Below are 69,446 nucleotides of genomic sequence, written 5' to 3'. Positions count from 1 at the left end.
ATATATATATATATATATATATATATATATATATATATATATATATATGTATATGTATATATATATGTATATATATGTATATGTATATATATATGTATATATATGTATATATATACATATATGTATGTATGTATGTATGTAGGAAATATAACTTTAGAACTAATTGAAAAAAATGTTGCTAGAGCACACTTTCAAATTAAGTTGATAAAATGCAATAAAACATCTCAAATGAATGACAATTATTATCACCTTGACAATCTTGATATGTTTGAACAACGTGACATTGACATGAACCATGGTTGGGAAGAACACCGCTTCAACTATTACATTCATAAATTCCAACCACCCAACAATTTGAGCCTATCATATTCTAAATCAACACACCCAAAATAACATATCCATTCAACGTCAAAAGGCATGCAATATAGTTCATTCATATTGTTAGTACTAGGGGAAATGACCCAATAGTAGTTCATGCTAACTTTGTACACGTACAATTCCTAATCCATTGATCAAAATTTGCCAATTTTTTTTAGGAACCTCAGTAGGTGAGTGAAGAGCTTAAAGTTAACCTTTCAACTTTCCCGCATTTATGGAGCTCTTTGTAGAACTTTTAGAGTATGAGGTGGTCTAAAAGTGCCATTTTAAAACATTCTCTCAATACCCACCACTAAGATCCCCCAATAGCCATTATAGTACAATTTGTACAAACGGATCAATCAACAAACAAGAAAACTAAAAAATGAAAAAAAGAAAAAGAAAAGTGAATGACTATTGGTGTTCATGGTGATTTGTATTGGCATGTTTGTGTATAGCTACTGAGTTTATGGTTGATAACTTGCTCGTTTCCCTTATACAGTCACCACTAAAACTAATTATCCAAGAAATTTCAGTAATACGAAAATCACACTTAATAACAACCATAAAGTCCAAACTCTCAAGGTCAACACCAAATGCACAATGACCATTACTACCCCTTTCACAAATAATATGTGTCACAAGGTTACCAATCAAATAAATGATTCCCCTATAAGGACACACATTGTCAACCTCCCAAGAAAGAATGTATTTCATTCAATACATTTAAATTGATGAAACAAGATTCATTAGTCCAAAGTTGATACAATGCATTGATATTAGGTTAATGAAGCATCCCATATCCTTAATCAAATCTCATTTGCTAGATGCTCAATCATGTTCTCTTAGAAACTTGGATCAAGTATGACTTGTCAAGGAAATTTCTATGTATTCTCCATCTTCCTAATGTGGGACTTTATGACATACCTTCATAATAGGTTTAACATTGATAAAATATTTTGTGAAATTGGAGAGAATCCAACCCAAATTGATTTTCATGCACTTCTCTCTAATTTATGAATTCTAGAACATATAATTGAAGATTAACAACTTCTAATGTCACATTCAAATTCCGTACTCACCCATGAAGAACATTTTAATTTGTTACGACCTATTCATTTATTTGCAAAAAGTTATTTGGTGATATTACATAATAAACAAATGTTTTTGTCTTTAGCAAAGCATATTGTATTATTCATTAGAGGATTAATTAAGGGATCGACGTGAGCAAATCTAGATGGAGAACAACTAGAATCTAATATCCTCTTATATTGTGGCCAATAGGTTGTGTTATGTACAAAATTGTAGTTGGAAACATGACTTGGGAATGGTGCATCTAAATAGTTCAAAGCAATTATATATAGGATGACAAAAACTAACTCAACTTCCCTTATTTATTCTTGTTCAATTCAAAAATTATCTAGGCCTAACTTGAGATTAAAAGCTTTAATTTTTTTAAATCCATGTAGCTCTAATAAGGTGCAATATTCATCATCAAATACCATTAAAGACATAATGGGCTTTAATAACCCACAAATCAAAGAACTTCCACTTCAAAGAGCAGTAGTTGATATCAACAACATTGATTGACAAGTCTTACATGCATAATTATTTCGAGAGTTTTTGAACTTTAAAGTCTTTGGACATACACCTTTAGATTCCAAAGATACACACACATAAAACAAAACCCATTTGTCGCTCAACAAAAAGAGGAGGAGACATGCTTGACATCATTATCAAATAAAAACTCTTCATACAATCAATAATAGTTACAAAATCTCCAAGTTTTTGCCCTCATTATTTCTTCAATACCTCTATTATGCCTCTGTGTTTAATTTATTATTTAATTAATAACACACTTGTATTCAATCTCATTTTAAATTACATGTAAAAATATTATTATTATCTTTAGTAGCTCATTTCAAACTATTTATCCTCAAAAGCTTACCAAACATGTATTTTCAAATATTAAAGTACCATGTGTTCAGTTCTATAATATTTTAATTGTATGGAAGTTATTTTATACATCTCTATTTGATAGATTCGTGGTATATTGTAAGAGTCTATGAAGTGTTTAAAACAAGTGCTCTTGATGAGTTATAGTCCCTACCTTTTAGAAAAGGGGGGCTTCAGTGCAACATTAGAGGAGGAGTTGTTTGTAAAACCATTAGTTTATTAGAGATGCGTGACATTTGTGTTGAAATCTGCAAGGTTTCATGTATCATAAGAAAAAAAGTAGAGTACAACATGTATGTGTTGACATTTGTACACAAAGAAAGACTTTATGTTATTTACATGTCAAGAAAAGATCTCTATTATATAGTGTTGTTTATATTTGTTAAATCTTCATTTTCAAAAACTTCAGCTTCAAACTAGCTTCCTAAACATATGTAAATTTATACTTTCAGTCTATCCCTTTGGAGCTTTGAGTTTGATGGTTTTCATTGCAAGTATGTTCAATTGATTTTCTAGACAGCCTCAAGGTGGCTCTCTTCTCATCAAACTTTCTAAGGCTTTCCTTTTGTGTCTTTTCCATATTTCCCTTGATCCATTTCCCCTTATACCTTCATGTGGGACTCTTTTCATTCCATTGCATTAAGGTCTTAGTTGATCTGGGTTTAGGCAAGTTGTTGTTTGAGCATCTTCCTGATGAGAAGAGAGTCCTACTTGTTATGCATCTTCATCACCACCTCAAGTAAGCATGTTTCCTACATATTCTGGCTCGTTCCACTAGTTATCCAACTTTGGTGAAATTCATTGAAAAAGAGTTTGAAGGATGAAGCAACAATGACATCTATAGATATATGTCCGATCGATTCATGATAAAAGACCAAGAGAAGCAAATATATAAAGCTAAGAAACTCTCTGATTTGAAGTCAAAATTCAGTCCTGTGTAGAAGAGCCAAAACTTCATGTTTTCAGCTACTCGTCCTCTAGAAGCAAACATTTTCTAACATGTTCCCAAAGCTAAGATGACTTGTGCTCTATTCATAAGATTTCATGTGTTCAGTGGGACTCAGACGTAGTGTTATAAAGAAGCTAACTCGGGCCCTTGATATGCATCATTAAATCATGAATCCACAGTCAACAATTCATTTTGAGGATATATAAGGAGAAGTGGCGAAGGTAAAGGAAAATGTTTTGAAAGGCTTCCCTCTTTGGAAAGCAGAGGTCTCGAGGGTGCTTTTTCGTCTAATAGAAGCAAACAAGGCTTCCTTTCTGGAAGATAGGGATGAAAATAATTCTAAGGAATACATATGAGTATATTCTACAGAGATGCCAGAAAGATGCTTCTAGTGAAGTGAGTTGCAAGCCTCCGCCAACAATACAAAGGAAATCAAGTATTTGTGATCGAGGTGGAGAATCCATTTCGTGGCTTCCCTAGAATTAAGTTATGAAATTAAGAAAGAAAGCCTTATGCAAAAAAGAGGGAAATGAAGTGCCCAAGGTATTGGAGGAGTATTTCTTATGCTGCAATCCCAAATCAAAGAAAAAGGCAAGCTTGCAGAAAGATAAGTCTAGGATCTCCTTCCCCACACATAGGAAGTTGTGGTGAGAACCATTGTTTTGGATTCTAACATAAAGAATGAAGTTTCCATTAGGCCTAACTCAACTGATTCGGCAAGTGGTTGATCTCACTGCTATTGGAGATTTAAAGTGAATGATACGATTGTCATATTTATGAATCTTCATATGGGTGGAAATGGAAAGTTTTAAATAGTTGTTAACCATCAAATTTATTACAAATCTGATTGTTAGTTGTGATTTATTTCATTCATGTGGTGCTAACATTTATATTCCCACATCTATATGATTAGAATTTTCTCAAGCACAGTTCTCCATTATTTTAACAACTATTTATTGAGCAGTTCATCCCCTTTATGAATGTAAGTTAATGGCAATCAGATCAGTAGGGTATGATCATCTGATTAGTTTGGAAAGTGAATTCATGAGCTTCTTAGATACCTCGTTCAAGTTTTATGATTTAGGAGATCTGCATAAAAGGCTCAACTCTTAACCAATTCATCCAATAACCCAAAAATTGAAGGAAAGAGAATTAGTTGAAGTTGTTAGATTCCCCAATGTCATGCAAGCACCATGACTAGTAAAGGAATGTATTGAAAGGTACAATCTGGAGACAAAGCAAATAGTCCATTATGCTATCTATAAACAAAGTATTGATGTAGTTTGCATTTGGCATTCCAACAAAAGAGGAATACTGCGATATCAACTTTTGTCCTTTGTGTCGATGTCCAACAAAAATAAAACTTCAAAAGAGAAGATATGCAGAGAACTTGGTTCCAGACACCTCATTCCAAAAAGAGTAAAATTCCAAAGACTCTTTTTGGAACCAATCTTAAAAATGAGTTCGTGGACATCTTGGCACTATTGTTGAGATTGAAAGGAAGGGTGGAAATCTTAGATTTCATCAAACACCACTTCTTCTTGGTGCATGCCATATGTGTTGATGGACTGTAGATTGATTGGGCCAAGATTATATGTGAAGAGCTTGTTTCTTGGCTAGGTTCGACTAAGGCATTTAGGCAGTTCTATATGTCTTCATACCTAATATATGAGCTAGCCACACATCACCTCTCATTGGGTCTTCCTAATATAGGAGACTATGATGAAAATATGAATGTGTGTGAGTTCTATCCCCACCTACAACTGTAGAAGAGCTTTAAATAATATATAAAGGTTAATGATGCCTTTACAATGAGGTCATGTTAGGAATTGCAAGGGTGTCCTGAGCGTAGGTTCTCACTTGAGGCTATATTGACTACAAGCCAATTCAAATGTTGCTTCATCCAATTCCCATCTTTCTCCTACCTGAAGATTGGTGCATTTGATGGTTTCCCCAAAAAGGTTGCCCAAGTATCCTAAAGACAAGGTTGTTATTGTTGAGCTATGTAGACAAATAGTAGAGGTGAACACCTTGTGTTCCAATGTGAAGAAGATAGTTCAAATTTCCTTCCCAGTAGTGGTAGGACCTTATTCTTGTGTTTCTAGGTCTGATGCCTAGAACCTAGTCAAAAGCTTTGAAAGTAAGATTAAACTAATTGATTATGAGGTAATAAGGCCTTAGTATGACCCAATGAGTTTTGAGAGAGATTGTTTGAAGCTTGGGTATGCTCATAGATATGTCCCAGACATTGAAGACTATTGGGTTGGATGTTATGATGAATATTAGACTAGAGAGAGGTATTGGTCTAGGCTAACAGTCAATGAAATTAAATTATATAATGATACTATTGATGTTTTCGATCTTGCAGATGATGGCTCCTACATGCATCCCTCAAGCTACAAGCAAGTCAAGAAGATTCCCATTGTGTCAACTTCGCCTAAAGGTCCTATCGTCAACACAATGGAGGTCCTGATGCATGGGATCATCAAAAGGAAAGACAAGTGGATGGAATGGACTAGAGCGAGGAAGAAAAGAACTGGAAGTGCAAGTTTTACTGGTGGAGTAGCTTTCGGAATAGGTCAATTGATTGTTGCCACATCCACAACTATTGCTACTTTAACATCAACTAGTCCAACACAATCTATCGATGGAGGAGCAGACTAACCTCCTGAAAAGAATATCCAAGTCACTCCAACCTATGGAGGAGGATCTCTGCTAGACATGAGAAAAGTTGGGAATGACGAGAAGAACAAAGAGGAGTAGGTGAAGTTTGTGACCAAGCCTCCCTCCCCCGTGTAAGTCATCAACCTTGATGGTGACAAAAATCCCCTGGATGGTCAAGATCAAGATGCATCTCAACAAGGTGACACTTTAGCCCTCTTAGTCACTAAGGTAACTACCTTTCCTACTGTCATCCAGAACAAGGAGACACCCCCAGCGGCAAGGAAGCTCTTCGATCCTACAACCCTAGAGTTAGCAATCAACGTCCTTTCAATCGAGTCATGGTTGGAAGAGACTATTGATCGAAAGAAGAGAAGGTGGACACGTAACTTCTTCTTAGCCACCATCAAAGAAGGCAAAGAAGCAAAAGACTATGGTGACATTGGTCGTCGATTCTTCTACTGATCATATGCTAGTAGAAATTGCAGAACCCTGGAAGGAGGGGAAGTTTCATGAGCTGATTATGAGTGATTTCAAAATCAAAACTATTGACATAGGTATTTGTGTGCATAATTCCATGATCAACATATACAAATCAACAAATGAGAAAATCAAGAATAGATTGGAAGAATTGAGGGCAAAGAAAGAGGTACTAAAGACCTCAAACAAAGAGCTAATGTATTGCATCACGTATAAGATATTTGAACATCTAAAGGTGTTATATAGTGAATCATATGTCACCAATAATGGTCAATTGGTTGACATTGAGCGAATGAAAGCTAAATTTATAGCTTTTGTTGAAGAAGCCACCGATCTATCAAGCTTCTAGATGTTGAAGATCTAGGAGCTCTCAACGACAGTTTCCATTCTAAGGTGTGCATCAAAAAAGCTCCAATCAAAGATCGCCAATTTTGAATAGTTGATAGAGATGCATGATTATTGGATGATTTGAGCCAATAACATTCTCATTCTAGGTGTTGATAAGCTCAATAGTGTAACTGATGCAATGAAGGCATACAGGGATAAGGATGTGACCCCAAAGAAAAATTGATGCTCTGGCACTCTCTTTTACAAGTGTCACCTATTCTTTTTCTCGATTGCTAATATTGTAGCCATCTTTGGCTTTCTTCTCATAGGCTTGGACTTTATAATGGATGGCGACTCAATCAATCCTATTTTTAGCTTTTGCATATTCTGAGATTCTTTATAATGTAATCATCAAATGTAACTGGCTATTCATAATAAGGGCCTATAAGTGTAACTTTTTGATAAGTTAATAAGATCGACAAATTATTTTGTGGTCAAACCCCTATAGCTGGGACTACTGTGTGAGAATCTGCGTCTGCATCTTGAATTTGTTGTTCATCTAGTTTCTGTATGGTGCTTGGGATGAAATGTGATGTTAATGAAAACTGAGAGATTGCAAATAAACTTAGTTTTATTTATTTCGTTTCAATAGGTTGTAAACTTTACTCTCTTCGTTATAGTATTATCTTATTCCCCTATTTTGTACATGTTAGTTCATATACATTTCATTGTTGTATAAGAAGTCTGAGACTTGGTTAATGAAAGCAACTGAGTAGGAAACAATCCGAGTATTGTCAAATCTTAGTAACTTGGGCAATCTGGGTATTGTTAAGTTAATCATACTTTCGCTTCTTACACAATGTGCATTAGTAGATAGTCACACATTGTTATAATCTTGCATTCAAGGGTAAAATAGTTTGCATTTAGGTGTTAGATGAGCTTAACAATGACTTACATGCATGCATTCATGCTTGTGAGTTATAATCTGAAATTAACCTAGATTGTTTGAAGTGTTAAGCAATCCGGTTAAACCTCCTCTGCTCTCTGGTTCAGAGCATACCTCAAAGTTAGCTAATCTACTAAAAACAAATTCCTTGCAAATCTTTGCACCATAAGGGAGCCACGCCTTTCAATTTAGGGGTCTCTGATAGATTCCTACATTGACTCATTTTGTCGTTAGTTGTTGTGTTTTCCACCACTTTGGGCACATTAAGAGACAAGGTATAAACCAAAATCTATTGAAGAAAATCTATAGATTTATTAGACTTATTAAAAATTACAATACCTAATATATCATTTTATTTAACATTACTTTTCCCACTAATCTCGTAGTTTCTCATTGCAACTTCTAATACCTCTTCAACCTATCAATTGTACACCATCTTACAATTTCTAGTTTTAATTAAAAAAAAACATAGTGTTATTCCTAATATTTAGAGTAGGGGAAGGCACCCAATAGTGGCTATAGCTAAATTCACACATTCAATTGAGGTACCAAATGATGTCAAATTTTGTTGTTGTTCTTGTATGTGGTTTTCAACTTCTTACCAATAAATGTCCACCATATAGAAGCTGTTATGTGTGTATAGGTCAAAAAGTAGCCCAAAAAGGTGTCACAAATCAGATAATTTTGACATCATTTAGTACCTCAATTAAATATTAGAAATATGTTATAACCACTAGTGAATATCTTCCCTTGTAGATATAAAAATCTTTTTTTTTTGAATTAATTCTATATATTAATATAGATTTTTTATTATTATCTATTTTAATTAATTTTATGTATACATTATTATAGAAGATTAGTTGTTATCGTCCAACTATATTTACTACATTTACTATTAGGTATCTTTCCCTATTAACAGATTTTTTTTTTTGGAAAATTCCAAACTTGAATCAATCATACTTTGTTTTTCGAAATTGGGCGCTCTTACCCTGGGGTCCCATGGAGGGGGCTTGGGCTCTATATTTCAGGAGCTGGAGGTCCCATAATAATATTTTGGAAGGGCTAAAGATTAATTTGGAATATTTTCCTATTAACTAGGAGCCCCTTCCTTTTAGTTGAGCGGATGAAAAAAGGGGGGCTGGAAATAGCCCCTATAGTTTAGAGTAGAATTTTGCCACTTGGCAATAACCTACTCTTCATTTTCCCTCCAAATTGAAATCACCCTACCAAAACTTATAAAAACAACAATTTATATTTTTAATATTTCTTTCAATTTACGAGTTTTTTTTAAAAAGAGATTTATATGTAATGCCCAGGGACTGCTCTCCTTTAAATGTTCCTAAAAAGGCTCAACGGCACCCACTCTATTTAAGCAAGCGGGTGCCCATGAGACCCCAGCCTTATTCTGCATCTGGATAATGTATGATCTCCTGGATAATGGACGATATAAGCCATGTAGCGCGGAAAATATCGTGATGACTTCTGGTTACCAATGAATACCTTGCTTTTAAACAGTCCCAGTTTTCCTTGCAAAATTACAGTCAAATCTCAGTGCAGCGATATTCGATGCAATTATATCCATGCTTACTCTGTTTCCCGCCCATTTCATACACATACGCGCGTATACCCATCGCTTGAAAAGACTGCAGCAGCTCCTGGGAGGTCACGCCGAAGAAAGAGGCACAGCTCCCTTTTATCGCAGGCCCAAACAAACAATGCCTTAACTGAGCTGAATGAAAAGGAGTCAAACGACCTTACAATTAGACAGAGATTACAAGAACTTGCTGTAAGCAGATTACGTTATATATAAATCTGCATTCATAGAGCATATATGTACAATGATTTGATTATTGATATTCTTAACCTTAGCTTTGCAGGATAGTCTGGTGCTTCCTCCGAACTATCTGGCTCAGCTTCCCAATGATCTTCGTCTCGATGTGGGTTTCACTATATCTCTGGATTGATTGTGAATTGTGTATTTGATAATGAAATTACATAATATTTGCAAACAATTTTTCGGAGTGATATATTAAATTAAACAGTTGGGTGGAACTGGGTTAATTTCTTTAATTTTTAATGGTTTTGCTTGATAATGTTGGGCGGAACTGGCTGAGTTACTTTAAAAAATAAATCATTTTGCTTAATAAATTTCGGTCAAGGGTGAGCTTATAATAAAATCAGGAATGCCTTGCGGAGTAAGCTGGGGCTATATCCTTAAGATGTTTGATAGGTTATTCTTGAATACTTCCATTAAACGACGGAACTCTTCAAATTTACTCCATTTTCATCGCTGCAGTTATGAACCAATGCCTCGCCAAGTAAGCTTGGGCTACATTCCTAAGATTTTTGATGGGTTGCTCTTGAATATTTCCATTAAACAAGGGTACTCTTCAAATTTACCCATTTTTGTTACAACAATTATGAACCAGCCTCGTCCTTGCATCATCTTGTGTTCTTGTGAATATTCACCATTGTCATCGCACACAACCCATTGGATATGAGGCTACAATTGATTGTGAGAAGTATTATTTATTTTTGGTTTTTAATCTTTAGAGATTGTACTTCCCAAAACTTCGAAATTGTCTCATTCCTTAGGGTTAAAAAAAAATGTGGGTTTGGATAGGGTTAGAGTGATTAATTGTAATGATCCCATCTTTTAGCTCTCACGTTCTCCAAAGTCTAAGTGGAGGATAAGAAAAATTAAAAGGTGACTTTGTATTAATAACTTTTAGGGTATGTATAATTATTGGAAGGACGGAAGCCTCTCGTGATTTAATTAATTATTTCCAGAGAGGAATTTCTAGGGTATGTATTAATTATTGGAAGGAGAAGCTTCTAGCTCTTACAATTTAATTAATGTTTAGTTCCTTCCAGAAGGATGAAGAAAAGGATAAATAGGGTTGAAAGTCTCATTGTTGATCATCGGATGATGATGACTTGCATTTGATAAGAGCTTGGATGTGTGAATCACACTCCCTTCTTTTGGCAATAGAGGACGTGCATTCTCTGTTATAACATTCTAGACGTCATTCCCTTAGGGTTTGGCCTTTGGAATACATCTCTTTATAATTGATTGCAGCATTCTCAGCATTAATATAATTTTAGCAGTTGATTTAGCTTTTGGGCATTCCTGGGTGTCCATTATAGTGGTATCAGAGCTTCCTTGCAAAGTCTTTCATAAAGTTATAACCGGTGGGTGCCCATTATAGAGGTATTAGAGCTTGCTTGCAAAGTGTTTCACGAAGTTATAACCAGTAGGTGCCCATTACAGTGGTATCAGAGCTATAAGTCCTGCCATCCTGTGGAGATCTTATAGATAGCCGGATAGAGGGAAAAGTGTTTGACAAAATGTATATCATTCCAAATCAAGAAAATGTAATATTTAGATTACTGGGTACATTAGAGAAGGGGCGTCGTATGCAACAGGGGCAAAGTAGGCGAATGGATATGATGTTGCAACTTATGGCAAAAAAGATGGGCATCAACATTGACGATTTGTATGTTGCTCCAGAGCAGAAGGTAGTTGATTCTTCAGATGGGATCGAGACACCACCAGGCTATGCTATTGGTGATAGTCAGGAGTCCACATATGAAGCTTTGTCAGAGGATGGCAATGCAACAATAATGGGATTAGGAGAATGTGAGGATACTATCATATCAGCAACCACTTCTGTGTCAATTGAACCATCCAACAAGGAGTTTAGCAGTATGCATGCAGTTGTAGATGTGTGCTTTGATGATAGTATACCTGTTATTGCTAATGAGGTGAGTGATATAGTGACAGAGTCATATTATACCATCGATCAACAAAGTGTTGATGTTCACTTCTGCAATAGTACTATGTTCAACATGGATGCCACATTGTCTTATGACAATTTGATGTTTGCGGTCGATATTGATCACTCTCCTGAGTGGAGTTGGGCTTTGTTTTCACCATCTACAAAGATTCAATTTTGTGTTGCAGCAGTTGGGAAGAAGAGATTTCATAGATCTTCTATGGAGCCACCTTCTGGTGACATCCAGACTTATACTTCATCGGCACAAGTTTTGGGAGCTAACTTGCAGGACATGTGGTTGGTCTTAATGATGTTCATTTTTAGTTTGTTTAATGTCCATATGGATATCACATATTACTTCAATTGGGATCCAGGTGGAGGTTGGAGTTCATTATGTTACTTAATTGCTTGAGGACAAGCAATTTCAAGGAGGGCGGATTTGTAATGATCTCATCTTTTAGCTCTCACGTTCTCCAAAGTCTACGTGGAGGATAAGAAAAATTAAAAGGTGACTTTGTATTAATGACTTCTAGGGTATGTATTAATTATTGGAAGGACGGAAGCCTCTCGTGATTTAATTAATTATTTCCAGGGAGGAATTTCTAGGGTATGTATGAATTATTGGAAGTAGAAGTTTCTAGCTCTTACAATTTAATTAATGTTTAGTTCCTTCCAGAAGGATGAAGAAAAGGATAAATAGGGCTGAAAGTCTCATTGTTGATCATCGGATGATGATGACTTGCATTTGATAAGAGCTTGGATGTGTGAATCACACTCCCTTCTTTTGGCAATAGAGGACGTTCATTCTCTGTTGTAACATTCTAGACGTCATTCCCTTAGGGTTTGGACTTTGGAATACATCTCTTTGTAATTGATTGCAGCATTCTCAGCATTAATATAATTTCAGCAGTTGATTTAGCTTTTGGGCATTCCTGGGTGTCCATTACATTAATCCTACAGTTGGAAAAGTCTCTCGCTCTTAGAGACCAAATGGCCTCTAGTGATTAGTGGCTACACCTTTTTGTACAAGTTCTTCAAAGCTTTGAACCAATGAACTCATGTATTAATAACCTCATGTTCGAGCTCCAAGTCTTACCTGATGACATTAGAAAACCAGATTTTTTTTGTTCATAGAGATAACAAGGAAGGATTAAGTTTGAAGACAATAAATTACTCTGCTAGGTTACTTTAGCATCATTTAGATTTCGTGTTATTGAAGAGAATTCTACTATTTCCCTCACCACCTGAAAGGTGGGTGTAACAACAATCTTAGCTAATTTCACAATTGCTTGGTTGTTTGTTTCTACGATGTTTAAAGGAGAATATTGGCTTTTGTAAATCATAGCTTCATTTCAAGGAGACCTTCATGGAGAAGGAAGGTGCAGATGTGCTTTTCTTCTTTGAGTTATATCTGTAAACTCATATTAAGGCCAAAATTTCCCCTGCCTATGATCAGAATGATTCTTCTTGCTATTGTCTTTTTATCTTTGCTGTAACTTGTCTTGATAAAGAAACCTGTTCATATAAGTCTTTAAAAGACAACACTTATCCAATGTCCAATCTGCTCCAGTCTCTTCTGAAATGAGCATTAATGGAAGCCAATTTCTGGCAAAGATGCAGTAAAACGGTTTCCTCTACTTAGAATAAATGACCACTGCAGTGGTCTCTTTCTAACCTCGCATTCAGAATCGATGAGCAATCAGGCCAGAAAGCATAACTAAGAATCATAGTTGCCAGTTCAAAAATGTGAATTGGTTTGAGGCAAACAAATTTGGAAATCCAGAATTAAAAACAAATATAAATTGCTTGAAGGATTTGAAAAATCCGGACTGAACCAGACATATCCTGCCAGTCAAAAAAAGAGGAATCCAGACTAGTCTCGATCACATCTGGTAATAGTGCTAATAATTATATCCGAGGACTTGCACATGAAAAACCTGCAATTGTTACAAATAAGGACTCTTTCAATTCAAGGTATAAGAGAAAGAACTGCAATAAAACAAATTAAGGAACAATGAAACCAAAAATACTAAAATCGATCTCCAGCCCAAAATGGCTCAATTGGAACTTGCAAGTGTAGATATGTCTGCACAGTAAGGTACACGCATCTGCCACATTGATGTACATGCAATATGGTGGAGAATCGAAGATAATTTCTGCCTTAAACCGGGTTGGGTTATTACAATGGTACTTGGGCAAGTAAACTGGTAGTGTTAAGGGTTTAAAACTGCAAACTACTGACATGAAATAATGGATTACTTGGGTGTGTAGGATGCATTAAAGCTCATCTTCAAATCAGGTTGTCTGGCAATTAGTATGCTAGAGGACATGTATTTTCCAAAGCAAGTCTGAGACATTCAAAGGAGAGACATCATCTACTTATATTATGACTCATTGACTACAACCAAGCAAGTTAAACTTGTTGGAGTTGATAGTGAACCTCACAACTCCTAGAAATCCCCTGCAACCAAAATACCTATCACATTTGAAAGGGAAAAGCCATGATTGTGCTATGCAACCTTGAGAGAGAGATTGATCCAAAGAGGAATATGATAATGAGATTAAACTTTATTGAATCGATACGATTGGATTGAACTGAATAATTACAATGATTACAATGAATGCTCATAAAAACAAATCTTAGATTGAATCCTGGGTAAGGATTAAGTTAGGTTGTGACAAGCATCCTTATCTTATGAATTGAGACATGAGAATTTATAATTAGCTCGATCTAAATTTGGAAAACTACTTCTAAGTTTAGCTGAAGTGTAATTAAGTAATTGTGGACCTAAGTATTTAATTGATGATTAATTAATTACCAGATGAATAACCTAATTACTCCAACAAAACTATGTGCAGGAAAATACGCAATATCCAATTAGGGAAAATAGTAAGTCCACACTAAATACCATGTAAGTGTTTCTTAGTTGGGTGAAAATGGGTCTTGGTAAATGAATATCGATGAGGTGCTCATGTACGAATAGATTCTGCCAAGAGAATAAGCTCCCCAAGAAGAGAGATTGAAGGCCCCTCCTCCAAAGTAGTGTGAGAAAGGAATGACTAAGTAGCACTCCCTAAAGCAGCCTCTTGCAATACCGTTAAAGCTTGTGAGGAAACTTGCCCCTAGTATAATTGCCAAAGATTGCAAATGAAGAAACTTGCTTTCCATGAATGGTTTCATTGAGATGTTGACAATTTGCTTAGACAGTGGATAGTATCAGAGATCAATGATGTATCCATGGTAAGCTCCCAAGTATAGTTCATGTGGACATCTATTTGTTTGGTAGAGTGATGATAAACTGGGTTTATGAAATCTGTATGGCATTTTGGTTGTCACAAATGATTGATAGTCATTTGAACTGAATACCAAATTAGTATGCTAATGTCATTTGTTCTTAATGGTGGCATTTGTAGCACCCCAGTACTTGCCTGTAGTGGAAGTTATATCAATAGCATACCAATTTTTTCTCTACTTATTAATGGAACTTGAACCAAGTGAGAAGTTGTAATGTAAATCTGGGCTTGTGATTATAAGATTTTTCTTGCCAATTTGAATTTGTATATCACACCATGTCAATATTAATGCAGGCTGGACAATGAATCCTGATATTGCGAGTACCTTGAATGTAATGGATAATCCACTTGGTTGCCTTCAATATAGCTCACAGGGCTCTTGCATAAATTGATAAACTATGCTTGTAAAATTATTTAGGCTCACATGACTCAAATAAGTGAGGCTCCCAACAGTCTATTGATAGAGCACCATCAGTCAAAGGTGAGGAGTACTGAGTCCAAGTTTAATGTTAGAAAGAGAGGTAGTTAGAAGGTTTGTTGTTAGCCATGTGAAATTATGAAAGCAATTCAAGAGCCTATGGATTGTGCAATGATAATCTTGGAAGCATATTGAGTTATTTTTATCTTGAGAAAATAATGCAATAGACCAAGATAGTCATCAAAAACTTCTCATCAAGGGGTTTTTTTGGTACTGCCACAATGGATAGAAATTCTCCCTAATCGATATATCATTGACATATAGAATGAGAATGAGGAGAGAACCATCCTATTGAAAATTATAGATGTTTGGATTTGAATGGAAATGAAGAAACCCATTTGTGAGAAGGAAGGAGTTCATCTTGGCATACCAAGCATAAGGGGTTTGTTTTAGGTTGTATGTTTTAGGAAGTCTTGTAGAAAAGCCTATGGTTGTTCGATGTATATCTCCTCAAGCTCCTTGTGAATAAAGGCACTCACCATTGTCCATATAGTGAATCTACTAGTGATGCATTCAGCGATAGCAAGTGTGAGTCAAATGTCATCTTTGCAATTAATGGAAAGGTAACAAAGTAATCAATGCTAGAAACTTAGGAAATCTCCATTGTCCCTAATTGTTCCTTCAACTTACCCATTGACCCATTCTTTTAAACTTTTGCTTGATAGATCCCTCTTGCATCAAACAAGTTTCCACCCCCTAGGAGGGGTGACAAGATCTCAAGTGTGATTCCTAACCAAGGAATTGTACTCCTTATTAGATAAATAATATATTGTTTCTAATGGTTATCTTTAGTAGTTTTAGTTTTATAGGTAGTTTCATTTTTTGTATTAAGTTAACGATTACTTCATTTAGAAACATTGCCTTGTATTTCTCTATTTAATGAGATCAAATCTCTATTTTTAAATATCTAAATATCAAACTATCAAGGTTTATGACATGGTATTAGAGCGGGTCTAGGTTTGACTCCTACACAAGAGGCATAGGGTTATGTGGGTTGCATGTACTTGTATGTTTCTTGCATGTGTTTTTTGTGAGTTGCATGTGTTGTTTTTTGGGAGAAGTGTTTTCTTGTTTGATCGTGTGATGAAGTTTGGCAATGAGTGCTAAGTGTTCCATTTATTCTCATGAGAGATGGATTCATGCTGAATCACTACTCATGAAACATGGTCAATGAGTTTGACTCAAATCACACAGTTAAATCCTGATAGCGATATCACAATTTGACGTGCTGTGCAAATTATCTCCTACTTATCAATTGATGAGCTTAAGGGGCTTTCTAATGAATGGTACACTTGGTGAAGCTTTTGCAAATGGGGTTGCAAGCTTTGGGTTTAACCATGGAGGAAACTCCGTAGTTAAGCGCGCTCAGGCCGGAGTAGTACTAGGATGGGTGACCTCTCGGGAAGTCCCGGTGCTTCAACCCTATGAGCATCACCTAGATCCAATGAGTGCTAAGTGTTCCATTTATTTTCATGAGAGATGGATTCATGTTGAATCACTACTCATGAAACATGGGTCAATGAGTTTGACTCAAAATCACACAGTTAAATCCTAATAGCAATATCACAATTTGACTTGTTGTGGAAATTATCTCCTACTTATCAATTGATGAGCTTAAGGGGTTTTTTAACGAATGGTTCATAAGGCACAACACTTGGTGAAGGTTTTGCAAATGGGATTGTAAGCTTTGGGTTTAACCATGGAGGAAACTCCATAGTTAAGTGTGCTCAGGCTGGAGTAGTATTGGGATGGGTGACCTCTAGGGAAGTCCCGATGCTTCACCCTTGTGAGCATCACCTAGATCCAGTGAGTGCTAAGTGTTCCATTTATTCTCATGAGAGATGGATTCATGTTGAATCATTACTCATGAAACATGGGTCAGTGAGTTTGACTCAAAATCACATAGTTAAATCCTGATAGCAATATCACAATTTGACTTGCTGTGGAAATTATCTCCTACTAATCAACTTTCAGGGTATTTTACCATGTGATGTCTAGTGTTTTGCTGCGTGAAGGTTTTAGTAAGGGGTTATTTTGTTTACTGCAGTGACAACTTGTTTTCTGTAGTGTGAGGGTTTTCTAATTTTTTTCCACAAAAAATCATGGTGGTGGGTTTTTGGATGTTTTTTTCCATAAGAAATCATGGTGATGGGTTTTCTGATTTTTCTCCACAAAAAAACATAGGAGGGTTTTTCATGTTTTTCCAAAAAATGCGGTGTTTTATTTTTGTGTTTTCTAATTTTGTCCTTAAAAAATTATGTTGGGTTTTAATAATTTTGTCTTGAAATTATATTGTGGGTTTTTTATAAATTTTTGCTTAAAAAATTATGTTGGGTTTTAATAATTTTTGTTCATAAAAAAATAGTGGGTTTTGTGTATTTTCCTATGTCAAAATTCATTTTGTATAAGGGTTTTATATCGATTTTCCTAAAATGAAGCTTTGTATTTTGATCCCTGTCTTGGATTTTGTGTTTGGTTTTGATTAATTTTTCTCTTTACAAATTGTGTTTGATTTTTCTAGTTGTATCTTCAAAAATCATTTCTAGGTTTTCTATTTTTTGTTTTCGAAAAAATCATGATTGATGTTACTAGTCTTGGGGATTTTATGCTTTTTCCGGAAAAATCGACACTTTTTAAACTTGAGTTTCAAGTTTTGATAATTTTTTCTCACAAAAAATGTTGTTTTTTGTTGTCTACTTTGGGTTGCATCTGAAGCTGTTGGGGCGAACATTTGGAAATATTGTTTTTTTTTTTTGAAATTTTTTTGTTTGGCAAGTTAATCGATTTTTCTACAAAATCGTCGTTTAGGTTTTTGTTGGTTTCGATAGCTAATCTCAGAGGATAACTTTGTTAACAAACATTAGGTTGGAAGGTTTTCAGTTTTCTTGGCCATTTCTAGAAGTCTTGTAGATTTAGGGAGGGCCTCAACAATAGGCTCATGTTGCAGAGTCTTATGAAGAGAAGGGGGCATCCTTCTCTACTTTTTCTGTAATTAGTATGATGACCTTTAAGGGAGGGTATTCTAATAATAATGTAATGTTTCTAATGATCATCTTTAGTAGGTCTAGTTTTATTAGTTGTTAATGATTGCTTCGTTTAGAAACATCGTGTTGTATTTCTTTGTTTGGGGAGATCAAATCTCCATTATTTAATGTCAAAATTTCAAATTATCAAGTTTTATAACACCTCTTTTGCATGCTTGCATCCCACTTTGGAACAACAAATGCTTCCAAAGATAATTGTGAATTAGAGGCATATGCAATGTAAACATGTGGGAATTCTTGAAATTGTGAATGCATTTTTCTTGGTGTTTGACAAATCCCCAATCCGAGCCTAAAGTGAAAATGAAGTCAGAGACTGTGTAAATTCCTAAACTTCTAAATGATAACTAGGAGAGGGAGGAGGTGAATCATCATTGTCACTTTTAGCATCTAAAGTGGAGGAAGAAGAGATGTTTCATCAATAATTTTCTTAGATCGATCTAAATCCTCATAAGTATTGTCATCAAGCCCACGTGAAGCTAATGTGAATGTAGAAGGACAAGATGTGTCAAGAATGAAAGGTAAAGAACCTTTCTCAAAACAAAGGTTCCTTTTGATCAACAACTCATACATGGTAGGATGGAGGAGTTGATAACCATTAACACCATTTCTATTGACGCAAGGAAGATAAAGACAGCCAGGGCCTAGGGCACACCCAACTATCTAGATCAACCTACCAGAGTCAACACAGCGGAAAACAGAGCACAAATACAGCACCAAGGAGAGAGAACAAGATATTTTGTTGATTCATCAAGTGAACAATATACATGCCTAACTGTAAGGCCTTATGGGTTACGGCCAAATACAATTACATTCAGATCCAAGATCTAGCTGCAAATTCGCACTTTCTAGTTCTGCTCTACAATCTTTTGCAAACTCCCTTTCCTACCTCCTCCTTGTTACCTCTGTCCTCCTTAACTCTAAAACTAAACACTCTATTTGTACTTGCCAAAATGACTTACAAAACATTCTAGAACATAGAGAAGCCACAAGTCGGCCCTCAGCAAATATAACTACCTATACCAAAATTAAATGCGAGCAAAGTCTGCCCAAATTGGAACCAGACACAGATTACTTGTCAAACAAAAGCTTTTCAAAACTGGCACCCGGCATCCATACGAACTCGGCACCCAAAAGAATCACTCGGCAGCAACTCCGAACTCGGCATCCAAAGAATTCACTCGGCAACAACTTTGAACTCGGCATCCAAAGAATTCACTTGGCAACCAAAGGAACTCGACAACCAAAGTAATCGCTCGGCACCTAAAGGATCACTCGGCAACCAAAGGAACTCGACAACCAAAGGAATCGGTCGGCACCCAAAGGATCATTCGGCAATTAAAGGCTTGGCAACAACATAAGAACTCGGCAGCAACTGACTGAATGAGCAAAAGTGTAGGATTACAAGGAAACCTGGGATGCTCCTGCATCATGGATAATTATGAATATTTCAGGCTTGCTTTGTGAATCCATGTCCCTAACATTTCTTCATAAGAATGTGGACCCATAAGTTAATCGATATCCCTAAAGTGCTTAACTATTGGCTTTTTCTTGCTCCAAGTTTTTGCAAGGAGTAACCCCCTTCAAGACTCAGTGAGGAATGTGGTTTGGAATATTGTTAAAAAAGGTGTCTCAACTTTTCTTCCAAATATTAGGTATACAAAGAATACAGTTTATAGAGTATGAAACATAAAGAATTAATTTTGATTAATAGATTTTTGGGCAAAATAAGAATTCCTACTTGCTTGATGTTGCTTCTAGGGATGCCTATCGTATAGATCTTTTTGAGCTTTGTGATTAAATAAATGCACTTTACCACCTCCTAGATAAAAATTATGGCCCATAAAGATTGGAACATTTAGGACATAGAAAGGGTTGTAAGAGGGAGATAATGAAGCCACAATAGAATGTTCAAGTAAGTGAGTTAATTATGACATGCATTATAATGATAGGTGAAAGGAATATACTATTTTTAGCTCGTGAATTCATGTTAGGATTCAAGTGTTGGTTTTCTTAATGGGTGTGTGGGTGCCATATTTTAGATGCTTTTAAGCTCATGGTTTCCTTATTACTGTGGTGGTTTTATGTATTGCTTCGATTAATTAGGTATTTGAGATGGAGGTATGGCTAGTAACTTTTGTAGTTATTATTATGCTGTAAGAAAGGTAATGTAGCAAAATAACTTCGTACACTAAACTTGAGAGAAAGGTTATGCAAAAAATTCTCAAATATTTGCAATAGTTACAAAAATATAACAAAAATAATCACAATAACATGCATATTACAACATTGGGGCAGCCAAGGGTATTCCTGGTTGGCTGGGTGCGGGGGAATGATAAGAGATCATTTTGGCCATTGTCTGGCAGCGTTGGCACTTCCCTTGGGAACCCAGACTAACCACTTTGTTGAGGCTATGGCCGCCCTTCAGGTTACCAAATTGGCTAAAGAAAATGGGGTTTCTAAGCTTTGGTTGGAGGGTGATTCAATGAATGTAGTCAAGTGTCTTAATGGGTCCTGTAGTCACTCATGGACTATTGACAATATTATTAAGGAGACTCTTGATATCCTTAGGTCCATGGACAAATACTATATATCACATGTATATAGGGAATCAAATATGGTTGCTGATTTGATTGCCAAGGTGGCGGTGAAGTGTAATCAAAAGATCATATGGCAGGGTTATATGAATTGTTGATGTTTGGTAGCTTTAGTTGGATAAAACTATGGTTATATATAATTATATATGAGAAATAATTACGTATGAGATATAAGTTTATTATATGAGAGAGATCAATATAATAATGACTGATATATATATGTGTGTGTGTGTGTGTGTGTAACTATGATTATATATTTTTTATTATAAAAGTATCAAATTAACAAAGGGACATGTCTCTTCTTATCCTTTTCTCATTATAAATAAGTGGTCGCTACTATTTGGAAAACACATACAAAGAATATGGCATTGCTTAATACATTTGCAGCGATCCTTGTAAAATCAATATGATATCAGAGCCATGGTTTCAAATTTCTTTATTGATGGAATTGTTAATAGATTTATTCCAATACTCATGATATATCATCCAATAGTGACATGTAATTGTTATTCACACGTCTAAGGAAACTGAGCGATTAACTTGTGATTGCCCAAAGTAGATAAAATATAAATTGATCGTCTACATTTGAGGATAATGATATAAATTGATCGATTACATTCAAGGATAATGATTTATCTACTGTGCCCAATTAGACAGTTATCCAAAGATTAAAATTATTGTTGGAGGAGGCCTGGTAACAAACATCTTGGTGAGAGTTTTAGAAGCATGTTCCTTATTGGCTAGTTCGGGTAACATACTTGGATCAACTCTAGAAAAGAGGACAGTCAAATGTTGCAAGAAGGTGCATGGCATTCAATGTCAACTAATGACATGGCGATCATAGATCAAAACAACAAATACATACTAAGTTGAGGAATTGTCTAGTGTTAAAACCACACAAAATGACATGGAGATAGATTCAACATTTTAGATATTGAACAATTGTCTAATTTGAGAAGAGGGCATCAAAACATCATTCAGATCACACAATTGGCAAATTTGGCCACGTTTAAAGAGCACTGTGATTATTATTCTCGGATCCATATCTATAGCACACATGTTCATATAGATTAAAAGGTTGAACTTGCGGATAACCCATCACGAAAGGAAAAAATAAAACAATGCAAAGAGGGAATATGAAAGAACAGATATTCCTTGGAATTCCAAATTGTTGATTGCCTGAATTGATCAATGTGCAGGAAATCCTCTACAGTGTAGAAATATAGGAGCACAACCAGAGATTACAAAGGATATATGGACGATATATCTATCGTAGACACCTAGACAGTATAAATGTTGTGAACTAGACAAATATAATCCAGTGTAGCTAGAAAATGAAGGTCTTTAAAAAAAAACATAGATTTATCCTGTGCCAAGTCAATCAACTGAAGTTAAAGGCACTGCCATGTGATCAAGTCAATAGACATTGCAAGGGGAATATATTCTTTTGGCCTCGATTATACTTTTGAAGGATATATTAGATTATATTTACATTGGTCTACCTTGCCAAACTTCGTGAAGACATTAGTGTCGATATTGAACAACCAAACATGTGACTGGGACGAGGGACAAGAAATAGCATCATACAAAGTCATTTCTTTGATAGTGCCCAAATAAAGGTATTGAGATTATCTAGCTAGAAGACAAATAGACCACGTCGATGGGAAAGTTCCAATGGTCATGCTGAAGTGCTAAAAGTGCATCATATATTTACCTTGAGTGAAGGTATATTAAGAGTGATTAAATATTTTTGGCATCGATACCAAAGGTAAGTTAAGGTAAAGTATACCTCCATACATTATTAAAGTAAATGAATAAATATATTTAGCCCCTTTTATATTATAATGTGGTCTGTATATAATTCAGAATAATGCATTGAAGACAATTATAATAATTCAAGAATGGTACTCATAAATTAATATTAAAGAGATTAATATTTTTCTTACTTGAGTTCCTAGAGTGTCAGTATAAGGATGATACTCAACTCTATATAAATGGCTAAGTACTAGTATAGGGATTGAGGGCATCTTTATATAAATGGCTATACGAGTAATAAATAGAACCTATTGTGCTAGTGCGAGAGGTCAATAGAATCTACATATAAATGGCTAGATAAGAATATAAAAGGTAATTTAGAAGTATAGTTATATTCTGACTTCTATACTTCACCAAATAATAAGTAATAGCATGAGTTAAATTACTAACATTCTTACTTGTATATCTATATGTATTACAGGCATTATGATAGACTATACATTGCATGGTAGATGTTTATATGGTATGCATTATGAGAATGCGTGTAAACATTTTTTTTTGAGTACGTGGTGAATGTTATGCAAATTGATGTTCTAGAGGCCATTACACAGAGTACATGGTGAATATCATACAACTGATATTCTGGAGGCCTTTACTCATAGTACTTGGTGAATATCTTGCATCTCATACTAGAGGTCATTACTCAAAGAGTATTTGGTGAATATCATATGTTGATATTCTGGAGGCCAATACTCAAATGTGATATCAAAATGGTGAATATCATTTTAAACACCAACAATAAAGATGATTGATAGATAACTATAGGCCAGCTTCACCGTTGATGTTTTCCACACCATTACCTTATTGAGTACATGGTGAATATCAAGTGTTGATATTCTAGAGACTATTACTTAGAGTATTTGGTGAACATCATATGTTGATATTCTAAAGGCCAATACTCATGATATTAAATGTGATATCAAAATAGTGGAAATCTTCTGAACAAAGATTTCCTCAGTGTGCCATTCCTAAAGATTGCCAATGGTGTAATATTTGTCTTGTGTTTATCTTCCCTAGCTAAGAGGGAGTGTTGATGTTTGATAGCTTCAATTGGATAAAACTATGATTATATATGAGAAACAATTACATATAAGTTTATTACATGAGAGATTAATATAATAATGACATATATATGTGTGTGTGTGTATACATATATATCTATAGAACTATGATTATATATTTTTTATAATATCAATTATCAAATTAACAAATAGACATGTCCCTTCATGGGACATGTCTCTTCTTATCCTTTTCTCATTATAAATAAGAGGTCACTGCCATTTGGAAAACACATACTAAGAATATGTCAGTGCTTAGTACATTTGCAGCGATCCTCGAAAAATCAACATGAATTTTTGTAAGGACATCATGTTGAGTATTGATTATGACATCATTAATGGGAAGGAAGGAACAATAAGTATTGAGATTAGAGGTACCTAGAAGTGACTGCTTGTTGATTACAAGGCACCGGAAGGGGAGAAAGGGAGGGATATGTAATTATTTCTTCTTTATTTCACATGCTTTCTGGGTGTTTTTGAGAGCCTTAGTGTTTATTTGTATATATTAGACTCTAGTTTTTGGTGCTACTATCCTTTTTGCTATAGCTCTTTGATGAGTAAGGAACAAAGCAAGAACATGGGTGGACAACGTAGAATACGAGAACTCCCTAATTGTGAAAAATGGAAAAGGTGTATTACGGTTTGGGAGATCTTAGAGAGGGGTGGTTTTACCACTTTCATGGAGAGACACCATTGTGGGAATCTAGAAGTTACATGGTTGTTTTTGAGGAAGTGGAATGAAGGCATGCTCAAGTGGGTGGTCAGAGTGTTACCATCACAGAGGAGCTCACTTCCAAAGTGACTGGCATTCCAATTGTGGGCAAAATGTTCTACAGATGTTAAAATCTTGTAGCCATTTCGGATAAAATGCATCTTGAATGTATTGGATATTTAATGAGCAATGTTATTATTAATATGATTAAAATTAAATTACATATATATATGTGTGTGTGTGTGTGTGTGTGTGTGTATATGTATATATGTATGTATATGTTGATGTTTGGTAGCTTTTGTAGGATAAACCTATATATAAATTATATATGAGATATAAGCTTTATATAAGTTTACTATTATGAGATATATATATAAACCATGATTAAATTTAAATAATATTAATTATCTAACTATGAATAGACATGTCTAATTCATGGGACATGTCTCTTCATGGCTTGTTCTTAATTTAAATAAGAGGTCACTGCATTTGGAAAATAAATACCAAATACAATGGCAGTATTAATACATTTGTAGCAGCTCCTCTGGAATTTAACATGTTATGAGAGCAAAGCCTAGGAGAAAAGATGTAATATTGCTGTAGATTTATATGTCAGTCATTGAAATTGAGAGTCTTTGAATCAAAAGCAATTGGCAAGTGTTAGCTAAATTCATCAAGTGCTGAGACATTCTTCTTTCCCGTGAGTAAATGTGAAGCATGGATTGTGAGGGCTCTCTAAAGTTGGAAACCTTGCTGAACTTTAAATGGGACATGTCGTGATTCCGTCCACTCAAGTTTGGCCATTTATAAGGTTTGTTGGGAAGAGCAAGGTGACTGCGATGCGAGTGACATAGTTGTTGCAATGGAGAAAGTTGTCCAAGGTGGTGTTATTATTTCCATTTCAATCGGCAATGACTTTGAAAATCCATTTTACAGGGAACACACTGCGTTGGCAATGTTCAGGGCTATAAAGAAGGGTGTATTTGTTTCCACCTCTATTGGAAACTCTAGGTCTTTCTTAGCTTCTCTTAAAACATGGCATTGTGGATCATGACCACTGTGGTTGCCAGTAGTATAGACAAAGAGTGTTTATATCCTTTGAGACTTGGCAATGGGGAGTAGTTAAGGTTGTCGCCTTAGTATAGAGGACCCGAGGTTCAAAATATATTGCTGGCCTACTATTACTACAATGACCTAGACCTCGATCGACACATTTTCAAAGAGGATTAGAGTTGGCCACACAAAAGAATAGATTATCGAACTCATATATGGAAGTCATACGATATTTCTGCAGTTTTCAAGATGTCCGGTTGGAGTACGAAGGGAATGATTCATCAAATAATCACGACACTCATGATAGGGAGAAAAATCATTATTAATGGATGTATGTGGTATAAAGATGGAAGTGAATCTTTTGCTATCCTTGAAGAAATAAGGTTACCACCTACTATTATTATCGGATATGTCAGAGACAATGTAGGGGATATTAAATGCATATATATTATCCATCACAACAGCAAAATAAGGGAGACAAAAAAAATAAAAAATAAAATAAAGGTGATGGAATGATGCATTAAGAAAATTGTTGGTCAACTCACTATTGGAAGTGGAGCGAATTATGTACCTGAGATCCGCCAACTCCACAAGGCAAGTATAGTTCATACATGCAAGGGTCTCACCACCCATGGAAAGAGGTATGGTGATTTGTATATCTGCAATATACTATGTGTTGTAGTGTAAACTCTTATGTTAAAATCTAAGATATAATTGGAAATGATAATAGAAGAAAATTTATGTTAGTGGGGGATATACAATTATCAATACTAACAACTCTTAGTTAGTGCAATATAGCTGGTATTATAATTATGAAGTTGGTAACAATAATTTGTAATATTGTTATGAAATATAATTATAAGAATAAAACTCAGTCTAACTATATAGTGATAATATAATGTCCTAATAATGTGATTATAGTTATTCTTTTTCAAGGATCTAGTATAATGACGAATAATAGATAAGTTAATAAGAACCATTATATCAATGATGTAATGAATGGTTATCTCTTTTGTGTAAGTTATTTTAAGGTGACATTCTTAAAATGACTAAAATTGTGCTATATAATTTGGACCACCTTTAAATATTAAATGTAATTGATACATGCATCATATGTCATCAGCCAAGCTCGCAAATATATATAGCAATGTAAGTCACTACTTTGGAAAGGTATGAAGGTATCTGCTTTGGAAAGGTATGAAGGTATATATGAAATTTATAATTTTAGTTAGAAAAGCATGACTTGAATATTGATAAAATATTGCATTTTGAGTTACAAATTCTAATGTTATTATCAGATATAAATAACATTAGAAATATATATATATATATATATATATATATATATATATATATATATATATATATATATGTATATGTATATATATATGTATATATATATATGTGTATATGTGTGTGTGTGTATATATATGTGTGTGTGTGTGTGTGTGTGTGTGTGTGTGTGTATATGTGTGTGTGTGTGTGTGTGTGTATATATATAAAGGAATACACATATGTAGGAGATCGTGAATTTCTTAAGATTATATGAATTATATGTAAACATTTTTTATTTAAGAGATGATTGATATTTTATGATATCAATAAGAATACTCTTATTTATATTAAGAGAGCTATGTGCCTTGATCTTTTCTCTCTGAGGATGTTCATGTAGGAAGGAGATTTACATTTCATTAGACACAACCTTGAAAGAGAGGGAGCAAATAGAGGATATGATTTTCTCAACCTTTGGTGATCTTGGACATATTGATTTAGGAGGAGTAGACCAATGTTTTGAAACTATAGAAATTAAAAGACTATGATTCTTGGGATCAATTTCTATGTATGTAGGTGAGAAGGCCTTATGCTATCAAGATACTTGTTGAACAAGGAAGCATGCTTTGACTTGCCGATAGGAGGTTAGAAGGATGATAACATATTCAGAGAGAGTTTGACACTTCATTAGAGAGTCTTGTATTAAGAGGTTAGAAAAGATGATATTAGATTTAGAGGGAGTTTTGACACTTTATTAGTAACCTTGACAAGGAGGTCAAAAGGTTAGTGTTCCTTTGTGAAGAAGAATTTATAAGTGCAATCCTTTGTATTACATTATTGTCTATGAGAGATAAGTTGAAGTGTAAACCTTATTCTCTTATATTTTTCATCGTGGATTTCATGATAACACCACGTGATAGTATCCATGGTGTCTTCATGTGAACTTTTGATGCCATGTGTGTATGGGCCTGTCCCATGTGTACATCATGAGGAAGTGACGACTTCCAAATGATTATCACTTGTATTTGGAGAAGTTATTGAAAAGTGACGACCTTACAATAACTTGTATCATGCTATACATTTTGTGTAAATGCTGAAATAAATCATGAAAAGACTTTATCTTATAAATCAACAACTAGTTGTTAGATATCATTGATTTGACTATCTACAAGTTGTTTGTATAGATATATTTTAGGTACTTGGTGAATATCTTGCCTTGATATTCTGATAGGCCTGGTGGAGCCCAAATTTTTGGCAAAATTTAGGGTCCCCATTTAAGCAGTAATGCTGGAGATTTAATGAGGCCTCGTCATTTATTCATGTTAATATGTTGGAGAATTTGTCAAATAAACTATGATCATGTGCTGTAGAAGCTCAGCAACAGATACTGAACAAGTTTCAAATTGACAGAAACTTAGCATCAACAAGTCTGTTATGCAAATGTGGCTGGATGTGGAAGCCCGGATTGAAATATTCTGAAAAATGAAGTAGTTATATTTAAAGAATGAAGCCAAATATTGTATTTATAGAAGCAGTTTCAAATTTCAAGGAGTGTACATTAAGCGATGATGAAACTTTTATATATGGCAGCCTCATGCTCATGAATAAAAGTATATTCAAAACACTGATATATGTTTGACAGTCATCAGATGTGCATGAAGTAAATAGAGCTCATGACAGGTTTTATGAGGTCAGAAATGATTGATGGAATGGTAGTGTCACACAGATAGCTTTCAAACATATCTCAAATAGGAAATATGCCAAAATATCTGTTAGAAGATCCTAAATCAGTAAGCTGGAGGATACCATTCAAATTTGCCAGAGGACCAAACAGATTTCCAAGAGTCTCATGCTTGTGAATGGCTATTGGGAATAGCAAGCAATGGTAAAACAAAGTGAGAGATGCATATATTCTATCTGGGTATGACACATGTACTACATAAAAGCATGGATTATATGTATAGCTAAAGAAGCAAAAGCATTGTTATGGAGTGAATTAACAATTTGATTTAACATCAAAAGTATACCAACATTATTCATGTGTAAAGCAGTATTATTGTGATTCAGAAATCATACAGCAAATCAAAGGAGGGTATATGCACAACCTAGCATATAATGAAAACTGGATGTCATTGAAAGCCTGAAAACTCCAAGCTGTAATGGACAAAATATAGGCATCTACCCGATTCAGAATCACCTTCCATATATTTGTTTATACCTTCAGATTGCACGGGGAATGGTATTAATATTATCAAATTCTGAACCAAAATTTTCAAACCATGTGAGGTAAATAGAGTGGTGACACCATTAAATGATTATATTGTTAAAATCAGTTGCAAGAAGGAGCAGGGCATGAAATAACTCCTGCAGGTTATATCTTCTTCCAATACCAAAATCTTACTACTTCAAGGGTTAGACATTTCGTCAAGCAATTAGCAAACAAGCTCTGACACTGAAATAACCCTTACTATAGCGTCAATAAGAAACAATTCTGAATAGTGACAATTCGCAAACTTTGCCTTGCAATATGAATTCTATCAAAACTAAGCATGCATCTGAGTCGTAGCTCAATCTGGCAATCTCAAATATACGTCGGAATAGCACCTCGCGCCTTATTTGTCCACAGCTACTCCTGATAGTATGCGGAGATTGTAGAGAGACTTCCGCTACGCAATGAGGAAACCACGACTTCAGCTTATTTATAACTGCTGATGGATGGAAGAACAGGTCTGATAATTGCACAGTCTGCCCGATCTATGCCGTCATTCCTCTTGGATTTTGGCGCCGACGATGATTAGAACCAGTTTGCCCTTGCTGTATAACTTGCGCGATTTTAATTTATAATTTCCAACGCGGAATACAGCGGCCTCCTTTGGTTGAGTTGATTCGCTCAATTATTAGGATGATATCGCATTAATTCGCATGAAATATGGGGACGGGTATGAGGAATTGGTAACCCGAAAATGCTTCCCCACTTCCCTTCAAATCCTCCAGTTCTGTACCCTCTACGTGTAATGATAATTTGAATTTGTCTCTTGCAGATTGTCTGATGAGAGTAATACAAGTATCCCTCCTTAGAATTTCATGAAATCGCCACCCTTCAAACAATTTGAATATGCAATAAGCCCAACATGAAATGGTTGAAGACCACTTCCAATGTGCAACCCTTCGGAGGATATCTCACCACCTCAGTTATGCAGATCCATGGGAGTTTTCGTTCCCAAAGACCTAATGGAAATTTGCAGACCAATAGCTACAAATTGCTCCCATTGAAATAGAAATCGAATCCACAAAACCGCTTGTCCAAATGGGTGCCTCATGTCCTCTATTTATTCACTTGGTTGAGAAGTTACTGGAAGTTTTTCGGAATTATCTTTTATAATGTACTTTTATTATTAAACTTTATAAAATTAAATAAATAACTTTATAAAGTTAAAGTACAACCTTAATTTAATATTAGAACAAGTAGGTCCCACTTGCTGAACTATTATTCTCCAAGAACAAAAATGTAATCATCTGGAAATAAAGTGACTCTCTTTCCAAAATCATTTGGCTACGAGAGTCGATGATAGGCAAATTCCCTGTTAAAGTTATGTCACTAGAAAGGGGACATGATAGGGCAGTATAGAAAATATGAAGTAGCGCCAGAAACTGATGTAAAAGATGCTCAGGGCAATTATAATTATCTCAAACTGGGCTCTATTGAAGGTACACCAAACTTGGGAATTTCTGCAGGAGCACTTGATATAGGTTTTGGGCACTCAGACAAAAAATTGAAAACAAGTGAAGGGAACTCCTCTGAGATGATATCCTCTGGAGGGAAATCTGAAGGAACTTGTTGCTTGCTTAGTGAAACGAAACCTAGATCTCTGACTGGCAAATCATTAAGTGATGGTAGAAGCAATGAAAATGAAGTTACAGTACACAAGTCTAAAGTTTTCAGTCATCCCAAGGGCAATGGGGTTGAGGAGAAGGAAACACCATTGCATGCCAAGAGCGGTACTGCCTTCATGGTCGATGCTTCTTCTGCCGGTCTTAAGATTTGTGGAAAATAAGGAGAAGTGGGTGAAAAGATAATTGGTGCTAACAACATTCTGAAGCAGTCTGCCTGTGAGATCCCTGGCGAAGATGTAAATTGAAGTAGCAATACAATATGGACATCAAACAGTAGATACTCAATGCAATTTATCAGGTTTCCTGAACCAGTGATGAAAATCTATGGTTATTTGATCCATCAAACGATCAGTCTATGATGGTATTGGGCATCAAAAGTTTGAAAATGGACTCCATATAATCAAGCACATGTATTGGTCTCCTCATCACAGCAAGAATGTTTTACATCATGCAAGGACAACAAATGATTAAGCTAGCCAATAATTGAAGCGTATTTGCTCTCCTTGGCATTAGCAATTTCCATGGGCCCTTTTGGTAGTATTTCCCATTAATTTTACTTACAACGCTATGTATATTTGTGGTAGGTGTACGTTCGGATGAAGGAACCATCACGCACAGGAGTGTCTAGAGAAATATGTGTCGGAACAAACACAAGATGCCCAGACAAAGACGTTGAGAGAAGGAAAATTGATCCACAAAGAGCATTCGAACGGAGTGGAATCTGTGTGGAAGGAGAGATCCAAGTGTCCGAGTTCCCATGCATTCCACCGAAAGATCTTCATTTTAAAAATTTCATTTCTCGGGCTATAGTCTTTGCCGGAGTTTGAGGACAATACAAGCCCAATAAATTACAGGGCCTAAAATTATTAAACCACCAATTGTTTTTAATCAGGATTATATTAAAATTTTATATTGATGGTTATTTGTTACAAAAGGGTGTGATGTTTTATGGACACCCTTCAAAATGTATAAATATAGGCCATTGAGAAAATGATAGGGACAAGATATATATTCATATTTTAAAATTTTACCAATCCTATGCTCTATGATATATTATATTTTTTATCAGTAAAGAAATGATTTTTTGAACTATGCCTGTGGATGGTGGATTATCAAATGAATTCTTGTGTGATCCTAGAGTCGAACTGTATTGGATGGATCATCCGTAAGGAGTGTCTTCAGTACAATTTTATTTCCAGATCAGTAAGAAATATTTATTTAAATTTATTTGCATTAGAGTTTTAAATTATTATTAAGCTGTGTCCTTTATAAATATTTTAAAATTCCGACAAGTGGACTGGGTCATCATTGCATTTAAAACTTGATAAACATAGATATTGTGAAATATTTAATTGTTTCCGTATTTATGTCTAGTTTGTCTCTACAGTAGTTAAAGTGCATCCTAGACTAGTTTAAAATTGCGTTTGTATAATTGATCCGTTGCGTCTGGATTATTAATTTGTTTATAGTTTAAAGTTTATAAAGTTGTACGTTTCAACTTAAAATATTGACTTTGATTGCCCATTTAATTAAGCATTGGTCTTTTTTTCTTGATTCGTAATCCATATGCTGGCAACTGTTTCATTTCTTTCCTTTGAGGAATTAATATATTCATTTGTTGCATTAATTTATAATTAATTTTATATAAAACATTATCACATTTATACAATCATTTATTCTCAGTTCATAATTTGTAGGATAAAAGCTTTCTATAATTCTTGCCGTTTTGAAAGCTTTTGTTGTATTCGCGTTCTAACCAGTCTGCTTTAAGCATCTTGGATTTAAGGTGGTTGTCCAAGATCAGGTACACCCACCTCGGTTTTGCAGAGCCAGAAGCACAGGGGATTTGGATCGCATCGATCAATCCTGTCAAGTTGGCCTTCACTGGTTGGATATCCCAACATTGAGTAAGCAAGGCTCGTAGGATTCCAATCTGCAGTTTTGGGAACCAACAAGGCCAATACTCTGAGTACTTGGTGCACATCATTTAGTTGATGTTCAGATAGGCCAATACCCATATGATATTATATATGGAATTCTTCTGATCAAAGACTTCTTTGATATATGAATTCCTTATGTTAGCAATGGTGTAATATATGTCTTGTGTTTATCCTCCCTAACTAAGAGGGAGTGTTGATGTGTGGTAGCTTCAGTTGGCTAAATTTTTGTGCTATACATTTTGAGTAAGTGTTGTACTTAAATCATGAGAATATGCATCTTGTGAGACTTACAACTGAGTGCTTAGATGTCATTAAATTGACCGTCTTTGAGTTGTTTGTATAGATGCATATTGGGTTGTTGGTAAGTATGCATTTTGGAGACTAACAACTAAGAGCTTAGATGTCGTCAAATTGACTATCTTTGGGTTGTTTGTATAAATGCATACTAGGCATTTAATAACTAAGAGCTTAGATGTCATCTCATTGACTATCTTTGGGTTATACAAAATACTGAGTCCCTTACCTATGATTATCAAAATGTATTTATCCTTCTTGACTAAGAGGGAGTGTTAAAATCTTGTAACCATTTCGGATAAAATGTATCCCGAATATATTGAATATTTAATGAGAAATGTTATTATTAATATGATTGAAATTAAATTACACACACACACACATATGTTGATGTTTGGTAGCTTCTATAGGATAAACCTATATATAAATTATTTATGAGATAATTTATATATAAGTTTACTATTATGATATATATATATATATATATATATATATATATAATCATGATTAAATTACAATTATATTAATTATCTAACTATGAATAGACATGTTTAATTCATGGGACATGTCTCCTCTTGGCTTATTCTTAATTTAAATAAGAGGTCGCTGCAATTGGAAAATAGATACCAAATACAATGGCAGTATCAATACATTTGTAGCAGATCCTCGGGGATTTAACAATAGGGATCGTTAATTTTTTGACGCTGCTATTGATGAGTTCCCCAAGGATTCGGGTGAGAGTGAGGCCTTGGTCAAGCCAGAAGGTAAAACTTATTTTCAGCCTAACTGCATTAAGAAGCTTTGGCGTTTATTTCTGCGTGCCATTACCTCTTATGTTACTTTGAATGGTAGATTCACTAGGGTATGTTCATACTACTTTTCCATTTTGAATCATTTAAGGCACGGTATAAAGATTTCTATTCCCTTCTATTTGTATTCTTCGTTAAATGCTAGTATTAATGGCATGAGGGAAAAAAAAATCCAACCCTCCCCTCCATGATGGTTTAATATTGCTTATCTATGAGCACATTAAGGCTCATTCTGTGGAGAAATGTATTGAGGTGAAGAGTATGGTGAATGATGAAGAGGAGTCGGAGGAGTCCTAGGGTGTTTTTGAAACTGAAGACAGTGAAGGCATGCATTTAGAGGATGATGATGCTACCAAAATTAAGGGCAAGGGAAAGGGGTTCGCTTCTAAGGCTCCTGTGATGTCTATTAAGAAAAAGATGAAAGCTCCTCTGGGTAAGAAGCAGGCAAAGAAGGCTTTGGCCTGCAATGAGGGTTACTATGAAGAGGAGGAAGATATGGAGATTGATGTTGAGGAGGTGGATTCTAGTAGGAAAAAGTATGGGAAGGAGATAGATAAAAAACAGAAGAAAGGTAGCTTGGTTAGGAAAACCCTTAGAACACCTGTAACCAAAAAACATGTCAAAGTGGTTATATCTTCTGATAAATATGATGAAATGGAAATTGATATGGAAGAGTGGGAACTAACAAGAAAATTCAACCCTTAAGGAAAAAACATAAAATGGAGAAAGGTGATGATGGAGTCAAGATAGTTTCGGGGTCCCCTTTGAATCTCATTAAGGATTAGTATAGGGATGTCTCTCTTGTTGAGGAGGTCAATTAGGGAACTAATGTCACCCAATCCACATAGACTAAGGTTCATGCCGAGATCTCCCTTGCCCATCCCACGACTTCTATTCCTACTTAGGAGTAGAATTACGGTTTTGGAAGAATATGAATATGAACTCGGTGAGGCTCAACATTGCTAGAGAAAAAAATCAATCTTATGGTTGGTGAGGTGGAGTAGGTAAAATTTAATCTCGGGGAACTTATTGATCCATCTATGCTGATTCTTAGTGACTATAGCAAAGAGGAAAAGATGGATGTGCTAGACAACGCCATAAACAATATGTTGGACAATTTCAGATCCATCAAATGGCTATTTCATCATATCAGTGATTTGAATGACAGGATGGTTACTGTAGAGGGCAGGATGGATAATTAAAGGAAGCCTAACAGTGCTGAGAATGAAAGCACGATGATGGGTTTCTTGATTGATATGGCAACCTACTATAGACTGGAGGCCAAGGTGTTGGAATATGACAATAAGGTGAATGGCATTAAGAATTCTTTGAGAAGCATAGCCAATGAGAGCTACAAAATCCTTAAGGCATCCAATGAGCACTTAAAAATTCTCATCAGTAAGTTGGAGAATGCGATAGGGGCTAAGGCCATCATAACTATTCCTAAGGATCAAGGGGGTGCTACTGACAACAAAGATGGGTTTGGTAAAAGGACCAGAGCCAGTACTAGAAAGATGGTCGCAACTGCTTCTACTAATGTTAGCCAAATCAAAGACACTGCGAGGAAGATAGACCAATTAGAGTTGCAGGTTGCAGAGCTCCTCAAGAATATGGGATAAGTTACCTTTTGGCATCCTAGTGTTGTGTGTGTTTTTCTGTGTTTTGTGATAGTTTGCTTGGGTGCTGTCCTTTTATGGTTGGCTCCGTTTTTTTGTGTGTACTGTTTTGCCTTGTGGGCTTAATGCTTAATCTTTAAGTTTCCTTGTATAGGGTTCTAGGGGCCCTTCAAAACCTATTTTCTTAATAAATAAACATCATATCACAACACAATGATTTACATGAGGAAAATCTAGTAGGGAGAAAAACCCCACACTTTAAAAGCTGCCCAATATATTATTTAGAATCACTATAAGATTACAATATATTTAAAGAACAAGCTTCTCATAGGAGTATTGCCCACAGAGATTCAAAGGCGACTCAACAACTATTAGACTTTTGGAAACATCGAAACACTCACTCATAATACAATGCTGCCATAAAATAGGGTTGCCTTTAAGGCAAACAAAGCACACAAACTATCCACCATTAGATCTATGACCTAGTGGTAAACGGTCAGTATTCATAATGATAAATTAGAAATGTAATTTTATTTCAGGTCGCTGCCTTGTGACTTACTGCTAGAACATGCTGCTTCCAACCCCTTGCCAATTAGGGGATCGTAGCCCACAAGGGGGGTGCCCCCCTTACATCCCTTGACGCTAATTTATTAACAATAACTTTTTTTATCAATAATGCAATTCATTTATTACAAGGTTCAGATACCAGTTTCCTAAGATATGCTATAATTGTTTTTCCAAATCTCTCATTGTAGATACTCTTGTGAAGGCATTGTTTGCAAGTCTGTTGTAATTGTGCCGGGGCTTTTCTTATAAAAGGATTTTCCCCATGTACACTTATCTTGCAGTGTGATTTTGTTTGTGTTTTGTATGTGTTTCTCTTTTCTATAATAATAAATATCTAAGATTTGCACAATATCTCCTCTAAGACTAGTCTAGGAAGTGTTTCACTTTCCGCATACCGTTTTGCTTTTTAGACATAATAAGTACAATTAATGGCCTCCACCCAATATTGTGGTGCAAAATATCTTGACTCTTGTTCTTGTGTTTGCCATATCATTTTGATTGTCTGCAAGTAATTGTATTGCAAATCGATCCCCATTAAAACAATATTTAACAACCATCGTCATTTGTGCGCCAAGCCTAATGGCTTTCCCTTACTATTAATTTGCTAAAGATTTGAAATCTTGAAAGAAGTCAACAGCCTCAATTTTTTAAAGAGAAATTTCACCCAAGTATGCTTAGAAAAGTCATTGATAAATGTGAATATATATTTGGCCTTGTAAAAGGATGAATGTGGAAATGGACCAATGAAATCATTGTGACCTGACTATATAATCCTTGCTGTTGTAAAACTTCTCTTTGGGATGCATACCAAGGATGCATCATTGGTAAACATTGTTAGAAAGTGAACTTAAGGCGACCTTGTAACCAAGCCTTGTTGGCTGAGTTGTTGCCAGTATTGGTAGTTAAAATGGCTAAACTTCTCATGCCAAAACCATCTTCATTAGAACGAGTGAGTAGAACAATTGGAGTAGGAACAAAGTGAAAGAATAGATAAATCCAAGATCAATATTTTCTCTCTTTACTGCAATTGTAGAACAATGATGTACTTCAGTAATAACCATTTGGAAGTGCACTCAGCTCACTTGTTTGAACCAATGTGAGCAATCTAATAAAATAATAGGAGGTTTATTTGACAACAAGGATACACAAAAACCATCTTGAGATTTTTCATTCTTCACATCAACGTACTCTCTTCCACACACTTGGATAGGAGTGTCATTTTTCATCAAAATAGTCAGCATTGTACAAGGCTCAAAAACTATGAGAAAACTATGAATTCATTAAGAGATGAACTGTTGTGGTTAGAAGCACATGAATAACAAATCCAAGTATATGGTATTGGTGCAACTAGTATAATACTCTTTCCTTTCCCATGTTATTTTTACCTTAAAATTTCCCTCACATGAAGGAATATGTTTAATTGACTCAAGAACATTGATGTTCTTTTCAAGAATATGTGTTGAATGATCAGTTTGTTTCTTTAAATATTTGCGTTTGTCATGACTAGTTCTTTTGCAATAAGCGCATTTGACCCTTGTTTTCTTAGGTTTGTCACCTTTAGGAGTAGGAGTCTTTGTAGCTACCTTGGAAACAATGTTTTATTGGTCCTTTTTCTTCTTCTTACCATTTTAAAATTTTTTGTATATTTTGCCCAATCATTTCTGTAATTTTGTGCCTAAATTAGCAACAGGGGCATGTGACTTAGAGAGTTTGAGAATACCCATTTGGATTAGCTTATATTGTTCCTTGATGAAAGTAGGGGGAAAGTTGTCTCAAGATGGCATTCTGTACTAGACTCCTTGGACACCCCTTCCAATAGAGCAACTAGAAACAAAGATTGAGTAGTTGAACCAAGTTTTCAAGGAATCCTAAGGATCAATTAGGTGTCTTCTTCTTTGATTCTGTTGTCCTTCATTTTGTCATCACAAAATGGAGGCAACACTACAAAATTTTCCAATTAAGTTTCATATTTCTCTAAGATAACTCACTATTTGATTGGCAAAGATTGATCAATCATTCATTCCCAATTCATCTAATGAGTCTTTTTATTGAAGGCTCTCATCAAGTCCTTTTCGTTTTTTCAAATTTTTAGCCTATACTTGAATTTTGAAACCTTCAAATTCCCTTTTGCGTTTTTGAGTGATTATTTAGATTGTTTGTCTTTTTGTTTCCTTCAATCTCTTGCTTCCGATCATGCTTTCGTTTCAAGATATCTTGGGGCTTAATCAGAGTTGCCAATCAATGGTTATTAAGGTTTAAGGATTTAGAACCTCCACTGGATATTTAAAATATTAAACCTTATAATTTGATGTTGACTTGCACTTTGGATATATATGACTTAATATCACTTTATGTTATGTTTTAAAGTTACTTTTTGACTTTAATTTTATAACTTAAGTGATTTAAGTTGATGCAGTGCACTTTATGATTTATTTTGATGTTGAGATTCACTTTAAATTAAAATTTAAGTGATTTAAGTCATCAGAGTGCACTTTATAGTCTATTTTGATATTGAGATTTAGTTTAATGTTTTAACTTAAAACATTCAAGTGAAATTTCACTTTATCAACATATTTATACATAACATTTAAAATATATTAGTGTAAATATGCAATGGACCCTCTAAAGTGAGATTCACTTAAGTGAATCAAATAGACATGTGCTAATTAGAAACTTTAAGTGACTCAAGTCAATTACATGTTTTTGAATGGAAAACATGTATTCGTCCTTCCAAACCATGTTTTTGGCTTGCAAACCACTCGTTTCTTATCAAAACAACTAGCTGGGTGGTTTACATGCTATTTTAAAACATGAAAATGAGTTTCCAAACCCTGATTTGTGCCTTCACATGCAATATGCAAACATGCAAATGCATTGGAGAACCACAATTTGCCTTGTAAATGAAATTAAATTTAATATGCAAACATGCAAATGCATTTGCAAACCTCTATTTACCAAATGCATGGGTTTTTTAAACATGTAAATTACTTGGAGAACGACAATTTTCTTTTTGCATGCAACATACAACATGCAACATGTAATGACTCTTCCAAACCCCATTTTGCATGGAAAGAGTCTATTTAAAATATGTAAATGGGTTTCCAAACCCCAATTTGTACTAAAAGGCTTGATTTTGACTTTTTCTTCCCCTCTATTTGATCCAAGGTCATTGGAGCTAAGTTTGTGCAAATACCTCATATTTAAGACATGTATGGTCTCTTCAAACCACAAATTTGGCTTAGGCATTTGAATGCATGCATTTCCATTACATGTAATGCCTTCTCCAAACCATGTTTTTAGCTTAGAAGGAAAATGTTACTTGCAATGCATCCTACAAATGCTGATTTTCGCTTGGACTTGGTTTACATGCACTTGCATTGCACATTTTGTATATGTGTTTGGACTTGCAAACCACGGTTTGGGTCTTCTATGCAAAGGCATTGCATGTAAAGGGCCTTTTGAACCCCGTATTGGGCATTTCATGCAAAAACGTTGCATGTAATAGGGCATTCAAACCACGATTTGCGGCCATTTCACCATTTTGTGATATGCAAAGCAATCTGAGAACCACCTCTTGCCAAGGCGTTTGAAGGGAAAGACATTTGCACAAGCATTGCATCATTTTATGCACGTCTCAAACCATGATTTGCCTTGGGGAGACATTTTCAAACATGTAAATCATTCCAAGAAGTGTGATCCGCACTTAGGAAGGCATTTGCATCATCTTGCACATGCATTTACATCTACAAACTCTGATTTGGAGCTAAGGTTTGAATTATTCAAAGACATTTGATCTCAAAATGGAAACACACTTCCAAAACCCGATTTTGGAGAGAGCAAGTTCATTCCAAATTCTTCTTCCTCCAAATTTTACTCTTTGCTCTCCAAACGTGTTAGATTCCGGTTTTGCTTGCATTTCTTGTTCAGATTGGTTATTGTTGTATTCGTTTGCTCTTTATCTTCCATTTGTTTAAATGCAGCCCTAGTTTTTTGTGCCAAGTTATTTAATAAGTTTAAAACTTCCATTCTTTGCAAATGCAAAGTTCTCCAGATAAAAAACAAATTTACATGCAAGATTGAAGTATTCAACTTATCAAGTTGAGTCAAAGCAAGAGGTATGTTTTTCTTTATCATTTTTAGTTTTTGTATATACTTTGTTGCTTGTCTTTGTTTTTTTTGGTTTGTTTATGAAGAAAAGTTGGAGATCATCCCTCAAATGAATGCAAGTATCCTTCATGCTTTCATCTTCCATGTTCAATCCATCATCTAAATTCATGCAAACTCCTCACTTCTAAATATGTAATCACATTCCAAACACCTGATTACATGTTTACACCAAGTAAAAATGACGAGTTTTTCACCACATGTAATTGTATCTCCAAAACCCTATTTTGGTAGAAACTCACATTTTTAAACATAAAAGCTCTCATCCTATATACATCCCATATGTTTCCTACTTGCATTTTTAGCCATTCAAAACCAAAACCCTATTTTGTCTACATGCGATCCACCTTGTAAAATCCGATTTTGGCCATTTTTGCCCAAAATGGAAGCTATCCACGCCTTGTCCATCCTTTTGAAGTGCTTAAAAGGTATCTAAATCATACCTAGAACACTTATCCTCCATGGATCTGGCATCATTTTTCGAATCTTGAAACTTTCATGGATTCAATGCCATCAAAAGATGTTTTCGCCCTTTGGAATTCTCATGTTGTAGCGAACTCTTCAAGTCAAGATATGTTAGAAGAATCTTTACCTTCCAAAGGTAGAGATAAATGCTTCAAATCAAAAGAAGCGATATTTTTTTGGTCTCCACTTTCCCAATGGCTGCCCTAGAACCTGAGTTCATGTGGGAATACATCAAGTGGTTTGATCCATAAAAAAACTATCGATTAAAGATGCTACAGGGAAAGTTGTTCTAAGTTTACATCCGGCAAAGGATCTTCAAAACAACTATGGAAAGATAAAAGCTTTATTACATCAAGTTTTCAAATGGCAATTGACAATTCATCAAAGAGAATCAGAGGCTATTAAAAGATGCAACACCACAGTTATCTAGGTGAATGGAGTGACACGAAAGGGAAAATTCACAATAACTATGGAAAGAGAAAAGCTTTATTACATCAAGTTTTCAAATGGCAACTGATAATTCATCAAAGAGAATCAAAGGCTATTAAAAGATGCAACACCACAATTGTCTAGGTGAATGGAGTGACACGAAATACAGGAAATCCCAATTTTGTGGTCATCCACAATTGCATCATCAAGTGCAAGGCCTTTGTTAATAATCTACAAGATTGATTCATTCAGAATCAATAGTTTCAACATTTTCTTCAAGTGTTTTTCAGCTTTGTAGTTTCAAAAGATAGGTTGCATGTAATCCATGTGCATGTAAAACCGATTACACATATCTTTAGTCATGTAATCTAATAAATCTTCTTTCTTGTTCGACTTAGTCAAGGTGGTTGAGATTCTCCCACCTTTTTCTCCTCTTTTCTCTCACTCTTTTTCCTACATAAAGGAGTCCCCTCCATTGTAAATAATCATCTTTATATATGCAATTTTGAAGACAAAAGTGAATACAAAGAGAGTATTTGGTTTCGAAGCTATGTCTGGAAACAAATGTGATTGAATCAGATTGGAAGTTGTGACTGCAAATTGAATTTATTGTCTTCTATTCATGGTAATCTTGTATGTGTTTTAGAACATAGTAAGTATGGGAAGCACTTGGATTCAAAGCTGTGACTGGGAGCAATTGCGGTGATATAGACTAGAAGTTGTGACTTTGGTTTATATTACTATCTTGTATTCATGCAATTTATTGGAAATATAGCTTAGAAATCATCTACTTCTGGAAGTTTGTGTGCCCAAATCGTAGAGATTTTTATTATAGATTAGAAAAACTAGACATAGTGTTAAGCCAATACATTTTCAATCAGCCTGTGAGGTGGTGTTTGGTATCAGTATAATTGTTTCCAATTGTTAGATAGAAGTGTAGTTATAGAAATTAATCTTGTTCATTACTCGCTACACGAGAATTTGATTCTTTACTCTGGAAATAAGAGTAAAGAATATCGGTAATACCTCTTTGCAATATCTCTAAACTTCTTTCTTACCTTGAGTTGATCCAAGGAATGGTGAGAAGGGGGAGCCTTCCCTTAAAGGTAGGAAAGACTTTGTCTCACACATTGTGCCTAGTATTCCTATTTTGTGACTAAATTTGCATAAATTGTTAGGTGCAAAATATCCACCCAACAGATTCCACATTTTTGTCACTACAATTTCAATGATTTTAATGTAGTGAATAAATCTTGGATGGTGTTTGAACTGCTAGGAATTAGATAATGAATTCATTTTCCATGTAGTGGCCCTTGTGGCATCTTGATCCTTGAACAAACGAGCCAACTTGGTGTAAATTTGATTGGGCATATTTAAGATCTCAATGTGAAATAGGAGGTCATGCAATATAAATAAACAAAACCTATAAGCCTTATCACATTTGTTAAACCATCTCTTTTTCTTTGCATCTATGGTAGGCTGTCTCTATTCCCATAGTTAGTCTAAGCAATCCTTTGTTCACTAAGACGATTGGCATTTTAGACATCCATTCATAATAGTTGTATGGTGTAAGTGGCGAACAATTAATCCATAGTGCTGATAAAAGAAGATGAGAATGAATAATAGTTCAGAGAATACAGAGCACCCTTATAAGTAATAGTTGAAATAAGCTCCCCAACAATTACAATGTGTGTAACTTTACGATTAGTGTATGTTACTGTAGCTGAGAGGTTCTTGTCATTCACAACTGTAAGAGTTTAAAAAAATGCTAGTGTTTAGATTCCTTATACAAGCCTCGAGGAGATTCAATTTTAAGCCAATGCCTATACATAATTATTTTTGTGGACATCAATCCCTGTTGGTTTTCCGAGGATCAATGAAAATGTACTAAACACTGCCATTGTATTTGGTATGAGTTTTCCAAATGGCAAAGGCCTCTTATTTTAAATTGAGAATAAGCCATGAAGAGACATGTCCCATGAATGGGACATGTTTATTCGTTAATTAAATACTTTATATAATAAACATTTAATCATTGTTATGTGTGTGTGTCTATATATATATATAATATTAATTTCTCTCATATAACAATAAACTTTTATATATATATATATATATATCTAAATTATATCTCATATATAATTATATATAGGTTTATCCGACATAAGTTACCAAACATCAGTACTCCTTAGTTAGGGAGGATAAACAGCTGTATTACCTCAAAGTAATATCAAGTTAGCAAGATTAAGGATATCTTTGATTAGAAGATATCCATGAATGTTGAGATGCAAGATATGCACCAAGTACTGTGAGTAATGGCCTTCCAGAACATCAAGTCGTGTGATATTGACCAAGTACTTTGTGAGTAATGGCCTTCTAGAACATCAAGATGCGTGATATTCACTAGGTACTATGTGTAATGGCCTTCTAGAATATCAATATGCATACCATTTACCATGTACTCAAAAGTTGTTTATAAGGTATGTGCACATGCATTCTCATAATGCTTGCCATATAAACATCAATCATGCAAAGTAATCTATTATGATTTGCATAGACATCGTAAAATATCCATCATAATAGAAAATTAAGCTATAAGTAAAATTGTCACCTTTCAATAACTTTTACAAATACAAGTGACATCATTTGGAAGTCGTCACTTCCTCATGATGTACACAGGTAGTAGGTCCATCAAATCATGTAGTCACACACATGATACCAAAAGCTTACACGAAGTCAAAACTTCCTCTAATTCTAACATGATCAAGATCTTCAAAGATCAATTGAAACATATCCTCTATCCACTTCTTTAGATGAATGTGTTAGACTCCCTCTGAACATTAATCTTCTGAGCTCCTTTACTTTTGAAGAAGTGTCAAACTCCTTTTGAATCTGATTTCTATTAATCTCTCTCTTCCTGCGAGAACATACTTGGAGGAAAAGATCAAGATCAAGGCAAATAACTCTTATAGTACGAATGAAATTAAATAAAGAGTAGACAAATTTAATACTCAATGGTAATAACTACTTATCTCATATGCATCAAATCATAAAACAAAATGCCTAATACTATTTCAGACATATGCAAGTTATCTCAAGTTTCAAGCAATCATTCTACCATTCAATATTTAATCATGCTTATACTATGATTCATAATATCAAGTAAATAACATTCCTTGAAAAAATATTATTCTCATGAATTGCCACATATATATATATATATATATATATATATATATATATATATGCTCATATCCATATAAGAATATTTATATATTTTTTCTCATATCCATATAAGAAATAATATATTTCATACTCTTACCTCCACTTACCTTGGTGGTGGGGTTGCTTTTGTGGCATCCATGGGATGTCATTTCTACGTGGCTGGAATTGTATTTTATTCATTCTATCTATCTAATATTTACAAAGGCCTTGGTCCAATATCTAATTAAGATTTTGAATTGTGAACCAGTGTTGACTTAATCCTCATTCATAGTGAATGCAACTTGTTATATATATTTCTCCTCCTTATCAAGTGTCCTCAACACCTATGATTTGGCTGCCTCTTATTTAAGGTCAAACGTGGATGTTTGACATGTCCATTTACCCTATCTCAATGACATCTGTCCTTTATGAGTAATGCATAACGATGTCTTATATGATCAATACTTTCTGATATTTTGACCGCCCAAAAGATGTCTGATAACGTGTCTTTTTCTACTCGGAAATCATCAACTTAGTAGGCGGGTCCCTTCTATACCCATGCGCGTACTTTATTTACCTTTGTTTAACTAACCTAGTGCTCCCGTGGCACTCATATCACCTTCCTTGAAATGGAAAACCACACGTCATAAGGCAGCAACAATACATTCAACAACGACGCCCATTTATGATTAGTTTTGATTCTTCCACTAATCAATGCGTATATAAATGTCCACCAATCAATGCGTATATGCTGCATCTGATATTATACAACTTTGTTTGTGGTACGAGCCATGATTTGCAAGCGGGATAGAGTTTACTGTTTTCTAGGTCCATTCATGGATTAATAGTCTTCATCTCGCAATGCTAGCTATCGAGTATGGTTTGTGCAGTCTACTTGTGTTCCAGCGTGTAACCCCCTTAATGCTGATGTACTTTGTGCTTAGTTGTCTTTGCCTCTTCTTTCCTTACTACTAACGAGGCACCTTCATGGTCGATGAGTCTCTTCCAAATGCTGAGTTTTCCTTAATCAATATCCACATCATGAATACATTTCCTTGCATGCCTCCTTGGTGTTGTTGCTTGATAGAATCACATTCCTCTACTCATATTCATTTATTCTCCCGAGTCGACATCATCATCAAATGAGATGGTATGGCGTTGACATGTATGTTTCAGATGCTGGTTTGTTGACTGTTACATCTGTTATGCAATGCCTTTATCCACCCATTGAGAAAGCCTTTGGATTTTTCTTTGTTACATTTGCATTTGGCTTTGATACCATGTTGATTTTGTGAGGATCACTGCAAATGTACTACGCACTACCATTGTATTTGGTATGTGTTTTCCAAATGACAGCGACCTCTTATTTAAATTGAGAATAAGCCATGAAGAGACATGTCCCATGAATGGGACATGTCTATTCGTTAATTAGATAATTAATATAATAAACATTTAATCATTATTATATATATATATATATATATATCTCATATAACAATAAACTTATATATATAAATAATATCTCATATATAATTATATATAGGTTTATCCGACAGAAGCTATCAAACATCAACAATCCCAAATGCATTAAATGATTACTTTACCTTTTCTGTCATGGAAAAATTTAGCTGTACTTTCCAGACCAGGTTTTGCTCTGAAGGAAACCATCCTCATTAATTGAAAACCAGACTTAGAAGGGTTAATTCACCTGTTCTTGTTACCAGCTTGACACACCCTGTCATTAGGAGAAACATTTTTGTATTTGGAGTGCAAATAACACATATCTGGACTCTAAACAAATAGCCAGAATTGAACATATATGTGGATTTCAATATTTGTGTGAATGGGTGTGAACGTGACATTAGTTGGCAATTTTGTTCAGTTTCCCCATTAATATAAGAAGTCCTTTTGTTCAGATCTTTTCCTTGTAATGATTCATTAGATAAACATGTAATGCAGTTATGGTTGGTTAATACAAAATTTGAATTGACAAAGGTCACTGATAGAGAGAATAAACAGGGCTGTGAGGGAGCTTCCTCAGTAGTAAGTTGTCACTACATTTCCATTTCTTTCTTTCACTTTGCTGATTGCAGTGGTGCTGGAAGTCCATCTCTATTACATGTTTTCCTTGGCTCCTTTACTTTGTGTATCAATGGTTCACTAGAAGATTGGCCTTTTGAAAGGGCTTCTACATAGTTGCCCCACCTAGTTTGTGGGCCACGTGTTTAGTCATATTTATCGCAAGGGCATTTTAATTGTTTGGTCCTTCTGATTGGAGATAGTAGTGATAGAATGCTTAAGGATTGTAATCAGGAGATCTCAGTTGTGTTTTTTTGTAAGTTGAAGATCTGAATATCTTGTGAAATACTTTGCATTCGTGAATGCAGCTGAATGATGCAGCTTTTGATCTTGCAAGTGGTCCTGTGAATCAAGAGGTAATAGAGAATAACAAAGGTCAATTTCTCACCTCATTTTGGTTGTTTGACTTCTGCTTAAAAGCATAACAGGGTGAAATAGTAGGAAACCTACGTACAGCTAACTAATAGTACCTCAGATTGCACATTGAAAAATCCATGATTTGGATTATTTATTTAAAGTTGTGAACAATACAATATTTCTTCAGCAGGTCCAGTTACTTTTCCTCAATAATTTTCTACTTTTGGTTTTCTAGTGTGGTGTGAAGTTTGGAGAAATATTAATGCAGCTTTCTCAAGCATGGGAGAAAGCAGATACTCAGGGTGCAGGTGAAATTGCAAGTCTTCTTCCCTCTTTGCAGGGCTCTTTGACAGCAAATGTAGAGGCAGGTACGCCTTTGAGGTGTTAAAAAGTTTCTTATATTTTTGTTTGTATTCAGTTCCAAGAGGTTCTTATTTACAACACTTCGCATTCTGCAGCTATTGGAAAGCGTTTAATACGTGCTGGAAGACGTTTTGCATCAATGGGTCAGTATGGTCAAGGAGAGCTGCAGAAGGTCACATCTATTTCATTCAGCTATGTTAGTTTTATCTATGTTTTGATCGCTCACAGTGCAGACCTAAATAAGCTATCAGAATTCTGATTTTCTGGATTGATGCTTGAGAGAAATGTTGTTTTTTTAATCTAGGCTAGATGCAGTTGTACAATAAACTTATGACCTTTGTGTTATGTCTTTTAGACTTCAATTATGAAATGTTTGAAGTTTCTTCTCTACAATTTGAAATCTGCTGTCTTTGGCCTGAGAAGTCATTCTGGAAGATGATTTCTCATGATACATTGATGTATGCGCCTAATTCTTTCTAGTTTCTTTATTTTCAATTATTATCAAGTCACAAATGTCATTTATCAACTCAATCTATGAATTTGGGGCGTAGTTAATAATCAGCCAAACTTAAATTTGTAGTCAATTAACCTAACTTAAATTTGTAGTCAATTAACCTTACTTGATTACATTGCTGAAATATCATTAGAGTTCATATCTTCTACATGCACATTCATGACTAAGTTTCTCTTGAAAATATTGCCATCTTGTTTTCTGAGTTTATCAATGATTGGATTCATTAAAAAAAAATATAATCATTATTCTCATCATAAACATCATTGGAAACATAATCTAATGGAATTACAACAGAAAATCATCAGATATCAAATAGAAGATTCCATGCCAAAAATAATGTCAATGCTATAAAAAGATAGTCCAATAATGTCATTAACATATAAACAGAACACAATAATATGGTAACAAAAAAGTCTCACACCAAGGGATGAAAAATCCACAATTCAAACACATATAACATCAGAATAATGAGAATGTTTTAGTGTCTAAAGGAGGGATCTCACAAAAGAAGTATTAATCTATTCGGTAACCACATTATTCAGTTCATTTCCAGGTATTTGATATTGAATTCATGACTGGATGAGTTTCATATTATCCAAAACGATGCCCAAAGAAACAGTGGAATTTATCTATTTCTTATTTTGGAAGAATTCAAATGCAATCTCCCAATCTTTTACACTTCCCACCAAAGATGAAACTGCTATGTGGCAACTTTACTTTTAAGGAATTTCAAAGATCGATCGTGACAGTGAAGAGATCATGAACAGTTTCTGACATGTCTCACTTCACATATTTGAATGCAGGCTTTATTATGTAAAAAGTTGTGGGAATTGGTGAATAATGATTAGTATTCTTAAGATGAACAATACACATAAATTTTCTGCGATTCCATTCATTGTGGATAGTTATGCTTTGTTCTCTCACTAACTTCTTCCCACATTTACCCACATAGGTATTTCTTGTCCACGAGATGTTCATATGCTACAAATCTTCTTTTTTAGCTTCATAAGCACCATTAATGATATTAGCTTAGTAATCTGAATCAAGTTTCATCCTCCATAAAAACATCCTAGGAATAAATGTAAGAGCAACAAAGATTACTTGAAGAGGAAATGAACTTTGCAAGGATAAACGATATAAATTCAGTATCAAGCATCATGAGGGTGACTATATTATAAATCAGAATTAGTAGGCTCATGTTTGTCCAAATCAGCTGTCCACAATTTGAATTGGGTGTGTTGGTAGCAACATCGTGGAACAAGATCTCTAAGAGAGGAAAGATGTCCATAGAGGTATATTATAAATAATAAACTACAATAACTATGTTCATCATGTGACGGTTGCAAATATTTTCTTCAGTTTTGATCAGTTGAACTTGGTAGAAAATGATCTCTCTTTCCATTAAGTAATGGTTAGTTATGATGGCAGTTATATATATTGCATTTGATGGATGAATGCTCTTTCAATTGTTAGTTAAGATTATTTAGTTAATCTATTATAACCATTGATCTATTTCATATGAACATATAAAATAGTTGTTATAACTGCCCTCTCATGCTCATGAATATGAAAAAGTAACTATATTCAATGATATGATAGTTGCTAGTTAAGGCTGGGAAATACAGAATGTTACAAGATACATCCAGGATGGAGAGCGAGGCAGAGCCATAAACTTCATAGTCACGCCCAATGCAAGGTTCCTCTTCTAGGACTAGATCCTCTCCCTTTTGTGCCAGTAGGGTTGGGAAGAGGAAGATGTGATTGTGATGATGTATTTACTTCTAGTTTGACACAAACTATTTACTAATTTGCTTCCCGCCATCAGCATTCCGCATGAGAATGTAATTTTGTACGCACTTTGCATTTATGTATATCTAAACTCTGTTTGTTTCTTTTGTGTTATCTTTAATTAACTCATTGGATGCATCTTCTCATTAAATTTTGCAAAAAAATAAATATTTTAAATTATATTTAAGCTGCTTCTTAGGCTTGAATATTTCTTGAATTTTTGTTTTTGGGCTTGGCGAGTTTTTGCCGAGTGAGAGGTTTCCATCTATGATAACAACTGCCTAATAAACGAAAGACTAACTAAGATGACCATTAAAGAAACATTACAATCTTCTAATACCAAGGTTGCATGGGTACATGAGTACTTTAGGTATAGGTATAGGTACGAATACGACTGCTTTTCAAAACAAGGGACAAGGGTACATCAGTACACCTATTTAAAAAAAAATATAATTTTGATATTTTATAGAAAATCTAAATATATGAGTCATGAATCATGACATTGAACCTTCAAAACAAGAAATCTGAAAATGAGTCATAATAGATATGCTGAATGTTTAAAGTTTTAAACTTTAGTTGCATAACGAAGAAGGCAAACTTTAAAATATGAACAAATTAAATCATAAATCATATAACAACATATTGCAAATGATAAATATCTAGTTCTAACTTGAACAGTGAAAATCAGAAAAAGCTTAGTAGTTTATTGTTAATCAATATTGTATCAAAGTTCCAAACTGATAGAATTAAGCTTGATAAGCAACACGCTGATATTGCAAATGGAAATCTGAACAAAAATCAGACATCTTAATCAACGTGGCAGTCTTTTTAACATTTTGCAAGGGGGAAAAAATTTGTGAGCTAATGTGGCATTTCCAACTGCTGCGTATGTACCCAAACAAGTACCTGGTGTGGGATGTGTACCAATACTTGGTACACGTACCAGGGGTTTGGGTACATGTACCTGTGCAATCTTGTCTAATACCTTACCAAAGTGGTCTTCCACTCATAATCTTTAGAAGCCGTCCAAGGCCCGTGCTCATACTATGACTTACCTTTCTTTTTGGAGTTCTCTACAGCTGAGTAGAGTGTTTAGTAAGGGTTTTTGGGTTCCTTTGTAGGGTCCTCCTTTCTTTTTTGTGTTGCTTTTGTTTTGATGTTTCTGGTTTGTTTCTTTGGGCACTATTTTTGATGTTCCCACCATAGGCTGGCCCCTTGTTCTGTGTTTTGCAGTCCCTTTGAGATTCTTTGGGGTCATTTGTTGGTCATTAATAAATTTATCTTATCTAATATGGCGTGAATACTAATTCTCTCCATTGTCCTCTTCTTGCAGCTACTATGTCTTGAATATCTCTACTTCTTGCCTTCTCCTAGAGGGCATCTACTTTGCCTTCTCCATCGTCCACCCCCAAAATATTTTCTCCTTTGATCTTTCTCTTGTAGGGAAGCTACTTCGTATTCCTCACTTTTCACCATCATCCTACCACACTATATCTAGAGTGGGAATATCACCTTAACATGCTTTACCAACTTAAGATCCTAGGGAGACTTGGACCTTGGTATTCAACATGAGAGCCAAGTGGTCCCACCAGCTAAACTCCTTCAACTTCCCCATTTCATTGTAAAATTAATTTAAAATTTCTAATTTGATATATGTGTTTCCCTTTCTAATTATTTTAAAACAATGCTCTCTGTTTTTTCTACATTTCTTTGTTCACTTATGTTACATTCCAATTTTCAACCCAATTTAAAATATTCATATAGCCGTTGAGGTTCACATGAAGTCAGTTGACAGTTAAATTTGTTATAATCCTGTGAAATGGTAAGATGGTTATTCTTTATAATTTCATATGAATATAACATGTGAGTTGATTATTTATCATGAATTCATGGAATTGAAAAGACGGTAGCTGTTATGATTATTTATGATTAATAACTTGTTATGGTAATATGATTTAACTACGGAGAATTTCTTTATAGGGAGCATGTCAAAGGGGTGGAAGCATTGTCAGAAAAGAATTGGGCACAGGAGCATCACCATTACTGGGCAAATAAGTATAAATCGTGACTCACCATGGTTGAGGCCTTACCGACTGCATAATAAGATACACACATTAGACATGCATGAGCTATTAAATAAACATTTAAAATATTAATCATTTTTAACTTAATTAATGCGTACCTCAAATGGCTTTTGGATGACTTTTCCACCACATCATTATAATACATATTTATGTACATACACATAGATATAAATTAAAGGTGACATCATAATATTATTCTTATACAAGATTTTATCTATTTAATACGTACATTTCAATGCATGTACAAGAAGATAAAATAAATATTCCAAGATGAAACATGTATTTAGATATACATATTTAAAAGGTATGATCTTGAATAAACATTTGATATGTGCCATCTTAATAAAATATATTTACGTGCAAGTAAATAAATATGTTTATATTATCTTTTTGATTTGTAACCTTTCAAGTTCTTTTCCATATTTATTTATTTATTTTCTTTACTAGAAACCGAAAGCACACTTGGCATATTATATCGGCATTCAATAAGGCGAAACATTTCTTTATGAGTTACGGCTTCTTGGAAGCCATAAAGTTTATCAAATACCTCTTAAATAGGGGGAAGCCATGAGAAACCAAAGGGATGTCTTTTATGAATTGTACTCTTCTTCACGTTTTTATTTTTATGAACTCTTGGTCACGTTTTTCCTCTCTTTACCTCTATTGGAAGTTGAGATTGTTATTCACTCTGAGATTGTGCTCAGGATATCTCACGAGTAAGGGCTGGTTAATAGCGTCCAGCAAAAGCTCATCCTTCTCAAAAGAGGTTATGTGGTTGGCATACCATTTCCGATTGAAACATTGTATTCTTTTCTTTATTACTGTGCATGTATTTACAGCAGAAAGGATTCTTTCCATAGGATGCCGTACATCATCACTGTTATTTGTTATTAAATAGTTAGAGTCTGAACTTTTCGAACCAAGTCAAGAATATTGATCATGATATATTTTTATATCTTTATTTTACTATTGTTCGGTAGAATCGAATGATATTCTTTTGCAAGCCTTAAAGTTTATTTTTCTCAAGTGATATAAGCTGTGATGTATTGACATATGAAACAGTATTACACCAACTATGGAGTCAGCAAAATGAGTTGGTTAAACTTTGAGAATTAAACACCTGGGACTCACCCGACTGAATGCCTATGGAAGAGGTGAGAAAGAAATCTGCAAGTAACATGGAAACTAAATCAGATGTGACATAACAATATATATTATTCTTAAAAGGAACATTTAATAGCTCATGCATGTCCAATTTATTCTCTGTTGTCAACCAGAATGCTCAGTGGCTGACAAGGCATTCCATGTCCATTTTGGGTAGGGAGTGCCTTTCTAATAAGAGGAAGTGTAGGGATAAGTTTGAGGTCCATGGTTAGGAGGTTAAGCCCCTGACAATGTTTCCCCTCTCCACGAGATGTCATAACATGCATCGGATAAAGATAAGTTGAGCATTCAAAAATTTATTGGTAATAGGTATTTTTACTTTTATGATATTTATACAAGTAGAAGATATGATGGATTAATTTATATCGTTGAATTTGGTTATTTCCTTCGATGAAAGCAACCTTTCTCGTCAATGTAATTGGTGACCATTTAGATCAGTTGATCTTCCAACTGAATATGAAATATATCTATAGGATTTTTTTTTCAGTCTTTCATTTATAATAATAATGATAATGAGCATATCTTCTAATCCTATGTTATTGCCACAGTTAGCAATAGGAAGAAAATGAATACAGTGGCATTTGATGTCCTAAATGATACAGTGGCATCTGATGTCCTAAATGATACAATGACATCTGATGCCTTAAATGATACAGTGGTATCTGATGCCTCGAATGATATGGTGGTATCTAATGCCCTAAATGATCCAATGGTAATTGATGCCCTAATTAACACGGTGGTATGTGATGCCCTAAATGATCCAATGATAATTGATGCCCTAATTAATATAGTGGTATGTGATGCCCTAAATAATCCATTTGTAATCGGTGCCCTAATTGATATAAGTGGTATTTAATGGTAATCGTCATTTGATTTTGATACAGTGGTATTGGATGGTAATCGTCATTTGATTTTGATATAGTGGTATTGGATGGTAATTGTTATTTGATCTTAAGTGGTATTTATGGACTAACCTAGGTGTTTGTAGAAGCATCCCTAGATTGATTTCGGTTTCGAATTCCATAGTATGTAGATTTTAATTTTCATAGTAAATTCATTAATGGTGTTCTCAATTGTTAGTTATGAGATTTCGTTTAACTGATTGTAATCGTTAATCTCATTCATATGAACATAATTGATATAACTGGCTTCCTAAGAAAATGAAGTAATAACTGTATTTCTTTGATATGTTAGTTGTTAGTTAAGACCCGGAAAAAGTGGTTGTTACAACTTAATTTTGCATTTCAATTAATATTTTCCTTTTCTGAATGCTAACCTCCTCCCTTAGCTTCCCTTTTTTTCCTTTTCCTTTTTCAACTTATTGGTCAAACGACTTGGGTTCCTCTCGCTTTTGTATCTCTGGAATTTTCTCTGTGTTTATTTTCTTAGTTTTTGTTTTATGGTTAGTTTTGAGTCCGTCTGTTAACCCAACTACCAAATTATCAACTCTTGGCATCCAAGGGCTTGTTTATAGAATTATGTTTGCATTTCTGACCTCTGCTGTTCGTTGTTTTTCATCTTGATGATTGATCATGGAGTGTGATCTGAAATAATGATGTACAAAACTGAATACACATTCTTTTCAAGAAGCTTTATGAACGAATTCAAAATAAACCCAACTCAAAAAATGTCTTTGCCATATTTACGTTCCAAACCTACACCTAGATCCCATCCAACAACTTAATATGTAGGCGTATGATGCCCTACATACACCAAAAGCTTTGTGAAAATCAGGAGAATGAAATTGGGTTCAAAGTCTCCATGATAATGTGCTAGCATCTTCTTCTCTTGAATGAACATCATCACAGAATGGCTCAGAAGCTGATGGATATTGACCACAATGTTTTTCATCTTCATTGTTACAATTTGCTTGACAGATACTTATGATAGTAGTCATCTGAGGCTTACTCATGTATGATGTCTTATTATATATATATATATATATATATATATATTAACATCAATATATTTAATCTTTCATTTACACATAAAAAATATAGGTGTGTTACATGATACATCTCTACTATTACCAGTCTCCAATTGCCTTTTTTCTTAATCCCACTAGCATGTGAATTATTTTTGAATTTAAAAAAGAAGGCATTCCTCAGAATAGGATTTTTCTCTGAAACATCTCACAAACTTTAAAAAGCTTGATGCAGATAGCCAAATCAATGATTGCAGCTGGGGAGGCATTAGCTAGAAACTCTTCAAGTGCAGCAGAACAGCAGCAGCCCACGGAAGAAACGAGGACACTGAAGGTGATGTGCTACAGTTTGCATTAAATTTTTCAAGATGTTATCCTTGAAGTAAATTATGAAGAATTTTGATTTTCAGTTTATAGAACACGCATGTACAATAAAGCTATTCGCTTTGGATTGTCTGTGAGCCCGTTGAATTGCTGCAGATAGCCTTGAGGTGGATTATGAAGACATCTGAATTTGTTACCTGACAATAACATAATAGTTTGTGGCTGTAGTTTGGAACATTGCAAGTGGAACTAACCTCCAAAAAGGCCTACATTGGCTGTATTATTGCATTCGTTTTTGGGTATGTATGGTGAACATTAATGCTAGAAAATGGTACCTAGTAGCTCTGAAATGTATTGTTTTCTACAGAAATGTATATATTCAGTTAATTCTATAATTTCAGAATGATTTAACTTGTCCTTGTTGAATTGAACAAAGAATGTTTTGGTAACCTTGACGTCTCATTATCTGCAAGCATTTTTTTAATCAGAACCCTTTCATGGCAACTTTCTGCGGCTGTTCAGAGTATACCTGAGGACTCATTGCAGTATGCAAATGACAATGCTCTGCTACTGGCGAAGGTGATCCTCTTTCAAGATTCTGACTTGTCACATATTTTTCGAATATGAAGTGAGAATTTGTTGGCTTAACATTTTTGTTGTGTTTTGAGTGCAGTCCTTGAGGGGAGCTCTATTGGCTATCTGTTACTCAAGTACAATTCTATCTGGTGTCACCATGGTAGGTCTGCTTCTCCTTGGAAGACAATTGAGCTCTGAAGGAAAGTAAGAATCGTAGAGCAGAAAGGAAGCAGTTAATTGAATCATAGAGGGCGCTATTTATAATCTAGGATATTTTATTTAGCATCTGTGCATATAAGCACTGAAGAGAGCAAGAATTAAGGACGGGAAAGCAAAGAAGAACATAGATGAATTCCATTATTTGCTTCAAGCAAAATAAATAAATATTTATACTGTACTCTAATGAAACGAATCCTGTGCAAAAGGTATTATGTAACATTACTAATTTATATTGTTTATATGAATAGAAGATTTGGAATTTGGTTTGTGTCAAATTTTCAAGAGTTGATGGCAGAAAACTGTTTTAATTTATCTCCTTTTGTGATTCAGCCAAAATGTCAGTTTTTTAATTTTAATTTATTTTACTGGCACTTGCACCAAAAGGAGGTGCAATAGTTATGTTGATAGTAAATTATCTGTTAAATAATATATTGGAGGATACAAATCAAAGAATATGAGGACTGAATTAATTGTTATAATATTTTATAGTATGTCATAATATACATGAATCAACTGTTGATATTCACCCCATAAGTCCCCTAGGATCCTTCACTGTACATTGCAGCTTTTTTACCTCCTAAGGAAACAATTAACTTATGAAATAGATACAGTGAATAGATTTGATCTTGATTGTCAATGTCTTCTTTGTTGTTGATATTCACCTTTTGAAGATGCCTTGTCATAATCTAATGTTGATTCTTGCAAAATGAAAATTTGAGGGTGTTATGTAAGGGAAGTTGACTAAAGTAAAAGTGTCACAAGGATTACTGCCTTTTTATTTGTAGTTGATGTGGCTCATTGATTTGCCTTCGTTATAGTTGATGTTGACCTTTGAAGACATTGTCATAAATTATAGGTCATTTTTGCAAAACACAATCTTGTGGGAGGGAGGGAGGGATAAAGATAGAGAGGGGTAGGGATATAGAGAGTGAAAGATGTAGACAAAGGGAGGGATGAAGAGAGAGATAAAGTGGTAGGGATGAGATAAATGGATAAATAGAGAGTACATGTATGTGTGTGTGTGAGAGAGAGAGAGAGTCAAACAAACAAATAGAAATAGAGATGGAAGGAGAGATAAAGGAAGACAAAAATAGGAGACAAAAAGGGATGAAGACGAAGATATGGGAAAAGAAAGAGAGAGATATGGGAAGAGAAAGGGAAAGAGAGGTAGAGATAGAAAGATATATAGGGTGGTGTATAGAATTCTTCCTCTAGCATTTAATTCACTAGTGCATTCGAGCTGAATTTCTGACTAGCATTCGTTGAACTTTCGACAAACAAGTGTCAAACTTTTGAAGAAAAAAGGGAAAACATTTCATCGCTATTTTTTTCGTTGGAAGCTTCGACAATTAATTAGACTTTGAATGCTTGATGAAGCTGATGTTGGAAATGATTGACGATAAAAGGCTTTCTTGACGTCATGCTAGTCATTCTGATGATCGTTGAGAGTCCGTTTAATTAGGTTTCCATAACTAGACATTGCTATATATTATCCTTAATGTATCATCGGGTATCGAAAATACTTCAATTTTGCTTTATTGACTTTGTTAGCTATTTTGATGACCTTCATCGGGACGACTTTCATTGATAGGCTTTCTTCTCCTTCTAGGGTTTCTATTGGTGTATGTCATTTCAATTTCTTTCATTGGGTATCGGTGAGACTTAAATAGTATTTTTTTGATAGTGTAACTTATTCCATTGAGTCTTGTCGGGATATGTTACTCCGATGTCAATTTCTAATTTGTTCACTTTGTAATCGATATTAGTCCTACCGATAGTTTGCATTTCTTGTTTGTGCAACATCGTAGGTTTGGAAAACTTGTTAGTAGCATTATGAATGTTTGTTGGAATCCAACAAACATGTGTCATAGCAATGATGAGACTACCAGACCTGCGATGGTTTCTTTTGTCGCAGGGCAACCTCATTGTTTCTATAGTGCATATTTGTCTGAATTTTGACAAAGGTATGTCGGAATATTGACACTTTTTTTTAAAAGAAAAATATGTTGGTGTTAGTATAGGTAAACTTGATAACCTCATTAGGTGCCGGTTGCATGCTTCAGTATAGGTTATCATGATAGCTTCATTGGGTCTTTGAAATAAGTTTTTTTTTGCTAACCTGACAATGCTAGTTAGTTTGATGATTGGTAAGAGTCAACTTGATTAGGTTCCCATACCCAAACATTGCTATATATTATCGTGACGTGTCCATTAGTTATCAGAAAGAATATTTTGTCTTACCAACTTTGTTAGCTTTTCCGATGACCATCAGGGTGACTTTCGTCGATAGCCTTTTTTCTCCTTTTGGGGTTTCCATCGGTGTATATTGTTATGATTTCTTTCATCGGGTATCAGAAAGACTTAAATATTATTTTTTCGATAGTGTATTGTATTCTGATAAGTCTTGTTGGGATATGTTACTCTAATGTTAGTTTCTTATTTGTTCTCTTTGCAATCGATATTTGTCATGCTGATAGTTTGCATTTCTTATCTATGCAATCTTCGATTTTAACTCATTTGTGTACCATCAGGTAGGATATTTTGATATCTAAAACTTCATAGGTATAGCTATTGATAACTCCTTATGCATTGAATAAAGGTCGAAAGTGATTGTTTTAGTGCCTAGGTTTCTTGCCAATCCCTAGATGTCACTTCAATGGGACAAACTTTCAGGGCTTTTCCACACATAGAGTCAATGTCTTCTTCACTCCATGTTAGCTTACTCTCACATAGGGACAAGACTACAATAACTATTTCTTAATGTGTGTGAATGGAGATTCCTATTTGATTTGATCTTGTGTTATCATGTGCCTTTGCATTAGAAAAACATAGGCTATCGACAAGAATGCCAATATACAAAAACTCTATACTACAAAAAAAAGAAAAAATAGAGGATGTCAAGTCACCTATCCTCACTAAGTAACTTCATCTTGCATTCCAATTCTTCCTTACATATGCTTTGTCTGGCGTCATAGGTAGTTATTGAGGCCTCTGTAGACTTTTGAGACGACCTTCTATACTTTGTCCATCTGTGACTAGAGGCTAATACTTTGTAAGAATGTTAGTTGCCCATTAAAGTAGAAAAATAATCAATTAATTGATCGGCTTAATAATCACCATACTACGTAAAATTGTAAGTTACTATAAAATTTTCAAAGGATATGGGCGAAAACCAATGTGAAGTAAATAACAGTTGACCCATTAAAAATAATAGTTTATCTCCTAAGCAAATATCATATGTGTCATCTCTTATGTAACGTTATAAAAAATTAAGCTCCAATCAATCAATCGTTTGGCTTAACAATCACCATATAAGAGTTATCTGATTTCCACAATCCATTAGTAATATCAGAACTTTTTTTCTGGAATTTGATTCTGTCTAAATTTTTAGCATCAACATTTTGGATCACACCTAATGATCTCCGTGTCTCCTCTTGTCTGCTACTTTTTATGTTTTCTATTCTCTTGCTCTTCATCTTGATGATAGATCATTGTGTGTGATTCAAAATGTTGATGCAAAAAATTTAGACACAATCAAATTCCAGAAAAAAGTTCTAAACTCACCACACTACATAAAATTGCAAGTTACTATAAAATTTTCAAAGTATTTGGGTGAGCACCAATGTGAAGTAAATAGCAGTTGACCCATTTCAAATAATAGTTTATCTCCCAAGCAAATGTCATATGTGTCATCTCTTATGTAATGTTATAAAAAATTTGCCTTTAAACATTTCTAAGTGAAAGGTACAACCATACATGCCATTAAAAACAATAAAAATTGCATACATGCGAAAAGAACTAAAACTTGAGGTTACCTACATTATCCAACTTTAGTACTTTATTACTTCCTTAAGCCCCAACATTTGTACACCATGTTCAAGCTTAACTACCACATAGAGCACTTTATGTTACTACAACTACATCCTCAAACTAAGCATGGGATCAAATCCTCTAGTCAACATCCTCCCTGCTTGTGTCAAATTGGAAGCTTTCAAAATAGTGTATAGGCCACTCTAAAATCATGTAAAACTCAAGATATGCAATGGTATCGTAGATTGCAATGGTTGCAAGATATGCACAAAAAACATTTTTGGAAAAAAACTTTAAAAACTTTCAAGAAAAACACAGGTGGCAGGTGTGTTTATATTTAGGATAAAATTGCTAGGTTTATTTCACAATGTACACTTCGTAAAGGAGCATCAAGATGTAACTATTCCATGCCGTGGGCTGCATTCACAACAATGCTTTGACGCTCAAATCCCAATTTACAAAAGGAGACTCAATCCAAATTTATAGAAGTCACCATCATCCCTATCGTTATAAATTTGTTTTTTCTTCCAAACTCCCACTAGATGCAAAAATTGAACCACCAAACATTTGAAACCAAGATAGAAAATACACATGATTTTGATGAGATTATGGTGTCTAATCCCCCCTAACAAATTTCACTATGTTAAACTTTTATGGGCTGCTTCATTTTCAAATTAAGTGCTTTGATGGCAGCTACCTTGCCATAAACAAAATGTTTGAGAAAAAAAACATTCGTTGTTTCTCACGATGATACCTAATTTGAAGCTTTACATGTTTTCTTCTACTCTTTAAGTGTCATGCCTTACAAGCTATTCTGGCTTCTAACTATTATCTCTGCAATATCTGAAATTTATGAACCATTACTAGTGGTATCGAATTCTTATGAGTCAAAATTGTTCTACATATTCTAATTATATTTATTTCAGCTCATTTTCTCAGATTAATATATTTTATCTTTAGATTATTGGTTTGTCTATATCTGTAACTTGAAAGAAAATATTTTTTTGATCTTTATAGATAATTTTTTTTTGAGTTAAATACATTGGTGTTAGGCAAAAATGATTGCTACAATGTTAAGCATCGTCTATTCTATTATACAAACATATTGTTTAAAGTTTGAATCCCAATAATATATATTCATAATGTTGTTCATTGTACTAAAAAATTTCTTAGATGCTTCTCGAACTTGGAATTATACATTAAATCCAAGTTCCCTATCTAAAGTGCCTTATTCTTGTTGTGCCTATGATGACAAACCTTGTCTTTACTATTCCACATTTTGACTCAAATACATCAACAGACACTTCTATTCCAAGTGCTTTGGCATGTGAATCCCTCACGAAGAAATCCTTCAGTCTTGAGAAAATTTCCTACACAATGCATATACTTGGCATAAAGAATTCGATTACTATAACTAGTTCTTTCTTGCACATTAACTAAAATGAGTGTGGTGTGTCATTTTTGGTTGTAGCCTTATATACTCATAAAATTGATGGTATTCTATTATTCCAATCTTTCATTTTTCGTTTCACATACAAGTTTACAATGACACACATGCAAAAAAATCACTTTGGTGAAAATTCATTTGCTACATGATTGAAAAAATCAATAACATTCATATTGATTTTCAAAAAAATTTCAAGGTAGGAAGATGTACTAATGATCCATCCAACAAAGAAGTTCCATAGTCTACAAGCAACACAACCTTTAGCACAAAAGCCTATAAGAAAAATGTCTATTTTTTAGAATGCCATCAAATTAAATTTAACTCTTGATCAAGCAAAATTGAATGCATTGGGAAGATAATTAACTTGTTGACCCATTGCCGATAAGAAAATCTCCCATATCAAATTGAAAGAAATGGTCAGAAATAAGTTAGAAAAGAGAGTCTATAACCATCCTACTAACCTTTAGTCATGATGCATAAAAAAAACACGCATATGAAATCACCTCTTAAAACAGAGCATGAAAACTCATGTTCATTCTACAATCTACATGCTAGTAACCCTGTTTTATAACAAGCACAAATGTATGCTTGCCCTTAAAGCACTTATTATTGACACCTCCAAATAGTGTCTTTCCTCCTCCATCATTTGTAGTCCTATTCATCCAAAAAAAGACCAATTTTTGGACAAGGCTTTGGTTTACCATGTTGTATCTATTGAGAAGAAAAGAAGAATATTTGAACTAAATGTGAGAAACAAAGAAAAATACTAAGCAAAATTAACTCCAAATTTATATACATTTCTTTAATTAAATTAAATTATTTATTATATTCATTTATTTAATTTAAGTAATACTAAAGTAAAAACAAACCTATCTTAAAAAACCTATCCTTCAACACTTATAAAATAGAAATAGAAATATATTTTAATTATCATATATAGATAATTTTATCTCTTTTCACAAACTTTTTCCCATAGAATAAGTAATGATTCAAATGAAAGGTGCATCCAATATTATCTTTTTCTATTTCTAAATATGCAGAAAAAGACACAATTCTTAACAATCATGATACTAGCAATTGCACTGTGGTTGGCAATGGGTATATTGAAGAGATTTGGAAGGTCAATTAGGAAACTTCTTGCTCTATAATTTACATACAGTAGTGTGGTAAATAAGGTCATTTAGTAAAATATTTAGAATTTTTTTTTGATTGTGTAACCTAAATCTTATAGAACTCAACATTAAATCATTTCCAACTGCAAACAAGTCTTTCTCTAAGCCATAAAAAAACCCAAAAATCATTGAATCGATGAAATGATCTTGTTGATCAATTTGAAACTTTGTTTTTTCAGCTAAAATCTATGCTACTGCCTACTTCAACCAAAATAAAGAAATCAAAAGTTTGTAAGAAGATTTTTAATGTAAGAAAATAAATATCAACCCTTAAAAGAATATAGACACATGCACACCATTGATACACAACCATGAAGATTAATAACTGATGAAGTACTGCTCTGATACCACTGATGACGGTATGCTCTGATACCACTGATGAAGGGCCACACCACCCTACCAACTCATAACCAAGAATGCAACAATATGAAGACAAAACAATTTTATTACACTTGAAAATCCAATAGTAATTACAATAACATTTTTGCAAGATCTCTCAAGATCTAATCCAAACCCAAGCTAGTCTAGATCCACACTCTGGTAGAAACCTTTGAGATCTCAACTTGTGCTCGCAAGCCACCAAGCAACCTCCTTGTTTCTAAACTGCATCCACTAGCTCTTCTCCAACTTTATCCAAGATCCAAGCGTAAACTGCCTCACATTCGGCACTCTGTCTACACACTCACAACTCCATCACAATCCTGCTGTAAACTACCTCACATTCGGCACTCTGTCCACAGACTCAGGAAAACTCACTCTTCACTTCCTCCTCTTTCACACCTTGAAGCCTTCCAAGCTTTCCAAGCTTCACCTTCCACAACTTTCACCTTTCCAAGATTCACCTTCCAAAGCTTCTACTTACCGAGCTTCTCCTTCTCGAGCTTCTCCTTCCCGAGCTTCCACTTCTCAAGCTTTCACATTCTTCTCGAGCTTCTACTCCTTGAGCTTCCACTTCTCAAGCTTCCACTTCTCAAGCTTGATTAGAAATGCTCATATGCCTTGCTTAAATAGGCACTTACCACCCAATGCATGACTTATCCACAACCTTCTAGAATTCCACCTACACAATATCCACAACCTTCTACAACTTCCATAACCTTCTACAATATCCACAACTTTCTACAATATTCATAACATTCTAGAATTCTTCCCACACACCTCGATAAATGGAATGACAACCATTTATTTTTTATTTTTTCTATTATGCCACCTATGCACCTCGAAAATAGAAATCCCCTTTTCCTTTCTTTTCTCCTTTTTCCCTTTTTTTATTTTTTAAATTATTTCCTCTAATTTTCATCACTTTCTCTCTCCTTCACAATTTTTTTTTAAAATTTTTTTATTTATTTATTTATTTTATTTTATTTTTTTTCCCAATTTTTTTTTCCAATTTTTTTTTTTTTCAATAATTTTCCCATGCAAGATGCTCTTGCATCAGACTCCCTCGGTAGATATAAAAGTGTGTCCCACACTTTGATGCCAAAAAGAAAGAAAGATCTACCACCATCTTCATCTTCACCAAAGGTTTCCACCTCAATAGGGACAACAAAATCACCATGCAAATCTTCCACATCTGCATTACTCTATCAAACACCAAAATCTCAACCATCCAATTAGCATGCTCACTCCCAGGAACAAACTGAACATAATGCTTCAACAGAAAACTCTCATCCACATCAGCAACTAGTGAATTCACACCCATAGCAATAAACCCCACATCAACAGCTACATGTAGATCTCCATCAACACATGCCAAACTCTCAACACCAGCAACCTCATTGCTCACAACAAGATGCTCTGCAAGATACAAGTCACCACCAACAACTGGATCATCCACGACCACAAGCTCCATGTCAGACTCAACCAATTGATCATGAAAACCAACCTCTGTCCCAACATCAACAACATTAAGAATATCTTCAGCAATAACCTCTAGTTTCTCTGCAGGTTCTGCATTAGACTCCACAAACTGATTAGCAAAACCAACCTCTTCCACCTTGACCTTCTTAGCTTGATCAGCCAATCTAGCATCCAACTGAGAAATCATCTTAGAAAAATTCCTCTCCACTATATCATGGATTTTGGCAATCATCTTAGGGTCCGATCCTCTTGGAGCCATCTTCCAAGATCTTCGTAAACCCTCTGCAACAAATCCTTCCCACGCTCCTTGTGACAACCAAATTGTTTGCAAGTCAGATAACAACCTGCCACCTTGCATGAACAATCATGAACCACATCACAAGTCTAGGACAACGGATCTGCAATCCACAAGCTCTCTACGATCATGCCTCAACAAGTTCAAACTTTCATCTTTGCATCCGTCAATCAATCTGCATGTCCTCCCAAGGTCCTAGTGCAAACTGCCTCAGCTTTGATGATCTGTTTACATGCTCAGGAACTCCCACTCTAATAAAATTCACCCAACCAAGGTCCTGGTACAAACTGCCTCACACTTCGATGATCTGCTTGTACACTCAGGAACTCCTGCTCTGACACCATTGATGAAGTACTGCTCTGATACCACTGATGAAGGGCCACACCATCCTACCAACTCATAACTAAGAATGCAACAATATGAAGACAAAACAATTTTATTACACTTGAAAATCCAATAGTAATTACAATAACATTTTTGCAAGATCTCTCAAGATCTAATCCAAACCCAAGCTAGTCTAGATCCACACTCTGGTAGAAACCTTTGAGATCTCAACTTGTGCTTGCAAGCCACCAAGCAACCTCCTTGTTTCTAAACTGCATCCACTAGCTATTCTCCAACTTTATCCAAGATCCAAGCGTAAACTGCCTCACATTTGACGCTCTGTCTACACACTCACAACTCCATCACAATCCTGCTGTAAACTGCCTCACATTCGATGCTCTGTCCACAGACTCAAGAAAACACACTCTTCACTTCCTCCTTCTCTTTCACACTTTGAAGCCTTCCAAGCTTTCCAAGCTTCACCTTCCACAACTTTCACCTTTCCAAGCTTCACCTTCCAAAGCTTCTACTTCCCGAGCTTCTCCTTCTCGAGCTTCTCCTTCCCGAGCTTCCACTTCTCAAGCTTTCACCTTCTTCTCGAGCTTCTATTCCTCGAGCTTCCACTTCTCAAGCTTCCACTTCTCAAGCTTGATTAGAAATGCTCATATGCCTTGCTTAAATAGGCACTTACCACCCAATGCATGACTTATCCACAACCTTCTAGAATTCCACCTACACAATATCCACAACCATGTACAACTTCCATAACCTTCTACAATATCCACAACTTTCTACAATATTCATAACATTCTAAAATTCTTCCCACACACCTCGATAAATGGAATGACAACCATTTATTTTTTATTTTTTCTATTATGCCACATATGCACCTCGAAAATAGAAATCCCCTTTTCCTTTCTTTTCTCCTTTTTCCCCTTTTTTATTTTTTTAATTATTTCCTCTAATTTTAATCACTTTCTCTCTCCAATTTTTTTTTTTTTTTTTTTTCAATAATTTTCCCATGCAAGATGCTCCTGCATCAATAACATATCAAGGAATCAAACTTGGTAGTGAAGATAAAAACCAATATTTGCAAGCATAGGATTTCTTAATGCATCGGTAGCATTTTTTTCCTCAAACAAATTTTGACATTAAGATTCAAAGTGTGTTACCTTATTAAACTTCTGTTAGTTTCAATAATAGTTTAATATTCTCTACTTAACAGGGCCAACCACGTGAAGGTGGAAACTCATTTGGCCCCTCCCCCCCAATATCATTATAAATTCCCTGTTAACATCTAACATCCATTCATTCTTTCATCCATTAATAAAAGATAGAATTCATTCATCATCACATAACTTTCATTAACACACGTAATATTGATCAACATTCATTAACACATAAAATCCATTTGTTAACAAATAATAAGGCTACAATAATTTTTTTCTCTTTCTTGAAACTAGGTAAAGAATAAGTGGAGCGCCATTTTATTCATCATTTTTCCCTCTTTAGTTCTTGTGCCCTTTGGTTGTGATCCTAATGTATGTTTAGTCCAATACTCATGACATGGAGGCCTATGCAAAGAGGGGATTTGCTTCAATAAAAAAGAAATGGGTTAGATTCATAAGATTTATTATTATTATTACAAGTATTTCATTAATTAAAGAACATAACATTTGTGCTCTTTACTTGATGGGCCACATCATCTTCCTGATCATTTTGTCTAGCCTCATCCTAAACATGTTGAACACCCTTTATATCCTCTGGAGTTGAAACATGAAAGGCTAAATTAATTAATACACCAATTGCAATTACATTTTTTTCAAGAAATAACAATGTCCCTCTTTACCTGATGGGGGCACATCACATTCCTAATGTTGTTTACTTGGATCATACTCAACTTGATCACCATGTTCTACATGCTTCACATTCCTAATGTTGTTTACCTAGATCATACTCAACTTGATTACCATGGTCTACATGCTCTAAAATAAAAACTAAAAAGTTGGTTACATTAATTACTACAACAATTTCAATTAAACATGTTCACTTTTATTAATAATTACATTAAAAAAATTGTTTATCACATGAATACCTTCAGTACTAATTTCAATTAAACATGTTTACTTTTATTAATAATTACGTTAAAAAAATTGTTTATCACATGAATACCTTCAGTGCTGATATCCACACCATGACCTTCATTATGTGTAGGTTGTATTCCACCCACAATAGGTTGCATTTGGGTGTCATGTGCATTGTTATTATTGGTTGATTACGTAAAACAAACATAGTCACATTATGATAGAAATTAACATCGAATAGATTATTGCTCAAGTATTCAATTTAAAATAATTTTCATTAAGTTTAGTTACTTGATTAATGGATACATTAGAATCTTGTGTTTCTGCACTAAATTTTTTTAGGCATTCAGCCATGGCTCCATAGCCTTCTGAGAAGACAATTTTTAGGTCATCTTTTGTGGATATTCTATTGAACTCAAAGCCATGCATTTTTGCTTAATAACCTTTAAGTTCACCAACAACAATACAACAAAGAGAGAATTTGTTTAAGAGCCTTTGTAAAGGGGTTCGTATTCCTTCTCAAGTAGAGGCAAATCATGAACATGACCAAAGTCATCTTGATCATCATGATTAGTTGCACTTGTACTAAATGTTTCATGGATCAATGTATTTGTACCATCATATCTTCAATTGTGTTTTCTGGCGCTTAATCATCTTCTTCCATATGATCATTATCTTTAGCTTTTCTATTCACACCTCCGTGTTCCTCCACTTGGAAGACCACATTCTTCAAATTGTGGTAGTCCATATCATGTGTCCTAGGGTGCTCCACCTATATATAAAAGGATCAACATAAACAAACCATTATCATGATCATGATCATAATCTCATCATCAAGTGATTCTTTCTATATATAAATTGTTAAAATGATATAGTACTTAAATAATAGAACATGAAGGAATGGAGGAGGCTATAGTACTTAAATAATAGAACATGAAGGAAATCAAGAAAGTTCTTCACAATCTAATTGCATTTCTAAAGAGGTTTCTAGGTAAGAATAGCACAAGAGGAAGTGATAACAATAAGGATAAGGACCCAAATAGATGAAATAATACTCCTATTTATTATTATTATTATTATTTGTGGTGGGGGGCGGGGGGGGGATTTCCTTAGTTAAGCCCTATTTAGTGTGTAAAAGCAATACAAATGTAAATACTTCCCTTACTTGCCAAACTTCCATATATAGATTTAAATCTTCTATCCATAGAGATGTATGAATGATTGTGTGTAGATGTATTAATGGTGTAGAATGATAATATATAATGTATCAAAACTTGAAATATATCCAAGCACCAGGTCACATATCACTTGATGTAAATATGTTATTGAATGTTTAGGCTTGTGCAATATTGATGAATGAAGATCTTCTTCCTTGATGGTCAAATTCACTATCCGTTATTGAGAAAGAAGCTAGATCTTTGGAAGTAAATACATATTTTATGACTTGAAATGAGTTCCTTCAATTAATCCTTTATTTCTTGGCTTGAACTCCTTGAATATACCTTGAAAAATTGTTTGCAAATGATGAATTGAATAAAAGTATGAATCTTGTTCTCAAGTTGACAGCATGGGTAGACTTAATGCATATGAATAATGGACAAACAAATTGCATATAGAATGGATTAAAACATGAAGTGAGTAAGCCTCCTTAATCATGATTTCATAATCAAAATTGAAATGGTTAACTGCACTAGGCAGGAAACAAAATTAAAAAAACCCCAAAATGACCCTAGGATCTTAAGGAAAAATACCTCAAGTTGATTAGGTTAATCTCAACTTCAACCACAAAGATTTCATGCATCAAGATGGTTTCCAGGAATATGAGGAACTATCATAAATAAACAAAAATGTGAGGAAAAAGTGCATTTCGAGCATAAATTCATCCATGTTCTAGGAGATCACTAAAAGGAGGGATAAAAGGTTGTATAGAGAAAGTGTAAACTTTTAGATGATACATTTATCCCACATTTTAGTAGGATTATTTGTTGGAATACTTTAGAATAACTGAGGCAGGGTGGGGCAGGGAAGTGAATTAGTTATCCAAGGTCTAGATGTATAAATAAAACTTTTCACAACTTAGTGAACCCATAAAACATTCATACCCATGCATGCATCCATAAGATTACTAAAACTTGTATGTTACTGTCAAATCAACTTGTAAAAATGTAAAGCATGTAACATAACAAATTCATCAACACACTTGACACACTGATTTATGCAGAAACCCAATTTGGAAAAAACCACCAGTAACATGCTACTTCTTTTCACTTTTCTGAAGTGATGACTTGTGAAATGCCAACCTTGTTCAAGGTTTATTACACACTATTAAATATGATATGATTAAGGGATTCAATCACCCTGTTAAAAGTGAGCCTTGTTAGAGGACTTTGGGCCATTCACTTGGAATGCCACCTGGTTAAAGGATTTACAAATGACTGTTAGGTCAGCCTTAATCAAAGGATTTTCCCTTGACTAATATAATTGTTAGAGAGTAATAGTAGAGCTTTGATTTGATACAACTTACAACTTCTCTTGCAGATTTTAGATCACTATTTAGTCCTTAATTTTGCTTGGCCTTCATACTTTGCAGCTCTGACAACTTGTTCACTCTTCAAGCATTCATCTCCTTAAACCTTCTTAATTAACATGCCATTGCGGATTCTCCTCTTAGGTCACTTGATGAAGCAAAACCCTTAAATCCTTCTCTTCCTTAGGTTCTCACACATGACAACTATTGTTTCACGACTAGACATTCCTATAAATAGGAAATTAGGATATTTTCTGGTCATTTTCTATCATCAAAATTAGGGTTCAGATGGATTAGGTAGGATACAATGTATCTACCTCATATCTTGTATCTCTTCTAGAAAATTCTCCTAGAATCCATTTGAATTCACCTCAAAAATGG

The 69,446-nt window shown here is 34.5% G+C and overlaps 1 protein-coding gene across 7 annotated transcripts; it reads left to right on the top strand.

The window, feature by feature from the left end:
* The first annotated feature begins 9,072 nt into the window (after positions 1 to 9,072).
* LOC149555117 (LOW protein: ammonium transporter 1-like protein) lies at positions 9,073 to 55,821 on the top strand. 7 transcript variants are annotated; one of them, XM_089829134.1, is made up of 9 exons: positions 9,073 to 9,462; positions 9,554 to 9,613; positions 46,542 to 46,589; positions 46,826 to 46,958; positions 47,049 to 47,125; positions 54,663 to 54,761; positions 54,980 to 55,050; positions 55,274 to 55,330; positions 55,425 to 55,821. In XM_089829134.1, exons 1-9 carry the CDS (start codon positions 9,169 to 9,171, stop codon positions 55,429 to 55,431), a joined length of 846 nt encoding a protein of 281 aa, XP_089685260.1. In that variant the 5' UTR covers positions 9,073 to 9,168; the 3' UTR covers positions 55,432 to 55,821. The 7 variants fall into 7 exon arrangements, with proteins under 7 accessions (XP_089685260.1, XP_089685255.1, XP_089685257.1 ...); XM_089829129.1 differs by having other exon boundaries at positions 55,240 to 55,330; XM_089829131.1 differs by having other exon boundaries at positions 54,967 to 55,050.
* Positions 55,822 to 69,446: the final 13,625 nt, after the last annotated feature.

Source organism: Cupressus sempervirens, chromosome 5, assembly GCF_028749045.1.
Source record: "Cupressus sempervirens isolate cs-2001-9-10 chromosome 5, ASM2874904v1, whole genome shotgun sequence".
Taxonomy (NCBI): Eukaryota; Viridiplantae; Streptophyta; class Pinopsida; order Cupressales; family Cupressaceae; genus Cupressus; species Cupressus sempervirens.
This window is presented reverse-complemented; position numbering and strand designations above follow the sequence as displayed.

What these genes read in the sequence shown, in the direction of transcription:
- LOC149555117 (XM_089829127.1), top strand. Translation starts at nt 9,169, where the DNA reads ATGAATACCTTGCTTTTAAACAGTCCCAGTTTTCCTTGCAAAATTACA. An exon ending in CCAATGATCTTCGTCTCGAT is followed by an intron (nt 9,614 to 46,541) that starts GTGGGTTTCACT and finishes TCGTGAATGCAG; the next exon opens with CTGAATGATGCAGCTTTTGA. An exon ending in GACAGCAAATGTAGAGGCAG is followed by an intron (nt 46,959 to 47,048) that starts GTACGCCTTTGA and finishes CGCATTCTGCAG; the next exon opens with CTATTGGAAAGCGTTTAATA.